Raw genomic sequence first — 72,089 nt, forward strand, 5'->3', positions numbered from 1 at the left:
TTTCCTTATATTGTAGTGACTGGAGACACATCTAGTTTGCGATGGAATTAACATGGCATGAGAGTGCTACCAAGCTGACAGCTGAACTAATGATGAAAAATGTTTGGAGGAAGATTGTGGTACGAGTTTGACATGTCATTTTGATATATTGGTGTAATGTTCACATATCGACATTAGGCCAATAACTTATCATGAAAATGCCTGTATGCAGGTGATAAATGTATCTGAATTCTCGGTATCAGCAATACCTTGGTGCCTCACGGCGAGCATTGCTTTAGATGCATTATGTGATAGCTCAAGGGACAAACTGGCACCCAGTTTTGGCTGCATATCCACTCAGGTCACGTTCCGTCTTTACCCGGGGGTATTTTTTGCCGAAGATTTCTTCGCTTTCCATCATGTTATCAGCACACTGAAGTACTGCAGTAGTGAACCATGACTCTAGTGACTGCAAATCACTAAAACTTAGAAGTTTTAAATTCTTTTTAAATATAATTCTTACAAAAAAAACACCAATAAATGAAAGGAGATGAAAATTAATAAATTTTTGTAAGAATTGACTCTCACGTCAACCGCTTCTTTGTCAACATTCTTAATGACATGACTATTTGTGACCGCGCACCTCAAAACGAACATAAAGTCGCACACACTGATTTTGCGTGAGGACTGAAAATAAGTGAAATGGGTCAACCTAGCCGAACTTGACTTTTTCACATTTTCTGAAAGAGCGCGTCTTCTTTTACATTATGCTAAAATTTGGTATCATAAAACGGGCAGGAAAGTGTGTGTTTTTTTTAAGCAGTTTATCTCGAACATTTTTGGTAGAATAGTGTGATTAGGTGTGTCTTTAGAATCCCTTTTTCATTTCTGAAAAACCTTGTCCACACTCTTCACTTTCAACTCTAATAACTTTTGAAAGGATAGTGCTACTGCTTTGAAAGTTGGCATTAATTATGGACAGAATGTGGTAATGAAGCATGCTTAATTTCAGTTTAATCTGATAATCCCTTCATTGTTGTTACTCTGGTGGTTTACTTCCTGTTTTTTGTCCCATTCATCGCACAGCCAGCTCGGTTTGGTAAAGATTAAGTGCTTGAATAGACACTGTACTTCAGAGCCTCTTTTTTTAGTTCACACTTTTCCTCAGTTTGTGCTTTCTTTCCACTATTTAGATAGGTTAGGAGAATCCACTTGATTTGAGTTATACATCATTTTAAAGCTTAAAGTCTGCTCTTTCAGAATATGGTCTTAACTAAAAGTTAATGTCTGGCGACTTTTTGTTTGTTTTGAGGTGCAGGGTCACATTTAAAGATACACTGTATTCTGCTGTGACACATAGAAACCAATCATGGCAATTAATTGTACTGGTGTGGGTATTTCACATGGGTTTCAACACAAGACAATACAAGGCAGTGAGTTGCATGATATAACAAGCACATGGTAATCTCTTTACATCACACAGCATGTGATGAATAAAAAGTGCTTCTCAATTGCAAAGTAAACCACTCACAAAGCTGTCTGTCCAGTCTAGCTTCTCAAAGCATTTTGCTCATGAAAGCACAAAAAGCACACGCATCTCTTCTCATAACAGAGTCTACAGGAGCAGCAGTGTTCTTTTGGTTTATCCGTAGTTGCAACAAAATGTCACCATTTCCAGTGGTAATGGATTTTTTTTTTTTAAACCATGTCGTTACAACGGAAGAGCAATGTACATGTAGGTGGGGGGAAGCATGACGTCACCTAATCACCTCTGCTGCCATCTACAGAGTTTGATAAGTTTGTCGGTGAGTGCGGCAAGGTAGTAGGCCCCTCCTGATGCAAATGGGCAGACGTCCAGGGCCGTCGCCCCCATGGGGATCTTCTGCTTGAGAGTTCCTACGTTGGCGTCCCAAATGTGGAGCTATGATAGAAGAGAAAGTAATAAAAGTCACAGAGATTACAGACAAAGACACCTAGCATGAGCACTAAATACTTAAAGACATCACAATGAAATAGAGCACATGGATGCACAGGCAACTTCCATTGTTTATCATTTCATTGTAATTCTTTTTAAATGGTTACATATTGATAGAACTGGAATCTGTCAAAATCAAAACTTTTACAGTTATACTATCACCGATTACACTTGCTAGTACTGTACAAAGACACCACTGTTTAATAACTCTTTATGTGCCATGGTGTTTACCCTCTGTGTGCTACATAATTCTAAGACAGCAGCATGCTCACGCTTTCGGAAAATAATTTGCTTTTCATATCTATGTAACTTTCAGAGATTTGTGTTACTATTGGCATGTAATAAATAAAATTGTAGAGAAATTGCCCAGCTATGCTTAGATTGAAATTGCTTGATAAATCTATGATTGCATCTCCTTCTTTTTTCCAAATGACCAGAAGTGACAATTGTATTGTAAAGCCATGACTTTCGCACACAAAACAGTGAAAAAACACAGAATTTACTAGCAAATCCACTAGGGAATACTGCCTCAACACAATGAAAGCTACTTGTGACAGGACTGGAATTGTGAGAAACACTTTCAACGTACTGTGGCGTCTGGCGATTTATCAATCAGTTTGGGCAGGTTTGTGCGTTTGAGAGGAATATGCAAACTTGGCACGCCATCAACTGAGTCAGACATGCAAACGTGGCACATAAAGAGTTAACATCTTCAAACATCTGAATTAGTTGATTGTCACTGTTTTGTTACTAGAGGCGTGCCAAAATATATTCTGGGAATATTTACAACTTGTAATCTCTTTTCTTGTATTAAAAGCACATCCTCACTATCATTCTCAATCCTAATAAAATTACACACTCCTTTAAACTGCCAAAGTTTTCTCTACAATTGAAACTAAAGGCCCATTGCATAAAACTAGGGTTAATTGTAATTTTATATCAAAGAAGTTAAGCTCTTCAATCAGTGCTTACCATAAATGACTTCTTGACTTTGGTTGGCTATGAAATAGTGTTGCTAAAGTAGTTACTATTGGTTGCCGAGAGACAAATAATTGTGAAATTACCAGTTTTATGCGATGGGTCACAGATTTTCTTTCTTGACGATGTATTTTCAGATTCATTTGTGAAGAGACTTTGAACTTTTAAATCTGACCGATGAATACATGTACATTGTAACTTACCGCGGAGCTAGCCTCATCTCCAGCACACACCATCAATTTCTCCTCCTCACCCGGAGCGCAGTACATGGCAGCCTGTGTGAGCACCTTCATCGTGGTTCCTCCGTAGAAGGTCTGGACCGGGTTGGACGACACCAACGAGTTGCCATGGTCACCAACCAGCTGCCTCTTCATCTCACACATCTGCAGAAATAAGTTTGCGGTACAACGTGCGAAAATACTCATTAAACAAAGACATGACTTTGGCAACACAAGCATATTACCTTATCCACTCAGATAACCCCTCGTCCAATACCGATGCATGTAAAAACCTATGCCAGTTTCACCAAACATGTCATACACGAACATATATTTGTACATGCACTGAATTATAAATAAATAAATAAATAAATAAATAAATAAATAAATAAATAAATAAGTAAATAAATAAATAAATAAATAAATAAATAAATAAATAAATAAATAAATAAATAAATAAATAAATAAATAAATACAAAACTGAGTGATGTAGTCATTATGTTTACTAATTTATCACCTAGTTTTAACCTTAAATGGTATCTATAGGACACATAAAAAAAGCTCTAGCAGATTCAAATTTTTTGTTTGTATTTTCTTTTTGTCTTTTCAGTTTTATTTTCTGCTTCTTTGTTTGTTTGCCTGATTGTTTATTTCAATCTCAGGCTTGCTGGTCCTTTATGGAGCATGAGTAAAAACAAATGAATTCAATGAACGTAATGTGGGCAGGGATGGAATATTCTTCTCAAACCACAGTCTCAAAGTGCTATTCCCTATTAAAGCTCCTGAAAGAGTTAACCCGTTGAGGACTGACTGATTTTGCTACAACACATTATATTTCCCACAGACACCTGCCCGAGTATACTCGGGACTCGTCCTCAACGGGTTAAAGGTACTGATTCATGTCCAGATCTGCTTTGACAATGCACACCACTATAACTGAACCTACTTCTCATTTCTACCAACTAGTTTTGAAGGTCTAAACATCTTCTAACACGCTCACCAGAATATGTGACCTGCCACAATAAAAGGATCCTAAAGTTGCTGACGGCAGAGCCGAGAAAATTGAGTTTGAAGTGAGACCATCAAAATCGGCCAAAACCATCAGATTTCTGTTTTTGGCAAAATTTTGTAGTCTAATATATCATCTACATATCATCAACCGAAATTTTGAAACTTAATGATCAAAGGAAAGGCAAGAAATTAGCATTTTTCTGGGCCATGATTTCCTGACTTTCAACAGAAGAGAAACGTGTCCAAAGATTTAGATTTAGAGCTGCAGATAGACTTCACCCCTAGCAATGAGAAAGTGATCTTATTGGTCAGTGTGTGGCACCCTAGTTTACACTGACTGGTTGTGCGTAGACGGCTGGTGCTCAGCTTGAATGAACATCGAAGAGGTTGCTATGAGCAGACCCTTTTCATGAAGAGGTGATAACCTCCCCATGATCACGATTGCATAGGAAAAAAAACTTGGAAGGCAGATTTCTTGAAATGCTTTAAATTTCCAAGACCATTTGACATGGTCTCAGAAAATCACCAATATTTCTGCAACTGAGTACTTTAATGAGTATACGGAATTAAACCAGAAGAGTAGAGGAATAATGTCATGTCATTTTTAAAAAATCATCCTCCCCCGACTTTCAGATCCTTTTGTTGTAGCGGGTCACATACAAAAACACGAGTGTTTTTACAACCAAGCTTTCACATACATGAAACTGTCTGGGGCTTCACTGCAAAGCAATCAATGGAGTATTAACTATGCTACTCAGCCCATCCTCCCAAACCTAACCCACCCCCCCCCCCACCCCTACACACACACACACACACACACACAGCAGACAAACATGCTGGGGTAGAGGAGGTTGAATAAACTCTTATGTGCCATGGTCAAAACCCCATGTGTGCCACATTACAGGTATGTATTCTGAAAGCAGCAAAGTCAGGCTTTGGGAAAACATTCTTCTTCTTTTTCAAAGCTTTGTAACTTTCATGGAATTTTGAAACACTCTACATGAAACAAGCAAAGTTGCAGAGAAATGCCAAGCTTTGCTTTGATGTAAATTGTATGACAAATCTATGATTATTTTTCTTTAAAATGACTGGTAGCAGCATTATTGTAGAGCAATGACATTTGCACACAAAACAGTGACAGAAAATTAGAATTTATGAACAAATCCACTGGAGAATACAGCTGATAGTCAATCAATGCAGGAAATGCAAGCTGCATGTGACAGGAATGGAATCACAAAACACAGGCAAATCTCTCGTTTGAAGAAGCTACACCCCTGTAGACCATGCCAGTGTATATCTTGGCAATCAAGGACTTAAAAACCAAAGATATAAAACACCTGCTTCTTGACTCTGGCCTAATCTAAGCATCAATCACCGCCACAGGGGGGGGGGGGGGGGGGGGGGGGGGGGGGGGGGGGTCTGGCATGGGCTATGTAGCTCCATGGTGCGTGTGTGTCGACAAACTTCTACAATGCTCTCCTTCTTATTCCTGTATTTTCGTTATTTATGGGTCAAATTTTTTCGTTCGAAATTTAAAATGATTGACCATAGAATTTCTCAATAGAATATAAAATTTAAAACTTTAGAAAGAATAGAAAAAATTGAGTTAACTTTGAATGGTCTGCCACAGGCAGATATCCTTATCATGCTCTTACGTAATATGACAGCTGTTGCAGTCATTAAACCCTGGCTTGGCCTCCAGGTTTGCCACGCCTGAGTAGAAAGTTCTTTTGCAATGGGCAAATACATATCCTCCCACTTCTCAAACGAGGACTCGTTAGGGGGGTATAGCACCCCATCAGCTTCGTTTGGCAATGGGGTCTCGTCTCAAACAGGGGTTTGACGGCATGCTTTCATTGTACTGTGGTATTATATGGGTGGCATTGTGTGCTTGAGCGGGATATGCGAATTGGCATGCTGTTGACTGAGTCTGGCGTGCGAATGTGGCACATAAAGAGTTAAACATGTGCAGTTTGGGACTCACCACATATCTGGTGGCTGGGTGTGTCTTGTTGGGGCGGAAAGCAGCCAGGCAGTGCCTTGTGGTGGGTTCAAATGTTACGCTGGTACAACTTCCTGTACAGCAGAGACGACACATAATACACTCAAAGTAATTTGTGATCATCTTTACAAGTATACCACAGGTGATGAGTCAGCACCAGACATACACACAAAAACACCATTAATACTGAGCAAATGTCAAGCCTTACTTCAAATGAAACTACAACATGTATGATCCATGTACAACTAATGACGATCAAGTACTTTCATCATATTTATATTACTCTCTCTCTCTCTCTCTCTGTAGCAACAATTACTCAGAGAAAAAGTTTATAGCATTGCTTTTTCAGAGCAATATCCAATGCTTATACATATTGTACAAGAACAAGTTTTTCTTTACTCTTGAAATTTGTTGAAAAATTAAGTGTCTTGGTGTTTTCTGTTTTGTCTTATGGCCACTCATTAAATGTGATTCCATACTAAAAGCACTATGAACCCTGGATATCTGAGCACCAACCTTCCAGCTGAAGATTATGCAACCGGTAGTCCTCTGGTGCCAGCTGTTCCCAGAATGAAGCGCCCTCTAGTGTTCCTATCAGCAAACCGGCACATCTGATAGGGAATAGAAAGCAAAGATACAACTAGCCATCCGTCTTTATTAGAGAATGGGTAATGAGAATCCTGCCATCTCATTGGTCGAGAGCTACGTGTTGATTTTGTACTGGCCGCACCCTGAGTCACAGTGGTAAACATGTTATCACGCACTTGCAGCAAGAGTACATGCACTTGTAACAGAGGTTCGGGCACTATGCAAGCATTCGCGCACTCGGTACAAAATGCCTATTGGCTGAAAAATCCTGCATCCAGTATTACTCGATGCATGGTCTTGAAGTATTGAATGCATGATTTTGGGGCTTTTGTCTATGGCAAGCTACGATTGTAAAGGAAATACATCAAATAAATTTGCTACAGGGTAACAAGATCGAAAAATGGATTATTGGCAAGAAGATTGTCCCCTTTCTATAACACAGAAGACGCACTTGTCATTTTGTGCGTCAGTCGAAATAGTGTGCATACAGTAACTATGGAATTTAGCCTAAACCCACTCGGCTTCACCTTCTGGTTCAGCATTCCATACTTACCTTATGCAAACTATTCAGACGGATGTACTCAGACCTGTGCGTCACCTGTTATACAAATAGTGCATGCTCAATGATGCACTATACTGGATTAGAGAACGACAAATACTAAATTATCGCGAGTGCTGTTTTGTTTCACCGAGGCCACAGCCGAGGGGAATAGAACTGCACGAGGGATAATTTAGTATTCAGAGTTCTATAGTCCAGTACTGGTGCATCAATAGAACATGCACTTATTGTTATAGTAAATAGGACGTCCCTCCCCTCATTGTTCCCGCTAATGACTCCGAAGAAAACCCCAGCAACCTCTCAGAGATAGAACCTGACCCCACTCCGATTCCTAGCCGCGACACTGGCTTTACTGAAGTTTCAAGAAAAAGACAACGACCGAATTCCCAACCCTACTCCGATGACGAATCTGATCTGTTTCACACACCCACCCGTCCTCCCTTCAACCCGCATGTAACTATCATTGGCACAGTCAAAAACATTACCCTCATCAACCCCATCCAGATCGCATGTGAAATAAACAAGTTAGTAGGAAAAGTGTCTCAAGTCCAACGCAAACAAAAATCCTTCACTATCAAATGTTTCAATCCTAAACAGGTTCGTACTCTAATGGAACTGAATGAATTCTGCAAAACCCCAATTCGTGTCACTAACGACAAGTCATTCTCTCCTGTTCTAAAAGGTGTCATCAAACGCGTCTCGCCCGAGTTAACGGAACAAGACATCAAGGAGGCGCTGGCGGGCCAGGATGTGACCGAAGTTAAGCGCATCTCAAAGCGATCAAACGATGGTCCCACCCCAACCAATGTACTTGTTCTCTCTTTCGACTGCCCCTCACTTCCAGAATCAGTGTGCATTGGCTACGAAACTTTCCCAGTAAGTGTATATGTTCCCCCTGTTTCTCGCTGTTTTCACTGCCAGAGGTTTGGTCACACAAAAGATACATGTAGATCTAAACAGCGTTGTGTAAGGTGTGGAGAAAACCATGATCTCTCTTCCTGCCCGTCCAAATCCAATCCAAAATGTCTGCGATGCGGGGGCCCCCACAGCGCGGCATATGCAGGTTGCCCAAAGTTCAAACTTGCACGTAAAGTGCAAAATTACTCCACTTTGAATCATGTTTCCTACGCTGAAGCTGCCAAAAAACTACAGGTTACCCAATCCAACACCCAGGCTATGAATTCCAACCAAAATCCATCTGACCCGCAACATCTCCCAGGTCCTCATGTGCCCGATTCCCCTCCTCAATCCACCAATCCTGCTCCCAAGTCCAATCCTACCACCTCCTCCATCACTACTTCTCGCTCCCATCCTACCACTGCGAATGTGACCCATGCATTTACTCAACCCCAACAGGCTACTGACAGGGCCCAGGTTCACAGAAGCCTCCCAGTCCCCACAGATACAAATACGGCCTCTACTCAAACTAACAAACGGCAACTCCCTCCTACAACATCCATTCTCCTAGTAGAAAAACTAGTCTCCTTTGTGAGCACAGTTATCAACAATTTTCATGCAGCTGATTCTGACCACAAGAGAATCATGTTAGTTGTTCAATCTGCAAACACTTGCTTCGATGTGGTCGTTTCCCAGGAAAAGATATACGAACTCCTACATCAGAATCGATAATTGATCTGAACCTCATTATTTGGCAGTGGAACGCCAGAGGGCTCCCCTCTAATGGCGCGGAGCTGACTCAGCACATCTACTCTTCCCCTTCACCCCCACATGTAATCCTCGTGCAAGAGACCTGGTGTCACGATGACACAAATTTCTCCATTCCTAAGTATACTGCTCTGTGGCGCAATCGCGTCTCCTCACGTGGAGGTGGCTGTGCAATTTTTATTCACCATGACGTAAATTTCAGCAATGTTCATTATTTCCCTCACCTAGAGGGATTAAAAGTCAATATTCTGTATAGAAATGTTTCTGTCACTGTGACAAATTTTTACAATCCCATAAAAAGATTGTCCACACAAGATTTACTTTCTCTTACAGTCGACTGCCTGCCATACTATGTCATTGGAGGAGATTTTAACGCCCACCATCCTGCATGGGGAGGAACCACTATGGACCTCAACGGAAAAGTCATATTTGAATTTTGCAATGATCACGATACTGTTATACTTAACGATTCCTCAGCAACACGCTTTGACATTGCTAGAGGATCTTCCACATCAATTGACCTCACTCTTGTTCCTCCGTCATTAGCCCCCCACTGTAACTGGTCGGTATCCCCTTTTTCCCTCGGGAGTGATCATTACCTTATATCTTGTATTGTTCATTTTACTTTTCCATTAAAGCGACTTTCCATACCTAGCGCTTCCTCTCAAAATCATGATAATCTTCCGCCCCGTTGGGCTTTTCGAAGAGCCAATTGGGAATTATTTCAGCGTGAACTAGAATTGTTACATCATTCACACAGCTCCCGTCCAGCTAATATTTACGATTTGTATGATCTTTTTCTACAATGTATTACCCAAGCTGCTAATGCTTCTATTCCCCTCCAGACCCCGACCTGTCGCCCACCTCTTCCCTGGTGGTCGGCGGCTTGTTCGAGAGCTGTCCGCGACCGTCATCGTGCCAAACGCAAGCTTGATAAGTCATATCTTTTCGATGATTTAATCACTTATCTACAATTCAATGCTGCAGCCAGGCGCACCATTAGATCAGCCAAACGTTCTCATTTCACTACTTTTTGCAACTCCTTGAACCGTTTTTCCCCACTCTCAGATGTATGGTGCAAAGTAAAACTATTGTCTAACAATAACACCAGGAGTACCTTCCCACCCATACTTATAAACAACACTTATACTCATGACGCCCACTGTATCGCCAATGCTATGGCAGTTACTTTCTCTCAAAAACCTTCTTTAACCCCCACTCTTCCTCTCCCTACTTCCCAACCCCCATCATATATACATGACAATGATTCTCCTCTCAACGCTCCTTTCACCCCCAAAGAGCTTGAAACGGCAATCAAAGCTTCTAAGAACTCAGCCCCTGGGGTCGATGGAATCAACAGACAGTTGTTAAGCCATTTAACTGATAATATGTTTTGCTCTCTGTTAGAGATTATTAACACGAGTTGGGAAACGTCTGTAATCCCGCCCCAATGGAAGCACTCCATTATCAAGCCCATATTGAAGCCTGGCAAGGACAAACACTCCATCAGCTCCTACCGCCCAATTTCTCTCACACCTATTGTATGTAAACTCATGGAACGTATGATTGTCCATAGACTCTCGTACATTATTGATAAATATGATCTAATTTCTCCCCGTCAGTCTGCTTTCCTCCGACATCGTAGAATTCTCAATAATCTCCTGTGCTTAGAATCCGAAGTAAGGAAATCCCTATTCAGTAAAGGGTATACGGTCGCCATCTTTCTTGACATTTGTCAAGCCTTCGACTCCATTAATCATCAGGCACTGCTTTCCAGACTTTACTCAGTGGGACTTCGAGGTCGATTTCTAAGCTGGGTACAAAGTTTTTTGGACTCGCGAACTGTTCAGGTACAGATAAACTCCACACTTTCAGACATACATACACGCCAAGCTGGCCTCCCGCAAGGCAGCGTCATTAGTCCTCTATTATTCAATCTGTTTATTGATGAAATTACTCATTATTGTGCATCAAACGTATCCATGTATGCTGACGACATCGCTATATGGCATTCTTTTTCCAATCTCCATCATATCAATACAAAACTCCAGTCCGATGTCAATATCATCTCTGATTGGATAACACAGTATGGACTCTCTCTGTCTACTAATAAGTCTAAAGTGGTTATTTTTCACTCCCAACCAGTTTCTCCTACAGGTTTTAGTATTCGTCTCCAGAACACTCAGCTTGAAGTCGTCCCTTCTCATAAATACTTAGGGATCACCCTTGATTACTCCTTGTCATGGTCCCCTCATGTTCAAGACATCTTAATGAAATGCAACAAACGGTTAAACCTCCTTCGTTCGCTAACCGGCTCAAACTGGGGCGCCGATACACAAACCCTTCTCCTACTGTACCGGTCTCTAGTCCGCCCTCATCTCGACTACGCCTGCGAAATCTATGGTTCTTTATCCCAGCTCCTTTCTAGCAAACTAGACACCGTACAGGGCCATGCCCTTCGAATATGCACCGGCGCGTTACCATCCACTGCCCTGCATGCACTTCAAGTGGAATGTAACGAACCTCCACTCCATATACGCCGCGAAAGGGCCGCCCTTAATTACTGCGCCTATATATACACACTGTCTCCACTTCACCCCGTCCGAAAAGCCATTGGCAACTGCTGGCAATTCTCTTCGAATAAATGGCCACAAAACAAACTTCCTTTCGCTCTCCGAATCAAACCGCTTACGGACACTTTTCTAAAGCTGCAACCTATCAACGTTTATCCCAGTCCCCCTTGGTCCATTGAACATCCCAATATTGACCTCTCCCTTCACAGCTCATGTCCCAAGACCGTCCTCCCTTCAGCGCAACATCAATCCGCTCTTCAAACCATAAACACCACATATTCAAATCACCTGACAATTTACACTGACGGTTCCCATGATCCCTCCACTAACTGTTCTGGTATTGGGATCTACGTACCTCACTATCGTCATGAAATAAGTGAAAGGGTTTCACCCATCTCAATTTGCCGTACAGAGCTGGTAGCGATTCTTCTTGCCCTATCATGGCTGGAATCCTCTCCCCCTCTCAGAGCTGTTATTTTCTCAGATTCCCTCAGTGCCTTGACACTTTTGAATAACCACACCTCAAATTTCCTTGACCTTCCAAATGAAGTACTTCGTAAATGCTCAAATCTTATAATGAACGGGTGTGACATCACTTTAGCATGGGTACCAGCTCACTGTGGTCTAACGGGCAACGAAAAAGCCGATTATCTTGCCAAACAAAGTTTACGTAAGAATATTACAATCAGTGTTCCTCAAAATGTTGATGATATACGACATGTAATCAAACAGAGGTGTTTTGACGCTTGGAACGCGTTATGGCGCTCTTCTAATAGAGGACGCCATCTTTTCAACATCCAACCCTGTGCCTCAAACACCTTCACCTTTGAAAGTCTGAATAGACGTGATGAAATAATAACTCACCGTCTCCGCATGGGCAGAGCCAGATTAGCAACTTTTTATCATATCATCCGTAAACATCCCACCGGTTTTTGCTCAATGTGCAATGTATTGGAAACCGTTGAACATTATTTATTACACTGCAAACAACACACACGTCAACGTACGAATCTCATACGTGCTATCCATAAGCAATCACCCAGCATCTCTGATTTACTCGCAAACCAAAAAGCTCTGGACGCAGTTATTACCTATGTCAAGGAAACAAACAAATATCTCAGTATTTAAGATTGCATAACTTTGCTGTAGCACGGACTTTGCGAAGTCCTGCAAATTCGATGCACTATCATTTTGCAATCGCGTAGATTTCAAGGTATTTTGTGAATCGTCTGTATTATGTGTTATGATGCATTATATTATAAATTGATTACCTATTAATGTTTTCTTACATTGTTTGCTGTGGCATGCATTTGGGGAAGTTTGTATGTATGCATTATCAACTGCTGTGGTGGATTTCAAGATAATTATTATGTATTATCTTCTGGAAACGCAGATTTTCAGAATATTTGCGAGTTGCCTACGAATTTTGGCTTATGCTTATCAATATGTTTTTTTTTTCACTAATGTTTGATTGTGATTAATCTCACTTATGTTTTATTTAGTCTCATTTTCCCCTTCCCAGTACACAGGGGAAGGACTTTCACTCTCTCCTATCCTCAGCGTAGTAGACCTTCACAACATCCGCACCGGACTTCGCTCCCCGGTTCCCAGCGAGACCAAGCCGAGCCTGGTCACCCGTCACGTCGAGGCCTCCTCCTTCCACCTCGCCGAGGTGCCGGAATCTGCAGCAAGCAGGTTTTGGGAGTCACTCGCTGCTGCAGATCTCGGCATCTCCCTCAATTTGCCTTTACTATGTAAAACATTATACATGTACATATTTTATTGTCTTGCGTTCCTTGCTTGTGTTTCCCTCGCAAGAACAGGGGATTTCTTCGTTCATAATATAGTTATTTATAAATGATATACTTTTTTTTTTGTATAGTGAGAACAACTCTAATTTCTGTAAATCCCCTCTCGTATGAGTCGCCTGCACTTATTTAATACTTATGAATTTGTGGTTTTAAAAAAAGAATTATTTGAAGAATATATGACTCCCACTTTCTGGCTCTAAAATTCTACCTTTTTGGGGGGCTTGAAGCCCGCAGGTGTACTCGTACGTCATACAGAAACCACGATTATATTTGTACATCATTTCTCCGTTGTTTGTTGCAAACGACTTTGCTGTTTAAGTATCAACGCTTCTGGATTTTTCACGAATCATTGATGTGACGCACAGAGCTCTATGATATAAACACTGTATATATATTTTGTTTTTGTTTTTTCCTTTCTCTCGAAATAATGATATTCATATAAACACTGAATATATATATATATTTTTTTCTTGAAACAATGATACAGTTATAGTAATGTTCCCTATTCTGTAATTTACATCATTGTGTGTGCGTTTATTTAGATACTGTATACTATTTTGGGTTGACCTCTGATATTAGTAAGTGTGTGCGTGGTTGGAGATGGATATGTGTGTAAGTGTAGGTGCACGTGGGTGAGTTAATGTGTGGTACACGCGCGCGTGTATGGTATAGTAATTTGAGTTTGCTTAACCAAAGAATTTGAGGTATTTATAAATATCATTTGAGCTCCCTCGTGGAGACCTAATTAGCTCCTTTGTGGAGACAATATGAGCTCCCCCATGGAGACTTAATGAGCTCCTTTGTGGAGACAATATGAGCTCCCTCGTGGAGACGATATGAGCTCCCTCGTGGAGACTTGGTACATACATATATATTCAATAATGTTCATATTTTTCTAAGATTGATAATGACTGTTTTATGTTAAGTGATGTCTGGGGCAAATTATTTGTATAGGGCCCCATTTTTCTCTTTCTTCTTTCTTTCTATAAAACAACAACAACATAAATAGGTCCCTCGATCTAAATGTCTTTTCCGTAGGTCTAGGCCCTAGAATTTCTAGATCTAACTTTAGACTCACCGTACCGGCGGCACTGATTTCTTGCACGCAGAGTTAACCACAACCTACTACTGTACTGTAGTTTACGTACACAGCGCGCGACGCTAGTACAGTCGCGTATGCGTATTGTACATCACAGAGCAGACTCGCGTATAAACTCCTACATTCTGCGTCCAGTGTTCTACGCGCGCATACGTTGAAATGCTTGGCCTTGTCCTAAGGTACGATCCTCCCTGCGAGAATCTCTGCGTACATAAAGTGTAGGCCGCGCTGTAAGCAAGCGTTCGGTACAGTGGCACGGTCGTGCCACTATACCGGAATTTTTCCACAATCATGTGATGCTATCCAACCAATCATAATGCAAATTTCATGATACCTATTTACTATATATCAATATCACCCTACATAGTCTCTTACCTGTTTCTCATCTAGACCAGGACCCCATTTCATAAAAGATGTTAGGATAGCAAGTTTGCTGGAATGGCAAATTCCCATGGTAACAGCAAATCAGGAAGCTGGATTCTTGTCATTACCTTGACAATTGCCACTCTCTCTCTCTCTCTCTCTCTCTTTGATACTTGAGTCCAAGAATTAAAATTAGGTGGGTAATGTGCATGCGACTCCTGAAATCTGAACATGGGCAGAGTTGGCTAATACACTGGATCAAAAAATAGTTTAGGAAAACGACAGGCCGGAGTCACTGATGTATCAACACAGCACAGATACAGTATCTACAGTGGAACAGCGAGGTGGCTCATCAGTCTGTAGCCTGTCACCACTGAAATCAAATTGACTCGGATTTAAGTCAAACTGGGATTAGCCCAAGCAATGTAGTGTGGAAAGATACCATGCCCTCTCAGTACTTAGAAGAAATACACTCTGTCCATCAGATAGGACATGAATGTGGCGGTCCCATGTATGAGAGCTCCAGGTCATGAATTGTGAAGGTGAAAGAGCCCATTCCACTACAGGGTATCTCTCAGTGTCAGTACTGTGTATTTAGAAAAGTATGGGGTAAAAGTGAAATATACAAGGTTGGTGTTTAGTGCACTACATTTGGTAAATGATCCACCCAACACACAAACATATCTCCCCTCAGCACACACATAAAACAGAATATAGCCAAATGATGCTGACCCCTTGTGATTCGAGGTGGCTAGCAATGGTCAGCAAATGATATCAAACAGGCACATATTGCCCTAAAGAGACAATGAAGATAAAGTGCATTGTACAGTTCGACCTCGATTATCCGGCCATGTCGAGATCAGCGCTCATCCGGATAAGCGAATTGCCCGGATATGGGAGACACAATGTTAATGTATATAGCTGCCGTCCAAGCTGCCGTCCCAGTACACTGGCAGCTACGCAGGTAGCGTACCCCGCAACGGTGGTTCTTATGGTGAATTTATAGATCATGACTGCTTACTTTTATGATGATAATGTGGTGTGAATTTATGTTAGTTCTGTCGAGAATGTTGTACGTAAATCATGTGAGTTTTGTAGAAATCTTTATTGAGTTTAAAGTCACTGTTTTTTTCTCAATTTTTGGATTAAAAAAAAAAAAGTCCTTCACTGCGTTAACGAGACCGGATAATAGGGATTTCCGGATAAAAGGAGGCCAGATAATCGAGGTCGAACTGTATATCAAACCATGGTTTAGAGGATTTCATAGATTAGGGAGCTTAGATTTAACGGGGACGTGCAGAGGAAAAAAAAAACTATTCTGAGCGTGCGCAGAATCATGTATGAAAGTCGATCTATTTACAGCTCACGCGTCTGAGTTTTCACTACGCGTTCTGTGCTATTTTTACGTCCGCTCAGCTCATGATGTAGAGAGCTACTTCATGTACTGAACATATGGGGGCACCATTTCATATTTAAGCGTTGCATCTCAGCGTAATCTAAAGCTACTTTTCAGCACAACGCAGAGAAGAGGAGAGAACGTCCAGCTCAAGCGTCAGCTTGAGCGTTGCCTCAAACGTCCGTGCAGCAAATCTACAGCTCCCTGTTACTCCAGCAGAAGACTTACGGAAAGGTGACTCTTGTTGAGCTGGGCACGTATCGCAGCGAGACAATGGGGCATCGCGAGCCTTCCTTGGTCAGGGTCTGCACCTCCGCGTCAGGCTTCCTCGTGTCGTAGATCAGCACGGCGCCATTCTGGAGGCCGGCGTAGACATAGTTCGTGTTGGCAGAGTTCCAGGCACAGCACCAAGCAGGCATGGGGCAGTTATAGCTGAAAATGGAGCAGAAGATTAATACTAACATCCACTTTTTTACGAAAGTTCAACACTTGTTACATTGTGAAATCCATATAATAATCATGCCATTTTGAGTAGTCAAATCTAGCAGAGCTGAATTTGTACAATATATCAAGTGGGTAAAATACACTGTATATACACGTGTATTTTTTTAATTTCATCAGCTCTTCAATTGGTACAGAGGTCTGGCTAAGAGTTGTCAATGAAAGGAGAGTTCTAACCCCCTAATCCCTAAATTGTTTTCAAAGCTGTCCTCTAAAACCAAGATACATTGCTATACCTGAGTACTCTTCCCCACCATATTGCAAGGTCAAATTTGGATGGATTACGGAATGCTGATACAAATGGCCAGGCAATTTAAAAGCTAAGAGCCTGAGAACATAATGGGTCGTGCAAAGATTAGCCATATCAATTATCTAACTGGCAAAAGTCTAGCATGAGACAGATTTGAACGCAGTATCTATGTTGAAGCAATCTGTGTGAATTCAAAGTCAATGGCATAATGTCCCTGGTACATGAAGGGTCAACTGTTAAGTGCTTTGAGAGCCATAGGCACGAAAAACCTGATAGTTTTATTCACTGTCCAGGGTAACTGGTACAAAAAAGGAAAAACAAAATTGACTCCACTACGAGGGTTTAATGCTGGGCTGACAGACAGACGGAGATACTCACGACTGGACCACTGTGTTGCTGGACAGGCTGGTGATCTTCAGTGTCTTGTCCACAGAGGCGGTTAGAATGAGACCATCATCCCGTCCGTCCAGTGCCACACCCCTGATGGGTTTGGTGTGGATCGGTATGTACTGACAGGTCTTGAAGTCCATGGCACTTATCTGGGAGGGCAAAACGTACAAAGGATTGACTCCCAGTCTGTGGTGTGCATTCAATTGGAAATATTCTCACATTATCCATATAAAGTAGTACACTACTATATCTCACTCTCTCCTTCCAATCCATGTAGATTTCTCCCCTCCCTTTTCCACCTATATGTTTGAAATTGAATTTCATCAAAGCAGGAGAATTGCAATTTGGTTTACAACCCTTTTTTTTTCAGAAGCCTTTACAAACCTGTGTAAACAGTACCAGAAATTCTGCTTTAGAGCTATTTTCTATTTTTTGTTTTTTATATACACTTTATCTTTTTCTTGCTTTTCATTTTTTATATCGTCGCTGGGCAACAAGACGTCGTATAGAGCTACAAAATGTCAAATATTCAGGAGAGCCAAAAAACATGGCGACCAAAGCACTGTGGCAAATGGGACAGCCTTTCCTTTGACATGCCGTGGTGGCTTCATTTTTGAAGCAAGACAGTTGGGATTTGGACAGGACATCACTTAACCCATTATTTGACCATTAATCCAAAAAAGTAATTTTCACCAGACTTGCAGATACAAGGTCTTGTCACCCCAGCGACAATATGTATTTTGATGTGAGTGTGTGCAATGACTTTACAGCTCATAGACCCAGAACTATGAATGAAAAAGAGCGTCCTATAGTAAGAAAAATGCTGATTGGAACTCACCTTTTTCAGGCCGTAGCCCTGGAAGAGTTGATTGGGTGAAGGCATCGAGGCAAGGAGGATCCCGTTGGCAGGGTCATAGGTCAAAACTCTGCAGTTACCATTCTGTTTAGAAGGCAAAACAAACAAATGTATTCTTTTATTCCATCATTAAATCAGTTTGCTTACTTCCAACAGACACATGAGCCTGATCTTCAAATTTAATCTATCTTGTACAGTTTTCAGCATAATACATGTATGTGACAAAATCAAGCTAACCGAGGGTCACCTTTAGGGTTCAATTTGCAGCAGTTTTATAGTAAATAAACAAAAATGCAAAAGTGAAGTAAAAGAGGCTGAATTGATTCTGCATGAATGGATGTAAAAAAAGATTCCTCTTGAAGATCATTCCATTCTCTGAATTTCTTTTGTTTTTTTTTTTTTTGTTTTTTTTGTTTGTTTTTTTGTTTGTTTGTTTTTTTGTTTGTTTGTTTTTTTGTTTTTTTAAGGGCACACATCATTTGTTTCAATTTTCTAGTCATTACAGCACAAATCAGGTCGCTACTTTGGAGTCATTGGTCACTTACCGCAGAGACTGTTATGGTCTTCTCAAGGAAGTAATGTCCAGTCGACTGGCCAGCAGGAGTGTCCGAGCTGGACGATCCCATACTGGAGTTACCGCTGCATCATAAATGATATACAGATTGAAATGCTTCAGTAGCACAGAGAGAGCATTTCCAGATATGTGGCTGCTTTTTTACTGAAAGAAAATAATATCTGTGATGGGTAGCATAAGTTTGATTTTACAGTGTCATACTATCACATACATGTAAACTATTTATTACGTGTCCTGGAGGCAAATACACAAACTCACATGAAAATTGTAACATTTATAATAGGCAAACAAGTATATAAACACAGATACATTCATGAATAATAATAAACCCCCCCCCCAAAAAAAAAAAAATAGAACAAAGCAAAGAAAATCAAAATCACAGATTTAACAATATTTTTCTAAGAATCTACAATGTATGAATTACGTAAATGTCTTTTTTTTTTTAACTAAACGTTGACATGAACAAAGCTGGTAATTAATGCTTATTAAAGCAATACGTCTTGTGCTCCATGGGACAAGACAGTGAGGAGAAAATGCCTTTGCTACCTAACGTAAACAAACTTTTGCAAAATTAATTCAGATCGCATACAATGAAACTGGCAATGCCATGAATGAAATTCACAAGATTGGAGTATTTGATAAAAATATGGAACTTTAGCATGCCATTAATCTTGCTGAACCAGTTGAACGGGAGTGTCTAGGTCATACAGCAGGAATGCCAACCTCATACACTGATCTTTTGTTATAACGAAGTCCTCGGGGCCGGCAGTTTTCTTTTGTTAAATCAAAGTCTTGTTACAACCGAATAAATGAACAAAAAAAAAAAAACATAGCATGGATAATGTTGCGGCCTGAATTTTTACTTTGCTATAACCATAATGTCGTTACAACCATGTTCATTATAATGGAAGTGCACAGCATTACAGTTATTTTGGGGCTGAAAAAGCATCTTTCTTTTCGGTGAAAAGCAGTATTTTTACCTTTCTGGCAATAGACAAGTGCAGCAGTAAAAAAAAAAGAAAAGAAAGAAAGAAAGAAAGGACGAAAAACAGCATTTTCCATGAAACCTAAAGAATTTTTGAATAAAACAGTGCAAAATACTGCAAAAAAAAAAGGAAAAAAGGAATAGCTGGCATATGTGGCAGAGGGTGAGGCACAAGATTGGCTGAAGAGAAAGAGTACTATCAAGCAAGATATTCCCGTGGCATGAACTTTTTCGCGAATTGGAGGCGACAGCCTTTTTCGGGGCATGAAATTTCCGTGAATTGCCACTGGCATCCAATGCATACAGTGTAGACAAGAACTTTTGTGTGCATTTTAACCCGTTGAGGACGAGTCCCAAGTATATTCAGGCAAGCGTCTATGGGAAATGCGTGTTGTAGCAAAATCAAACCGTCCTCAATGGGTTAATTTCGCGAATCCTGGCTCTCGCGAAATTCGCGAAATTAAAACGCATGAGAACATTTCCGGTTTGCAGTATCTCACCTCCTTGAAGCCGACTTCTGGTGTGCCTCCAGCATGGCTTTCATCCTCTTCACCTCCTCTAGGGCCATGACGTATCTCAGCTGGGTCTGGGCTGCATCCATCTCGGCCTTCTTCCTTAGCTCCTTCTCCTCCTCTAGAGCCCTGGGAGGGATGGAGGGATAGAGAGATGGATGAATGGATGGCAAAATAGAAGGATGAATAAATGGATGAATAGAGGGATAGATGAATGGATGGAAAAATGAATACAAAGATAAATACACATCGAAAAGGGGACATTCTTGCTTATTTCACACCACAAAAAAGTGGCATGAAAATAAAACTATGCACAATTTTTTGCCTGTTACAGGCAACACTACTGTATGTTTCTATACCGCAAAATTCTTTGTACCTGACAGAGGGAAAAAAAAATTGTAATTCACAAACGCATGTAAATTTCCATTTTTACAATTGATGGATACATTGTAGGTAGATGGATAGATCACGGATGAATTGAATACATATTTCACATCAGGATGAAAGTTTTCTGTGGCGTTTACGTTGTTTTACCTTTGTATACGTTTCGGTTTAACAACGTAAACAATCCTCAAGTTCCGAATGCAAATGTTAAGTACAGTACATTTTAACTGGATATCAAGAGATATTCAATTTTTCAAAGTGCATCCTGTAAAGGATGTAGAGGGTAAAGAGGAACTTGTAGGAAATTGTATCACTCCAGTTTGAAACTGCATTTAATAGAACAGTTCAACATACAGAAAGCACTTTTAACAACAATAACAGCAACGACAAAGAACATTGATTTGATTATTAAAGAAAACTACAAGGAGCCTTACTTGATTGCACGATCCCGTTCTGAGGTGTCCAGTGCCTTGAGAGCCTTGGCGTAGATGACTCGTATGTCGGTCTTCTTGGCTTTGCTGTTGCACTGTGGACACTTCCCTCCTTGTCCTTTCAGCCACTGCTCAATGCAGCTACAATGTACAGAGAGACACACCCATTACTCCACTGGTATCAAAGCGATTACTTGTAATCCCCCCACCCCCAATCATCCTCTAGAGGCTGTGAATAAACCAAGATACTTATGATTTCAATGCATCGCAATCAGCAAAGATAAAACCTAGAGCACAACTGTACTACAAATGTAAATATGTCACTACCTGCAGAGGTGGAATTCATCTGTTTTCCTCTCTTTGATAGAACAAAGAAACAAAAATCAAATGATGTTGAAGGTGTAAGGTTCATACACAACATTTTAATAAATGCAATGGTATAAGTGGATTTTAACACAAAAATGATCAGGTCACATTCATAACTTTTAGTGCATTCATACTTTTGAATAATGTGTTTAAAGAAGTGTAATAGTTGGAAGCTATGCATTTACAGTGGATATGACAATATTTCACAATAAAGTGAAGAAAAAAAATGTACACTGTAACTGTTATTCCCCAATGTTTAGGTGTGTGCAGAGTTGCTGTTTTCCTTTTCTCTAATATTACAGTACTTTCAGTGCTTTACATTTTATTTATTCAGCCACATGAACAAAGACATCACACTTCTCTCCAAGAAGCCAAGATGGTGGATGACTTAAATCACATCTCTTTTTGCCATAACTTCTAAGTTACATATCATCCTCTGCTCATGCAGAAATAGACAATATCTAGTAATGGCTGGTTAATTGAATACAATGTAGCAAGGCTTGGCTTTACCTCTGACCAAACAGATGACCGCATTTGAGAGACACGAGTCGGTGAGAGCCGGACGTTGTCCATGTCTCATAGCAGATGATACAGGATTGCTGAGGAAGGTTGATTTGAAAAAGATGATATATTACAATAAACAGATAAAGAAACAAAAAACCCATGTGCTTCCTATTAGCAAATTATTTTACAAATCATCCTATATCACAGCAAACACCACTAGACCACATTAAAAAGTTCTACAATGCACCTACTCTCTGTAGGCCTATGAGCTGTTATTATTGTGTACAGATACATGTACACTGTATTTCTAATAATGAGGAGGTAACTTTCATTTTTTTTAAGATGTTGCTTTGGAGTCAAATTCAATGTTGCCAATTTAATTACCATAAAAATCTTTGCAACAAAAGTACTGAACAAGTAGCTAGGTTTCTATCAAAGTAAGATTTTTTTTTTTTTCTGCAGACAAGACAATTACCGATTCATCGTCACTGCCGTCAGTGCTGTCTTTAGCTGTACCGGCAGCTGGCTTCTTGGCCTCCTGGAAATCACACATCGAATCATTGCTGCTCTCATCCTCGTTGGTAACACCCCCTTCTTCCATTGGCTCCTCCTCCTCCTCATTAGCTGCTGCCTGATTGGCTGATGGCCCAGCTTGGCTCTGTCTATGAGCATCAATACCTGATGACGATGGTGATGGTGTTGCAGAACCACCATTTCCACGGTTCTCATTGTTTCGAACTCTGTGCAAGCTACCTCCAATGTCAGTTCCTGATTGGTCAAAAGTTCTTCTATCATTTGCATATTCACTTTCTCTCTCAGCTGACTGCTCTGGTGCAGTTTCTACCCTCCTAGCATCAGCAGCTGAATGCAAACTGCTCTGCGAGCGTACAAAGTTTGAAAGACCACTGGGGCCTGGTACGTCAAGGTCTATTGTCACCCCTGTGGCATGATGCAGTCCTGATGTGGACGCACCTGCCGCTGATGTGGATGCACCCGCTGTCAACACGTCAGAACTGGTTAACTCCGGTCTGATCTGGTTCTGGCTGGAAGGCTGTGGTATTACAAGCAGTGATTCACTCTCTGCCTGTGAGGCGCCAGGCATATCGGCTCTCATCTCCGTACCGTCGCCAACAGGTGCATCTTGCGCCTCTCCACGTGTTCCGGATGAGGGCTAAAAAATAAAAAACATGCGATGTATACAAACAAGTAGTGTATAATACTCGCATAATCTATAAATAAAGGCATAGGAAAGCAGAACATGTGACAAATGGGCCCAACATCTCACGTGTGATGCCAAATGAAGGGGCACAGCAATAGACATTGGTGTGTTCACCTACAAATTGTAAATGCACAAAATGCATCTACTTTTTACGTACATCACTCAATATGTACACTTGTACTCTGTACATCAGTATACATACTATGTGCATGTTTATGTATGCACTACCAATTAAAATGTGTGATGTGGGTCACAATTACGAAGATGCCACCAGGAATACCTGAATCTTTGTGTTTAACAGAAAGAAGAACATTGTACATCAATTGAGGTTACTCATTTGCACGGGTATTACAAGCTCATCAAAATCGGAATGCGATGCTGGGCACAACGCGATTGGACTAGTCAAGTACAGGTACAGGTGTACATGTATCAGGCCAAACAATAAAATATGTTTTATTTTGTAGAAACTATCAGGTTACGTTGCAGTACAACTTGCAAAATTAGGCCTTCTTGATCACAACTAGCAAAAACTTTAAAGTACATGTACAATGTACATATGATCATAGGCAAGTACAATTGTACCTGATTGGCAGGTTCTTCGCCATCAGAAATCTCCGTCGCATCAGAGTCATAGAGATCCTCGGAGCCTTCACCATCATCGCTGTCGAGCAGGATGGTGGACCTAGAACTGTTGTCATCTTCGTCCATGGTCCCCTCCATTTCAGATCACCAGCTTCAGATGTACATTTCAGTTCATTTCTTCCAATTAGTTGTGTCCTTTAACTTGAGGCTTCTTGTACACATTCATCGGATTCCTGCAAAACAAATACAAAACAGTAGACCGAGACCCTAGATCCTTATCAACTTTTTAGGTACACCACTTGAATTTAAAGCACTTCAACTAGACCCCTGTCTACTCTACTTTAAGTAACGTACTGCAGCGCAGGTGCAGTAGGCCTGGTTGTATAATTTTGATTACTACACTTTTAGACTTACAAATTCTAATATCTTGCAATCTACTTGTACTTGCAATAAACATGATTAAGCATTTTCCTATTGCGAACAGCAGAAAATGTGAGACAATTTTCACAATCTATGTTCTATTATGTACATGCAGCCGACATATCTAATGCTTTTTAGCCCGACCAGACGACTGGGCTGTGTAAACAGTGTAGTTACCAATACTTAAATTGCAAACAGTATTTCACAGTAAGTCCAACCTTCTGTTTTTTCTCTTCCCAAAATTTGCAACCGTTGTGTTGGCTTTGTTTCTGTCCTTTGAATAGGCCTACTACTGTAGGCCTAGATCATGATAATGGAGAAGAAGATCTGTGTTACTGTTTAGTGAATATAAATAGTAGACAAGGCCTACACTACCAAATATTTAAAACCTTTTTAAAAAGTGAATAAAAAGGTAGTGTATAACTTATATGTAAATGTAGCTGAGTCCGAGCCTGGTTACTTTTTTAGTCAATGACCGATGGCAAAGGATCAGTCTGTCATTTATTAATTTACCCTTGGTGACATGGCATTGGTGATATAAATATTTTCCGTAGAGAATACGGTTGTACGTCGGGCTTCACGGAATCCCCTCAGAGGAGAACTGAAAAAGTTAAAAATATATATATATATAGAAAAGGGTCTAACCATAAAATTTTTTTTAAAAAGGGATAAAAAAAATTCCTCAGACAGACATCCTTGACCATTCGAGGGCAGCACTTTACCGGAAGAAGAAGAAGAAGAAGAAGAAGAAGATTTTTTTTAATCTACTGACTGGACTGTATTTTCATTGTAGGCCTACTGTTATTGCGTTCTTGAGTTATTACATGTTTGATGTAGGGAGCTTTAGATTTGCAGCGCTGATATTTGAGACGACATTTGCAGTGGACGTTCTCCTCACCCCTTGCATTCATTGTGCTGAAAAGCAGCTTTAGATTATGCTGAGACACAAGCCAAGGTATGAAAAATAAAATGGTGCCCCCATATATGATGGGTGCATGAAGCTTACGAAGTAGCTCTCTAGATTGTGATTTGAGCAGACGTAAAAATAGCTCAGAACGCGTAGATTCTACTTTTCTAGTAAAAAAGAACTCACATGACAGACGCAACGTTCCCAAGCTATAGTATAACTTGGTAGAACAACTATACACTCTAACGTTAAATTAGATCAACTTGACGCATGACGCTCGTTTTTGCGCATGCGCAGCCACCTGATTTCTGAACATGTCTTTTTTTCCCCCTCTGAACGTCCCCGTCGCAAAAATCTACACTGTAAAGCTATTATTATACAGTCAGAACTCTTTAAAATAATTGATAACATTACAGCGCTCAGCTTCTGCCAAAAGTTAGACACTCAACAGAGTCACCGCAGCAGAGTATCCCCATCTCCCCAGCCCAGCTGACCCTGGGCCTGGTTATCCACTGCCATTACATTAATGGTAGAAAATGGCATAAACTTCCCACCTCCCTGCTTAATGCCATCAATCATGCACCGATGCACTGACAGGGATACTCCTCAGGCTCAGTCCTCACGACTGTGACTGTTTTTAGTCCATACTACTAATACTATTCCCACTAACACTAACATTGACTAACACTAGTGTTACTGTTGTGTTACAGTGTTAGTCTAGGGCAAGTCCAAGCTATTTTGCACCAGTAACGCATGGGACATCACAAGAAGATTTAGCCCTATATTGCACTGTTAAAGGCAGACGATCGTCATCCCTAATGGTATGTAAACTCAGAACGACCGAAGTTTGTGCATGCAATTGCGCAATGCCAGACTCGGTGCTACATGTATATCCATAAACGTGTGGGACAATGCTGCCACTGAGACATGTGTGTGTATGTGCGTGTGTGTGTACACATCATACACAAACATTGTGACCACGAGCTGCAGTGATTGGAGGAGAGAGGCCAGAAGACGCGTGGCTCTTTTGGCCTCTCTTCATGCGCATGCGCACTGAGAATGTGCGTCCAAACGGAAGCATTCGTGGCTCGCTCGGACAGCCATTTTGGTTCAGGAAATTTGTAGCACAGAACTCTTGTAGTCTAGAGTGTTGTTCGCTGACCCATTGAGCCAGCGCTATTCTCATTCGGGGTCACTACATTTGATACAGAATGGGGGAGGCAGCGTGTTGCGTTCGTCTCCATGCCGCACAAACCACTCGCCACGATTGTATGCCTTTAAGATTGAAACTTCATATGTTGGGCTGCTTTTGATAGCTAGTACTAGTAGGTATCTTCGTTCAAAACAATAGAAATAATGAGAATCATGCATTCAGTGTTTAATTTATGCAAATTTATTCTCCAGTAACGCATGGGACCAGAAAGATTGTCCTTTTTTTCTTCTTTTACTTTTTATCTCAATTATTGTGAAAATACTTGGTTTACTATAAAATCATTACAAACATCTTTTTCTACAACAATAACTGTACCTGAAACAAAATATTTCAGAAAAAATCATGAAACTGTTTTCTCTCAAGGTCAATTATAGAAAGATAGGTATATAGTAACGCGTGGGGCAAGTAACGCGTGGGACATTTTTGTCACTATGAATATTGTGATGTGAATTGCACATTTACTCAGAGAAACTTTATATGTGGTACCAATTATCTAAATAGATGTATTTCTAATAAATTCTTGCAAATTTCAATGATTTAGACCCAGCAGAACAATAGATACAATAAAAAATATGAAATGCCTGTGTTATCCTTTATTTTTTGACATTTGACTTTGAATGTGACCTTAATTGAAAATAGCATGTAATGATCTTTTGTGAATTATTTATCCAAAGTGGAACTTTTCACCAAATTTCAAGTCAGAATTCAGAAAATTACAAAAAATCCTAAATGTACACATTTCCCATAGAAGACTAAGATTTACTACACTTCCACTGACTTGTACACAAATCGTCCCACGCGTTACTAAATTCAATTAAAAATTGCAAGTACAGGTATGAGATTTATAATATCAGACTATAAACTTTTTATCTCTTGGATATGATTAGGTCCATTGTGAATTTGGTCTTTAATATGAAAGTTGCAAGTCAATTAAATCATTAACTTTTATGCAAATGAGAAATAATGACCTAAAAAAGTAACGTGTGGGACATGCTAATATTGGCCCATCCCTCATTTGCATATTTAATCAGTTGAGAAACTTAATCAGTCATGACAACTTGTTATTCAGACTTAAGGTCACCATACTTATTTTCATAAAAACTTGTAACGTTAAAACTTAAAAGATATAGGGCCTAGATCCGTATTATAAAATGCAGGATTTTTGAATGTCCCACGCGTTAAATACCGGTATAGCCAGGTGCCCGCACCTCGTCAGGGGCCCGAATACCGTCACCCCGCTCAAAATCGTTTTGAGCGCACTGAACAAAAATGTATGCCCGGGACTGTGTTCTGTACGCTTGAAACTTGGCAGGACTACCACAACCAAGCAAATTGTGGTGAAAACCGAACAGTTTTTCGCGAAAATCTGAAATTTTAATAGGGCTATAGGAATACGTGTTATATCACCCGCACGCATCTTTTACGTGTATGTCTATGGGAACATCACGGTCACCCGCACACGTCTTTTACGTGCTAAGTCTATGGGAGAGCGGGTGACGAGTTGCGGGCCCCTTCCTTAGCGCGCAACTTTTTCGCGTCGTTCGCCTTTGACGACGATAGCTGCAAATTTTCAATATCGATCAGTGAACTTGTGATTCCATTGGAATTTTGAGCATTTTTCCTGTATGTGAGTTGGATTTCAAAGAATTTCAGTGGCGAAATGTGATTCAATCATGGGCAAACATTAACTATGACGAGGTGCGGGTCACCCAAGTATACTCTAAATTTTAATTTATGCAGATTAATTAATTTATCGCTGGTTATGCGGAAGGATTTTTACTTTTTCTTTTTGATATTCATGTATTTTAACTTCTTAGCTTTTTTAATAAAATGATACTAAGTTTATGTAGATTGACCCATTTTGAATTTTCAGTCTTGTGTGATCAAATAGACATAGAGTCTAGTCGATTATACTTTAGTTTTATACTAGTCTAACGTTAGATCTATATAGTCTACATGTACATTTTTGCAGCTTGGACTTGACCTCTAACACTTAACACTTAGTTAGTCAGTACAGTAGCAGTAGAATTAGAATTCAGTTACCTAGAAATGACGGCATGACATTCTTTCTTATCTGGCACAACTCACTGACTAGACTTCTAACAAGTTAGAGGTCTAACGTTAGCACAATTCGTCCGTATCTCCAGCTCCATCTGCAGAGAATAAAATTGGCATGGCAATCCCTTCTCGCTACAGTTTGCAAGTGTCAATGCATGCATGACATAACGCCACCACTGCTTGCATGCAATGTGTGCATATTGTGTGTGCTCTTGTACTGTAGCTATTGCTGTGTGTTATCGAACCTCGCGCGAAGCAGATCAACAAAGAATAATAGGTTATCAGACATATATTGGACTTTTGAATAATTTTTTCTTTTTATTTTATCCACTGTAAATATTTTAAAGTGATAAAATATTTATATTTACATATGATTAGTGTTGAAATTCGCTCGATTGTCTTGAGCATATCATTATCTTCAATGAAATATGGAGTGAGCCTAATATGTGTCAACATGGCGACTTCCGATTGGTACTCGAAGAACGACGAAATGGTCTGTATTTTCTGCTTTTTCTCGTGGTTGTAAGTAGTAAGGACATCCAGAAAGAATTTGTAGTGATATTAGTAAGAAGGAAGAAATGGTTTTCTGTGCTGTCTTTCATGGTATAGTTATACCTCAGTGATTTGATACAATGCTATAAATACTAACTGGAGTGCCAAGCTGCCAAAGTTAACGTTGTTGGGAATGCCGGCCCATGGCATTGGAGTTGTACGTGTTTGTTATCGACAGTTGTCGGTCGTTCTCCCCGACAGTCGGCGACTCTTTCCGCTGCTTTCCCCCATCCGCTGTGGGCTTTAGTCGAACTTCAGACGCGTGGCGTGGCGCGTACACGTCATCACAGTCATGTCACACTGAGCTGAGCTGCGCTTACACACAGTTTGTAAATATGTTATTATGTATAGGTCTGTATAGACATCTAGAAGTTGTATACGGTTTTCTCTCTCTCTCTCTCTCTAATCTCTCCTCCCTCTCTTCTCTTTTGCATGATTTGTTGTGACTGTCTTTGTCGGTGTATTCCCCTGCGCTGCGTGTGGTGCCTGGTGCCCTGGTGATGCATGATGTGCCTGTGGCGTGGTGGGGTTGTTGTTCTTGTTTACCTCCGCCAAGGCAAGGGAGGAGGTTATGACATGTTTTCGTGACATTGGCATTGCTGATTTACCGTTGGTTTGTTGGTTTGTTTGTTTGTCCATATAGATTCTATGTGCAAAATAACTTTAAAAATTGCGCAGGGATTTGGATGAAACTTGCAAGAAAGGTTGAGAATGACACAAGTAACAAATGATTAAATTTTTAGTAGTAATCCAGAAATTTTTATGGATTTTATGAAGGATTTTCGATATTGTGGCAGGTACAGGCCAGTGGCAGTGCCGGCGGGGTCGATGAACTTTGGAGTTCAAGCTGTGTATTTTCTAAGTTTTCATGAGTGCACTAAAGTGCGTGCTCTAGTTTCTGTTGGGGCGAGGCGCGCATCTAAGGGTTTATGACGTAATAAAGGCTTCTTTATTGGGAAATCGGGCGATTTTTCAGGGAGTGGAAATCACAGGTCGCTATGAAAGAGCAAGATATTGTAAATTAGCTGCTTGGCGGAGGTCTGCGCTCTCAGAGTGCTTTTCTAATTGATTTGTGTGCGTGTTTTTTTTTTTTTTTTTTTTCAATTTCATTTTTCATTGTTATCATATTACATCAAAATTTTGTATTATCATTGTTTGGTTGTTTTTTTTGTGTATGATTCATGTGTCAAATAGACATTGCCCATCCTCTACTAACAAGTTACTAATAGATCTACTCATAGTGGTCATGCCATCTACATACAGCTACAGAGTAGGCCTTTTGTATGTGTAGGGCCTATAGTAGTCTTTTAATACAAGTTTCTGTAGTGTCTACAGTACATACACTACATGTACAAAATGCGGAATTCTGTTTTGTTTTCATTTTACTTTTCATGAGTGGTCACACATACAATTGATATTAAACACTCCCAGTGAACCGTTTTTCCTACAAGAGTGTACCTGATACCTTTATTTATTGGTTTTGTTGTTATTGTTTTTCTGTAGGTTGCATACTCACTCAAAAATGATGGTGGGGTGCACCACATACAGAATTTCTCTTATTTTCTTGTTCTTTCTTCTTCTTTTTCTATTCTTTCTTTTTTTCGGTTGTACCATACTGGCACTTCATGTAGGCCCTGCATTTGTTACTACATCTGTCATTCTCCACTGCTACAGTAGCTGCACAAACACAACATACTTGTACATTGTGTGGAGAGAGAGAGAGGGAGAGAGAGAGAGAGAGAGACAAAAGTGGCAATTAAATTTCAAATCTTCTGGTAAGTGGTATTTTATAAGCAAATCTAGAGTAGAATACTATAAGCAATGCATTTAATTAGGGAGGTACATACAGTACATACGTATGTACATTGGAGGGCCTAGTAGTACAATGTACACTTGTACATGTTACTTTATACCATATAACTACACGCAGCCGCTGTCGCGAAGCGACAGCGGCTGCACGTCTACTCCTTCGCAGACGTTGTCATTTTTCAGTGGTGGTTGTGCGACTCCTTCATGAATATCTTTTTTAATCGTGGAAAACTAAAATATAAGGAATCCCCGTAATCTATGATAATCATCCAATAATCGGTATGCGTATTTTTTTTTAATTACGTCACAAACCTACCGAAATCCGTCCTTAAAATCAGGTCTGTGAGCGTCCATATTGCTTCACTCCTCATCTTCTGCGTGTTATTGAATGGCAATCACTCTCCTATGCTACAACGTAGTTAGTCGGAGGTAGTCGGAGTGACGTCATATCATGAGAGCAGCACGCGCGGAAATACATGGTAGAAGACGACAAGCTTTACGTAACACACGAAACGCACGGGCGTACGTAAAATGCTAACACGGTATCTCGGGTTGAGCGTTCGTGGCTGTTCGTTTATTTTGTGAATCATCGCACAATCTACTCCGAAAAATTCAACAATAAGGTTTGGATACCAACAAAACACCAAATTCAACTCAACCATCAGCAACATACGATATAGGTGGGTGGTATTACTGTTAAAATCAAACAAAATAAAAGACATTTTTGTGGTCTTGCCGTCAAAAGCGACAGTCGTTTACGTACGTTTTAACACTATGTACATGTCGGACTGCTGTGCTGTGCACAGCGGTCTGGTCAGGCTACATACCATACAACATACTCACTCAGCCAGTATTGGCAATGTAAGTGATGAAATAAAGAAGATTTGCATTTACATGTAGGCCTACACTCTCTGAAAAGAAAAACTTAAATAAATTTATTAAAAAAAACATACAGTGTGCAGTGTAGACCTATAAAGTAGGGTACACATACAATGTACAGATTCGGATGTCAACTTAAAATACAATTTGTACAACTATAGTCATACATGTACAAAGGGGAAGTGAGTCAGAGACTATGCCCTATGTTTAATATACTTTCCTGATCAAACTAGTCAGTTTGTAATTTTGTGACTCTTCACTTGTTTTCACTGAAAGTATGAGAAGTGCAATTGCTGCATGTACATGATGCAACTGAGCTGAGATGGGTTATACTGTACACCAAACAATGAATAATTTCTACTTATTTGCATAAGGTCACTTTGTCAATCTATTGCAATGAAAAAAACAACAAACAAACGACTTAATTATTCAAACCATTACCTTTCTGTGTGTTTTACTAAAGTACACTGTCTAATTACTACACCAAACATAAGATGGACTAGAATTGCACATTTTGATGATCAATGTGTCAAAATCTTTGTCAAGCCAAACTGTGACCAGCGCTGTCAATTGTGTCTGCATGTTATATACATGTATATTATATATTATAAATAACAGATTATTTTTCTTCCTTCCTCTATCTATGATACTCTCAGCATTCGTCAGCAGTGATAGACCTCTCGGATGCAAACTACTTGGATGAGTCAGAGTCTGACCTCTCCCATGCTGTGCCGTCCCTGGTCCGTCAGCCCCCACAGCTGACCAATGAGGACGGGACAGAGGGGGACGAAAATTCCGGTGGGGACAGCCAGACAGGCAACGCTACCTTCATGGACGCCATGAGGAGCCAGATGGCAGACACGGTGGGTTTGGTGTCAGCTTTGTGTTGACCAATCAGAATTGGCCGTGAATGTGGTGTAAAGGTATCGCCTCTTGCGAGAACCAATCAGTTGCTGCGTTTGTTTTGAAACTTTTGAAAACTTCAGACCATATACTGATGTGTGCATGTGTCTGATTTCCAATCCATGCAGAACATCTGTCCTGCCGTTCAAAGTGTATTCATATTGCCTTATTTTGTGGGTTAGAATTGAATAGGTCATGCATTACAGTGGACTCCCATTATAACGAAGTACTCGGGACCGGCAGTTTTCTTTCGTTGTATCGAATTTTGTTATTTATAACGAACGAATAACCAATAAAAATACATAAAGTGGATAACGTTACGGCCCGAATTTTTACTTCGTTATAACTGGAATTTCGTTATAACCGTGTTTATTATTATGGGAGTGCACTGTACTATGAATCCTACTGGTAATGTGTTCTTTACAACTTTGGTGTCAAGAGATAAAGAAATACTTTGTCTTGAATATTGTTATCTTTATGATAATGGTAATAACTTTTTCTAATATCATCAGCATCATTGTTGTATCTTATATATAGTGTATCCGATAATATTGACCTACTTGCATCATGTAGTTGTTCCAGATTAAAGCTATTCATACTGTTGCAATGGTTCTTGATTCTTGATTCTTGATTCTTGATTCTTGATTCTTGATTCTTGATTCTTGATTCTTGATTCTTGATTCTTGATTCTTGATTCTTGATTCTTGATTCTTGATTGATTCTTGATTCTTGATTCTTGATTCTTGATTCTTGATTCTTGATTCTTGATTCTTTTGATTCTTGATTCTTGATTCTTGATTCTTGATTCTTGATTCTTGATTCTTGATTCTTGATTCTTGATTCTTGATTCTTGATTCTTGATTCTTGATTCTTGATTCTTGATTCTTGATTCTTGATTCTTGATTCTTACTGGACCCAAATTTTCTAGGTGTGGCAAGCCGGCAAGCAACAGGCTAGAAAGGCCTTTGACATCTATGGCAACATTGACATTCTTCGTCCATATTTCGATGTGGAACCAAAAGTGGTGGTAGCAAGGTAAATTTTCATCCCTGGTTACGTGAATTTACCATGTGAGAAGCACTTGAACAAGTTCTGTACCGGTACATCTGCAATTTTGGAAAAGACCATACAGATGATTACTTTTTTGGTTGTTAAACATTTTTGTGTCTTTATTTTCTTACTATTTGATATAACTTTATACATTTGATTCATATTTTGACTGAAAAAAAGCCAGACTCTGAAAAAGGGCCAAAGTACTGGCAGTATGTGTATGTATGTAAAATACCCTGGCAGTTTCCTCTCGCTGTCTTTCTGGCAAGCATGAAAAATGCTATGTGTACATGTACATTGTACCTCTAGACTACACTGTATGCTGCCCCTCTTTCCAAAGACGGACCCAGTTTAATGTCTGAGACTCGGGTGCATTAATCATTAGGGTGTGTCCCATCTAGATGTTATTTTGCTTGAAATCTTAGTTTCTCAATTTCAATTCACAACTTCCTATAAATGAAGACCTTCATTACACACAGACAAATTTTCATACACTGTATCAAATGTTACCATAATAGCAAATACTACAGCAATGACAACTCTGCCACCAATGCCATAGTTATTGTTGCAAAACCATTGATAATTCCAAGCAGTTTTGAAGTATTTTCTTGTTCTAAGTGCTGAGAAACCCAAGTCTTTTGTTAGTTTGCGAAGAAAGGACAAAAAAAAATACATGAGGTGTCTAGTGTTATAGATATTCATATATTGGAACTCATAATGTACAGTTCAAATGTTCATTGTTTATTGAGCAAATATACTTGTAGGATATGTTTTATATTTTACAACTATCAGATACATATTTTTGCTTTACCCTGCAGGTTATTGTTTTCTCTGGTTCCAAGAAAACTGACTGGCAATCCACAAGTAAGTAGAACCATTATCTTCACAGTTTTATATTCTCCCTTTCATTATTTTTTTTCTTTTTTTTTGTGGGGGGGGGGGGGGGGGGGGTCTTCTGTACTTCAGCTTTTTCTGGTTAATAAGCTACATATTGGGTGCTGAGGTAGGGTTGTACTTAACATGTATGTAACAGACCCCCTTTTTCTAAAGCATTTAGTTACACAAAAAAAGGTACCTTCTCCCATCCCAAAGTTCAAAGTATGTGTATATTTTCTTGTTTTTCCAATTCTGAGGTTCAACATAATTCCAATACAAAAAAATAAGGATGAGTCCATTTTTCCCCAAAAAAGTTTGTTGTCCCCGCCGAACGAGTTCGAGCGGGGGACTATGAAACGGGCTCCGTACGTGTGTGTGTCCGTGTGTCCGTCCATGTGTGCGTCCGTGTGTGATCAAAATCTTAAATTTGCTACTTCTCTGTCATTTGTGAGCCAATTTTGATTCTGTTTGCTTTATATGATAGCACTACATGGGAGCTTTGAAACTTCTACACAGAATTTCAGTCGTGACCTTTGACCTATATTGTACATTTTGCTACAAAATGCTACTCCTTCGCCATTTCTAACCCAATTGCGATTCCGTTTGCTTTATGTGATGGCACTAGGTGAGGGCTTCAAAACTTCCACACAGAATTTTGACCTTTGACTTCTTTGACCTTTGACCTTGATTTTTGACCTATATTGTACATTTTGCTACAAAATGCTACTTCCGGCGGGGACATATATTACGCACCGCGTAATTTCTACTTTTCCTTGTTTGTTTGTTTGTTTTCTTTTAATGAGTTAACCTTACAAACTATAATTATAGTACTGATCTTTTTTTCTTCTTCTTCTTCTTCTTCTTCTTACTATTGACCCCAGTGATATATCTATTTGAATGTCTGCTTGTTTGATACAGAAAGTTGTTGGTGAGCTCTATGGGCCCTTGATGAATGTATTCACCCTCATAGCTGTATTGCTGTATGGAATGAAAGACTCGGGGCATACTGTGGTAAGTAACGGAACTTGATTCGGACAACACCATTCATTGTTATTAGAAAATGGGTTCAAGAAATCAGAGTAGCCAATCAGAAGCCCTGAAGTGAGTCATGTGTGCACTCTGAAATATTTTCTTACTAACATGCACGGATGTGCAGTGTAAAGTGAACAACGAAAAATCATATCGGCATTATGTGTTAACCTGTAGTACAATTGGCGATTGCTTGGTGTAGCTGCTATCCTAGCAGTGTCGGCCATCCGTGTGTAGTTAATGTGCAAAGGGTACAGAGTATGTGTGCTACTGTACGTATAATGTCACTGGGACGTTAATACAGCATGAATCCAAACAATCTTCACGACATGTTCAATCATCTGTAGGACCAATCTTTAATAAAAGCGCAGCCCAATTGTGTTGAAGTACAAAGTTGTATCAGCTGAGATCATACTAAAAGCTTGTTCATGGACCCATTTATAAACCAAATAATGCACAGGTGTAAGTTTGTGACATTATGGGAGATGCAGTGCACCTGCCATACAAGTTCTTACATTATTTGTACATATTGTTTTCTCTATGAAAGACTAGGGCAAATTATGCTATGATGGGCTCAGATTAATGTTGCATGTGCAGACTTTATGTTCTGCTTTGTTTTTCTAAGCCTGGCTAGAATAAGAATAAAAAACATCATTTTTCCACAGGATGAATTCTTTGTATAAACATACATTGTCCCTATTTTCAAACATTTCTTACAACAGAAAGAAGGTACCTTGATGGGCTCGGCAGTTGGCGTCTGTTTTGGCTACTGGCTACTTGGATCCCTCATTTACTACACCACTTCCTATGTCTGCAATACTTTTATTACCTTCCTTCAAGTTCTATCATTGACAGTGAGTATTTTAATCAACTCTTACCATAACAGGATCTTAATGTGAGTCATGTTATCAATGACAAGTGTTTAAACTGACTTTTTCAGCTCCCATGTGTGAGTGTTTATCAATATTTTTGCACTGTTATTGTAATTTATTATCATTATTTTCATTCCTGTGTGTGTATATATACTTTGATATGTTTGATTACCTTCATTTTCTTGCCTCCTCCTGGTACACCTTTTCAGGGCTCACTGTTTGCTCAGCCCCCCCCCCCCCCCCCCCCCCTTCCCCATGCTGTTGCTATTTCACTCTTTTCCTTTCTTTATCCCTCTGTTGTTCCTTATCTTCTTTGATGTTGCCTCCCTATTCATCCTTTTCCTTCAGTGGTTGCCCCCTTGGTCCTAAGGATCATCACTGACCCTCCTCTGCCTTTTGTCTGTCCACCCTCCTGCTCTAATCCCCCTCCCTTTACCTGTAGGGCTCCTTGCCCATGACCTCCTACCCTCTCCTTTGTTTTCTTTGTTCTGTGTACCCAGCCTGTCCCTGACTGTTTTTGTTGTGTGAAGTCCTATATGTGATTGCTTTCCCTGCCTGTTTGTCATTTTGCCTCTGACTGAGATTCTGCTGTGGATCGAAAGCTCAGGCCCCTTTTCACTCCATTTTACTCCATTGGCTCGCCACTATTGGATAAGCAGTTTTCAGCAGCTTTTTTTGCTACACTTTAAAATATTTTTGCACGTATACTTCTCTTTTGACAGAGATCACATAGATCTACATTTGCTTTGTATCTGGCTTGCATGCATTTTATAGGGGGTGTAGAATAAAAGTCACTAGTTAGGATGGCTCTTTCTAAGCCCAAATACATAATTTCATTAAACATCATGCATAAAGATTAATTACATAAAACATTCACTCAAGATTGAACAACCCAAATACGTGGGCATTAAAGCAGCAACGAGCACAATGCAGTATACACTGAATTTTATCAGACACCTTCATGGTTTTAGTGTGTATTCAAGTTAAACCAACGGAACCAGTATAACGGCATAATTTGTAGCCAGTTTGCTCGCCCAGTATCTCACAAAGTCCTACTTTTTTCAAACTCCAGAGTAATGATACAAAAGATAGTCAGAAGTGAAAGTATACTTACCTTTTTTTTTTTTTCAACTCTGAATTATCCCTTACAGGGATGGGGTCCCTCATAGACATGCAAAATGCTCAAGTTTGCGGTCCTCGTTGTTGAGGCTGCAACAGGTTTACAAGCAAATATCGTTGGCGCACTCAGTCAGTGAAATGGTGAGGGTCAATGAATGATTGCTAGAAGACATCTCAGCCTTGAGTTGATTGGCAGTGGGGGGGGGGGGGGGGGGGGGTGGGGTGTCTCGTACTGTCCAAATAAAGTTTACTGCAAGCTTGCTCCAAATTCTACAAGTTGCATGCTGGCTCTGCAAAGTACCAAGTAGTCATTTGACTCTCCCCTGGATCAACCAACATTAGAGTTGGTTCTGAATATACAGCAAAGCATACATGAAATACCAATAAAAAGCATCTAATCAACTCCAAAATGATGGATGATGGTCTTTAACGTAGTTTTGCGAGGATGGAACTTCTTGTAGCTGCAAAAAGCCGAGTTTCTCCACAACAAAAGTATTGAAGTACAGCAGGTCTAAGAGAAACATGTCCTTCCACCTCACAGGGCTTGGGGAGAGAGAACTCCTGACTTGAGTATCAACCTTTAATAATACATGAATACAATCTTGCCCCCACTATCCCATTGTACTCATTTCCTGTGTCATACTAAAGATTTCCTGTCCACCATTCGAAAGCTTTGTTTAGAAAAACTGACCTTGAATGGTAAGGGGGGGGGGGGGGGGAACATAATACAAAGCATTTTTACAATAAAATTGTCTGACATGTTTGGGATCTTTGTGCAGCATCACAAAAAGCAAACTTCAGAGTAAGGTAAAACACAATCAGCCACTTTAAGTTGGCTTTCCATCTTTAAGTCACTCTCCAGTCAGTGCCACTAAATCCTCTATTCAAGAAGGGTAGCAGTTCCCTCCTTTGTTTAAATAACTCATTCATCCTCCTAGCTATTCACACTGTACCACCTTTGTTTCATAACTCATTGATCTTCCTTTGCTGGTCATAGTACTACACTGTACAGTTCATACCCACAACTATTGTATCTCAGTGATGAATACATTCCAGCCTTCTACATGTAGCTTACAATCTCAACAGATCGTAGGCTAGTTGTTCCACCATCCCTCTTGCTATAATTACATGTATGTTAAATTGAAACTCACTGTTCTTTGTGGCTGATTGGTGTAAAGTTGGTGTGCCTTCTGGGTTTAAATATTCTTTGGCCATACATCTAGTCAAGCTGAATGAAATTGTACTGTTGTATCAGTTGCTGCCGAGTCATACTGTTTTTATTTAATATTGATTTTGTTTTGTGACCCTGTTTTGTGACCCATAAGATTTTCTTATTTTCATTTAAGACAAGTGTTTACTTTTGTTTTGGTATATTTCTTGTTTGTTTAGGTTTGTTTTTTTTCAAGATAAAAGATAATCTTACATATGCCAATATCAATTGAATACAGAGTAGCTGCTATTGTTATTCTGTAATGCATAAAAACTTGCCAGAATATTTGCATTGTATATATACTCATTATACCCCTTTTTACCCCACTTTCATGTATCATGGCTTTATCTTGTTCTGACATTGTACAGGGTTATGCCATGTTCTCCTACTGCCTAGTCCTATTCATGGGCACAGCACTGCACAGCCTGCACTCACACACCCTTTTCTACGCCTTATGGGGCGTTCTTGGGGGTCTCTCGGCTGCTAAAATGGTGAGTACATCTTGCAAGCGTTATAGTATCATCTATTAATCCTCCCAGTCTCAGGAAAGGCCTCTCTGTTTTCATGCTTTATGTAGGTGCTGTATCTTTACGCTCATCAGGTTTGGACATATTTTGGATTCAACAATTTATCTCCTACTGAAATTGGTGTTAAACTTTTGATCTCAACAGGGTGGTCCATGAGGGGTTTTAGCATGTCGCTGCAACATGCTAAAATTCTTGTGCAACATTCTAAAAAGCCAGCAACATGCTATGCAACATCCTCAAGAATTTGCAACAAGCTCAAAGTAAAAGTTAATAACATTAACATTACAAAGTTAAGAACATATAAACATCAAACTACCAGGTACTAGATATTTGTGTGCAAAACATGAGAGAGAACACTGAATGTAAGCAGCACAAAGAGAGATAAGCAGCAAAATATTGTGTACTACGTACTCATCGTGTGTGCTCCGCGCGTATTCAATTTCTGCAATATTCTCAGATTCTGAGCTTGCAACATGCTAAAATTTCAAGTTGTGGACCACCCTGTCTCAATACACAATATTTACCTCCAGTATTTTCAGCTGTTGACACCACAGCCTTCATCAGCGGAATAATCTGTCTTTGTCTTGTCACATGACGGTCAATTTCAAATACAGATGAGCTTCTACTCTAATAATGAACTGCTTGTGATTGCTTGAAAGTGCTTCACATGACTGTATACATATTTTCAACTATTTCAGAATGTTCACATGGTCTGACATTCACATTTTATTTTTTACTATTTTTTTTCTTTACATTTTACATATAGTACACGATTGTGAAATGATGTCACCGATACAAACAGTCAACTCTCCCAAAATATAATTATGGGTATGCAGGACTCGTTCGTTAGCTCTGATACCCACTATTGGTAATTCTTGCGGTACCAAGGCTGCTACATTTTAACTGTCTGTGTGGCCACCGCCAGGATGCCGATTTCCTTCTCTCATTTAAATTTTTAATCAAAAATGTGAACCAAGTATGCTCTGCCTCATATAAGTCTCTGGTTCTAACCAGAGACATGTGAGGCAAAATTTAATTTCATGCCATTCTCTGTGTTTGGTTACAAAGAGTAAAAAGTTTCTTTCATTACAGTCATATAATGTCCATATGCTATTGCCTGTTTTTGGTTGCAGAACATGTTGCTGACAGGTGAAATACCTGGAGTAAGAAAGAGAAACAAACTAAACAATCATGAATAGTTTGATTCAAATTGACAATCTCATTGATAGTTATGCAAATGTATTTCACTTTGTTTTTTTATGTCCACACAGTTTAGATAGAAAAGAACAAATTAGGAATGCAATGTCATAATCGGCTGTCTGTTCTTGTATTTAAAACTTCTCCCATTTTCAGGTTATGGTTTATATCTCAAGAACAACAGCTAAATCCCAGAAGCTTGTCATCGCAGGGGTCGTGGCCTCATTACACCTGCTCTTCCTTCTTTATCTTCACTTCTCGTATCACAAGATAGTAGAAGGTAAGAAGAGAGACAGAGAAACATGGGGGGGGGGGGAGAAAGAAAAAAAGCCTTCATACAATGCTAGAAGGAAGGCATTCCTATTCATAATACATTGTACATGTAAAGTTCAGTGACCTGCACCACTTCATAGTTACTGTTATGCATGTTTGAATCACATTTCATCACTGAAATTCTTTGAAATCCCACTCACATACAGGAATAATGCTCAAGAATCCAATAAAACCATAAGCTCACCGATCGATATCGGAAATTTTCAGCTATCGTCACCAAACGCGAACGATGTGGAATGGTTGTGCCGCCCTAAGGAAGGGGCCCGCAACTCATCACCAGCGCTCCCATAGACAAAGCACGTAAAAGACGTGTGCGGGTGACCGTGATACTCCCATAGACATAACACATAAAAGATGCATGCAGGTGACTGTGATAATACTTATAACACATATTCCTAATTATATAAATTATAAATTTGATATTTTCACAAAAAAAAAAACTTTTTGGTTTTAACCAGAGTATGCTTGGTTGTGGTAACCCTGCCAAGTTTCAAGCATACTGAACACAGTCCCGAGCTCATTTTTGTTCAGTGCGCTTGTAACAATTTTAAGCAGGGTGGCGGTATTAGGGCCCCTGACGAGGTGCAGGCACCTCACTATGCTGCTTGTTTCCGTACAAGTTGCACATTTGTCAGTGATTAGTAGAAAGGCATAAACACTCTATACTTTCAGTATGCAAGTGGTTTGAGGTGCAGAAGGGTATAAAACTGTAGGATATATTTAGTGTTTTTTCACCTTTTGAGTGCTGCTTGGCGGAGTAACCCCATAAATTGTACACGCTGTTCAAAGTTCCTAGAGCAGAAAGGGCTATAAATGAATGTATTTTTCATTATCGTGCATACATCTAACCCATTACCTCCAGCAGTAATAGTTACGTTCAGACGGCAGGCCCTAACCTCGAGGTTAGGAAACCTCGAGGTTTAGCTCTTGCCCCCTAACTACGACGTGTGTCCACACGACGAATCGTAACCTCGAGGTTACGAAACTTCGAGGTTAAGCTTCTGCCCCCCGTAACTACGAATGGGTCCCACGCGATGTTAAAACCACAAAACCGGAAATTTAAGCCCACACTGCTAACAAGGCGTCTATTTATTCCTTAGTCCAACCCTGTCGGACTCGCTTACAGGTACTGGTACTCTTTTTCTCTGTCATAATATGCAGAGATAGCACTGCACTGATGACTTTATGCCTTTATGAAGATATTCGTAGAAAACATTTCTTTTTTAGCGTCGGAGAAGAATATAGAATACAGTAGCGAGTTCGACGTGTTCAGTTTCAGAGATCAAGCGCATGGGAAGAAAAGATGATGTTGTTGTGTCGTGCGTCATAGGTTTTTCACGTGTAGTGTATTTGTGGTGTACGTTTGGGAGGTTGACCCGGAAGCAGAGGGAAATTGTGGGGGGCTGGAGTTTACGGCGAGGTCACTCTTAACTTCGAGTTCGTTGTTTTTTGTGTCCACACGGTGCTTAACTATGAGTGGGGACCCCCCGCGGCTCGTGGTTAGAGCGCTAACCATAAGATTTCTCGTGGCTCGAAACATCGAGCAAACCTCGAGGTTTGCTAACTACGAGTGCGTCTTCACGGTCCCTAACTACAAGCTCTAACCTCGAAGTTAGGAAACTTCGAGGTTAAGGGCTCCCGTCTGAACGTAACTAATGATTCCCTTGAAAGGTTAATAGATTTCGCAGACATTATTGGGGCAAGAGGTTGGCATCTGCTTGGATACAGACAGCTTTGTGGTATGCAGATTTTTGGAACAAATCAATCATTTTGAGGGGTGGATTGCCACCTGTAATCCTGCTTAAACCATTTTTTTTTGGGGGGGGGGTGGAGGGAGGGGGGAGGGCAACTGATTGGCAGTGCATGTTGTTGAGGGTGTACATGTTTCAATTCAAATAACATCTGTGCCAAGCTACTGTAATCTGGTGACTCTGGCTGAGTTTGATTGGAGATCTTAAAAGCTGTTGAGGACACGGGCTGATTTTGTTACAACACGCATCTCCCATAGACACCTGCCTGACTATACTCGGGACTAGTCCTCAACAGGTTTTAGAAACATCCTCAAAAAGCACACTTTCATACGCACTTTGATTAAAACATACTCTGATTCATTTTAACAGTTGACCTCTCTCGGGTCAAATCCTCTTCAGAAGCCTTGCATTTATTGTGAGTTGATGAGTGACTCATTGCTTAGTCACATTATTACCTATAAGGCAGAGTCTCTGTAAAGTCCCAGGGTGCACAACCCACTCAAGGTTATCACATGTTCTTTGTGATCCTTGTACACACCAAACTGTTCCTTCGGTCCCCAAATGATACCCTTGGATTATAGGTTATGACAGTGTGAGGTAACCTTTCTCTTCTTTTTTTTTTCTTTTTGTCCTGAGTGTGTGTGTGTATGTGTGTGAGAGAGGTTTACCCTATACCCTCTGTGTGTCTGCCCATGCCTGGCGTACTGTATTTCTATAGCATATTGGTAGAGAAAATTACTTCGCTGCTTTTACTGTAAAACACAATGGTTTAGCAGCCTGAAATTTTCTTGAATTAGGGCCAATGGCCTTTTTCGCGGCATGAAATTTTCGCAAGTTGCCTCTAACATTCAATGCATATAGTGTAAAAACAAGAACTTTCGCTTGCATTTTAATTTTGCGAATCTTGGCTCGCCAGAAATTCTCAAAATTAAAATGCATGTGAACATTCCTCGTTTTACAGTATGTTATACAGTGGATGCAAATCTTAAACATTACTTTATATTTTATATGCCGTGTTGCAAATATTGCTGTAATGTACCGTCAAGTGACCAACAGGTTTTAATCCCTGGATCGTGTTACTACAAACAAATGAGGGCGCTGTTCAAAAGTAAAGTTGTGATTGATCTGACTGATCATTAAACTCTGTCAGCTTTCCTCACCGGCCTCATCAGTTTGTTCTTGGTGCAAAGAGCATCTACGCAAAACAAGAAAGAAACAAAAGTTTAACCCTAAAAAGACTGGGCTATTTTGGTAGCTCGAAAGACGGGGGGGCCTAAAGGGCCCCCCCTTAAGATCTCGGCCGTGGATCGCGTGATCGCCGCGGAAATTTGCACAATGGTAGTGTGCGATGTAATCTACAAGATCGTATATTCAAAGTTTCCAAAATAGTCTTCTTTTATTTTATTTTGATTAATTATGCTAATTTATGCGAGAAATCAGACTCTGATCTAAATTAGTAAATAAAGCTCCAAAAGTGCTCATTTATGGTCTAATTATTCTTTGTGGCATTCTTAACAAATGTACTTGAAAAAAATTTGGTATCAAAATTAATTTCTTATTTATTTTATTGTTTTATGAATTTCTTATGTATTTCTTTGGGTTTTTTTTCGACCTTTTGTTTTTGTTGTTTTTTTAACAAAATTTGTGGCAGACACTTTTTGAAGCATAATACACCTAAAACAAATTAATTTTAGCCATTTAGAGTAAAAATAAGCATATTTATATGAACCATGTGAAAAAACGCAATTTGCATTGACTTTGTACACAAAATCACATTTTTGAGCCATTTTCGGCCTCACGTGCATGTACAAAAAGTTATGTAACCTCAGAACCGTACCCCCGGGCGTCTCAAATTTGGTGTCAAAATGTGCGGGAAACTCGAAAGAAAAAAGTCATAGAGCATCGCGGTGAGAGCATTGCGTGTTGCAGAGTAATCGCGCAAAATGTTGAGGGGGGACCTTTTAGGCCCCCCCCCCCCCAGTCTTTTTAGGGTTAAGTAGTTCTGTGCTCTTGTCCACTTGATGTGGGTGGAATACAGCTTTAGAATTGAGATCATGTTTAAGGACCAATATTATCATTGATCAACACTCCCAGTTTGCCCAACACACAGCATCCCCAACATTATGTGTGGTGTAGAAAATAAATACTTTGTAATCGACAGTGTAGTGATGGATGGTCGATCTCTACAATATATTCCTAAAGTGTGTGTTTATAGCTATATTAGGTCTGAAATATGTGTACAATAAGTAACGTTGTCACTCTATTTTTGCCATAAATTGATCCCATTCTATTTTAGACCATATCACAGTGCAACATTAGATAGTTTAAAATCTAATCCCTGTGAGTGACACACATTCAGAATGTTTATGAGTGTGTGCCACATCAAGACTGTGCAGAAGTGCAGGTTACAACTACAAGTCTGTACAACTGTATGCAGTGTCATATCAGTACTTTAATTTTGTATCATAGTCCATTCATGCATGCTTTTGTTTGTTTTATATTTTGCTTTTCAAAGGGTTATGAAACATGTTCATGAATATACGAATACTCCTGTACAAAAACAGTCATTTTCAGTTATGAGAAATCAATGAAATTATACTTGTGAACACTAATTATAAACAATTATATTCAGTTATAGTAAGTCAATCTTTTATTGACCTGCATACATGGTTAACTTCAGTGTGTTTTGATTTTAGCTGTGCAGTTCTAGTCACTTGCACTCACATCCTGCTATATTCCTACTCCTGCTGTGTTTTTGTGGTCAATGTAATATGTTCAGGTGTTTAAACAAGATGTCACATGTGCAGCTTGTAACGCTTCTTTCTAGAGCTATAATCATGAAGGTATGTGCATTTCTTTAAATTTCAGGATCCCAATATAATTGCGAAATAACAATGATTAGTCTCATACCTTTGAAGACAAATGTATTTGATCAACAGTGCATGTTATAACTTCATGCCATTTAATCCATACAGTGTATATTAACATCCACATTTTAGGAGTTAGAATGTAACTTTTCTCACAGTATTAGGCTTCTTCCTAGATATGTTTCAAAGATATTTATTTTATTTATTCATGTTTGCCTATTAAAGAATGAAACTAAACTACTAGTACTAGTAACATAATTGCTTTGCTGAAATACAGTTAGTGCCTTTGTATACAGTGATCATTTGTACTACATGACATCTTGTATTAACATATAGGTTACACACATTTCTATCATGTAGCAAATCACTGACAACTATTATGCAATTTGCTTATCTCTCTTTTATGTACTACCTCTTTAGCCTTAAAGTGATTGAACATTATTATAATAACTGGAAATACATTGTCCATGATTGTATGCATCCCTCTCTGTCTGCCAAGTATCATTGAATGATGATGTTTCATCAACTGACAAGCTTTGTAGGCACAGACGTACAAATGTAGGTCTATTAGTAGAATCTACAGAGTGGTGATCTGTCAGTGCGCTTCTTGTTTCCATCCGTTCCCATGGTTACTTATCATGTATTCAACTCTTTACGTGTGTGTATGTGGTATTTTTCTGTTTATTTTGGTTTGTGATTGTTTGCACTACATGGAGGTGACTTCTGTGAAACCCAAAATACTGATCAAACAAAATAAAGTATTGAGGGTATTCTTTTATGGTGTTTGCTTTAATAAATCCATAAAATACAGTTGTACAGTAGACTGTGCTGTCAGGTATAATGTATCTCAAGCTGACGTCTACTCAAAATCTTTATGATATCAATTACTTGTATGTTTTGGTCATGCTGTAGTTTTCTCAAGTTTTATGCAGTTATCCTTCAAAAACTGTTTTCCAACATGTGTCTAACTCCATTGCCCTTGCATACCAATCAGATAGAACTGAATGGTCATGTACCATTGGTTAGAGCAGCCATGCTTTCAATACTAACACTTTCCTTGCTTGTTGATCTGTGTGTGCGTTGTAGAGCTGACTGTTGCCCTTGCGGCAGATGTTGTAAATGGCGGCGGCGGTGGCGGCATAGAAAACCTCGTCAATCGGGAGGTAGATGAGGTCGCTGACCATCCAGAAGTAGATATACACGTAGAAAACCCCGCACACGCAGATGCTCAGATCCTGGCTGCGAATGTGTATGTACATGAGTCTGACTACTACGCATTTTCCGTTCATATCGCATTTCAACATAACAACATACTGCTGCCTTTACCACTCTACTATTGATCTCTGTTCTGTGGGGGAATAAAATGCATGCCGTCTCTGCATTGATCATCTATATTGTATTTCCCACTTGACTCTCTCTTTCCATATGGAAATATTTGAATAAAACATTTTGTCGTATTTTTTTTCATTTTTCGGTATTAACAAAGTCATTGAGTTATCTTTTCATTTCTTTTTCATTTTCATTGCAAGTTTGACTTTTTCTAATGCGGTTTGTCAAGAACATCTTTCCCTTAACCATATGTGACCCTGCATCACAAAACCAACAAAAAGTCGCCAGACATGGATTTTTAGTTAAGGGCAGATTCTGACAGAACAGATCAAGACTCTAAGCTTTAAAGTGATGTATACTCAATTTAAATGGACTCTCCTAACCTACCTAAATACTGGAAAGAAAGCACACTCTGGAAAAGTGTGAACTGAGAAAAGAGGCTCTGAAGTACAGGGTCTATTCAAGCCGCGCTAGCTGTGCGATGAAAGGGACAAAACACGGGATCTCAACTGGAGGAACAATTAAGGGATTATCAGATTAATCTGGAATTGAGCATGTTCTATTAACACTTTCTGTCCATGACTAATGCCAACTTTCAAAGCAGCAGCATTATCCTTTCAAAAGTTATTAGACTTGAAAGTGAAGAGTGTACAAAGTAGTCCAGGCTAGAAGGCACCTAACCTTGTTTTTTGATATATACAATGTTTTTTGATGGTTTCTTGTCAATTCGAGGGTGCTGATTCCAAATCCGATTGATGCCACTCGCGTAACCTTGAGCATTTTCGGCAAAATGCAAAAATCCAAAATGGCCGCCAAATATGCTAATTTGGCCGTGATAATCAGAATAAGGCGCATTCTATTACTAATTATTCCGCCAAACTTTGTACATTTCCTTTCCTAGAGTTACTCCATCTATATTTACAAGAGAATTTTCGTTTCATATAAATTTATTTGGTATTTAAAGCTCATTTTCAATTCAAAATGGCCGCCATTCCTATGCTCATGTACAATATGAATGGTAAAAAAATGCATAGAAATATAGAACAAATTTACTGCATTTCCTGTCCCGTACCTAAGCTGTTATAAAGTGTTGCGTGTGCAACGCAAATATATTGAGTGCCACTTACAATATAAAGGCCCTACATGTATCTTTATTCTTCAAAGTGGTCGTCGATCACTCTTATTCTGTACAATATGAATGGCAAAAATATATGTGGAAATAGAAAGCCAATTTGCTGGGTGTTTTTTTTTTTGACATCCAACTACATTGTTTATTAAGATCTAGTGCTTATCATATATCTGAAGGATGTTCTTAACAAAAAGTTATTCTTTAATGATGCAAAAGTCCTTATTTACCACATAAATTGAATTATTTGAATTATGAATGGTTAGTTACGATGTTTAACACAATTTCTTATCTTTTATTCTGTTTCATCAAAGAATATAAGTGCATTACACATCACGCAAAAAAATTGATATATATACCATCCTGTTCTGCATGCAGGTTGCATATAAAAATGCAATACTTACACATTGTTAAGAACCTAGATACATGGTATTTATTAAATAATGTTGAAATGGAGGGGAAGCTAGAAAGCAAGGCTTCTAACATGTATTTCACTGAAACTGTTATTAATAGGGACAGAAATGGTGCAAGGAATTGGTGGGGGGGGGGGGGGAGTCCTGTGGTGAGTTTGAAATGGATCATAACTTCAATCACTTTATGTGATATGATTTAAGAGTACCGCTTTGATGTTATCGAGCAAACTTTATTTTCTTCTTGAATCAAAACAACAACAAACAGTGGTGAAGGTATAAAAAAAACTGTCCAAACGCAATACCTTTCAAACTATTCAAAACCAAGGACCAATATGAAGTACCTCTTTCAGTTCTGTCCCATGTGTTTATTATATATACTTTGACATCATGAGGTCATTCATTCTCGTCTTAAAACCAAAACTGTTCTTTTTGTATTGTCTTCAAAGATCTCTTTAATTTGATGTTTGACACCAGGCGACATCAGCCCCAAATTTGCAGGATTGTAGGACTAAAGATGCATATCAGTCCGACCCGCAATTACCTTTATTGCAACCACATCTGATGATGTTCAGCACTTCCATGACTTCCTCAAAGGTCAGAGGGTGATTATTTGCCATAGGACCAGGATGAAAGTCCGTTGAAGCCATCTGGCTTTGTTGCCAGGCCAGAGACAGTAAATTGTAGGTAACTTGGATGGTCCATGGCCTCAGACCATCTTCTGCACCATCCGGTTTTGGGGTCAAAGCTTTCAGTGATGGGGATAGGGGGAGATCTAAATTGGCTTGTGGGATTTCTGACACATTGATGGCAGGTTCGGGGGGGGGGGGGGGGGGAGGAGGCATTTCGTGAAGCGGTTTGTCAGATATATATAAATATATATATATATATTTTTTTTTTTTTTTTTTTTGGGGGGGGGGGAACTGTTATAAGCCTAAATCTGTTATAAGCCTAAAAACCATTGCATCTGATTGGCTGAGAACAAATTTGTCAGACAAAAAGGTCAGGTTATCAGGTTATCATGACTGGAAGCCAAGATCGGGGTATGCGTAGACGGCACTGGGGACACTTGCCAGCCTTTCCTTCCAGCGTAAGGAGGGAGAGTGATTGAGCACCAGTGAAGGAGGGTAGACTTCCTTAGCCTATGTGCCTGCCACAGAAGGCTACCTTGAACATTGTATAGCATTGGCAAGATGGTTGCTAAGATGGAAGGCATGGGCCTAATGGTTATCATGTAAAGGTGGAGGCAAAGTCTCCAGAAGGAGAATTACTCCTCTATTGTCTTGAGAGGGGTTAGTACTCGGCTAATGTCATCCAAGGACATTCTATGAGACGTAAGGGTAAGATCATCTGCACGAGCAAACTTCCTTCATGAAGTAATTATCATGTCACCATGTTAAAAGGAGTGGAGTTAGTTTATAGCCACCCTGGAGGAGGCCATCATTCAGAGTCCTAAGTCAAGTGGTCTGCGAAATCCTGAAGCTGCAAGTGCTGAAAATTAAAGACAAGCAGTGTGAAGTTGTCATAGCACTGCTTTCAGAATGAGGCAGCACTTTAGAAATCTTAGAGTCTCCCTGGACATCATACGCAAAGACATTTTACTCTGAGAAAACTGGTGGTAAAATCCATCTATCGCGAGAACAGTGAAGCCTTTCACCTATCATGGCTACATTTTAGGCAATAATGTCAGCATGTCTATTGTCAGATAGCTCTGTGGATGGTTGCTGGTAAGGTTGGGCTTTCGATCTTCTGTAAAGGAGTGCTTAAGCAAGTCCCCACGTCTTTACCTTCTTTCTATGGCAAGATCACCAAGTGACCCCTAAGTACCTTGTAAGGCAATTGCAGGATTGCAGGGGTCGCGGTCGGGCAGGGCTGGGCAGCAGCAGAGATGGGGGCAAACAGGTGTAAAACAAGCCCCTTGACTAAAAATGGACTCATCCCATTACATTTATCATGAATCACCTGCATTGTACTAACATTGGTAAATATTCAATAATTCCACAATTCATCACTGAAGGAAAGGTAAGAGCAGTGTACTCCTCTCCAGACACAAAAATGTGTCAATTTTACGGGTGCTGTTCGTTATTCCGAAGGTTCGCTATTTCGAGGGTTCGTTATTCCGAAGGGTCGTCAATCCGAAACACACAAATTCCTTATACCTATAAGAGGTTCGTTAATCCGAAAATGGAAAAGGGTTCGTTAATCCGAAGGGTCGTCAATCGGAAACACAAAAATTCCCTATACCTTGAGGTTCGTTAATTCGAAAATGAAAAAGGGTTCGATAATCCGAACATTTGTGGCGTTATTCCGAAGGTTCGTCATTCCGAAGATTTATTAATCCGAAAATGAAATTCGGAAAAATGAACCTTCGGACTAACAAATCTTCGGATTAAAGAGCCTTCGGAGTAACGAACCTGCGGAATAATGAGCTGTAACCAATTTTACAGTGGAAAGTACACAAGTTCATGCTGTTACAATTTAACCAACTTTGAGCAAATAGGTGAAAAATCACGCCATCACAGAACCAGTGGTAAATGTGATCTACTTTATACAGATCAGGCAGAAGGCCATTTGTATTTTCGAGCATATCATACTGTGGGTGAACAAGAAAAACTTTTTTTCTTTTTTAATATCAGAGATTTTTTGAGGGAAGGAAGTGGGGTAGTCCTTTTTTCAACTTTCCCCTGCCTCATGTTCCTTCTCGGAAGAGGTGATTGAACAGTTTGTATAATATCGCTTTCAGATTAGAGTTATTTTAGGTAGTTCGATATTTTAGACAATTATTTGGCAATTTCATTTGTGTTATCATCTGAGATTTATCTTCAGTAAATCAGAGTAAATTTTATGAAGTTGAACATCTCAAGGCAAGTAGGTATCAAATGTTCATGTCTAATAATTCCTGATAAACGATCGTGATGTTGGCATCAATTCAAGTTTTGTTGGACTTTTTCCCAAATTCCTTGTGAAAAATCCAGATTGAGGAAGCAAATTTGGATGATTGCATCACAAATAAAACAGCCTTAAACAACCTTCTGATTTCTTCTGATTTCTAATCCGCGCCCGAATTGATAAACAGTGTTGCTGCATGACAGAAAAAAAAGAGATAATTCGTTTATTTCCGTGTACATTTTATCGTTCATATTGTACAGGGGTATATGAGTGGCATTCATTTTGAATTTTTGTATTAAGAAGAACATATAAGATTACAAAGAATATATTTTCTGTTTGTTTGTTTGTTTGTTTGTTTGCTTGTGTTGCAAGTGGCACTCATCAGATTTGCATTGCACATGCAAAACTTGATAACAGCGTAGGTATGTGACTGGAAAAACAGTAAATTCGTCTTCTATTTCTATGCATATTTTTTTGCCATTCATAAAGTACATGAGTATAGGAATGGCGGCCATTTTGAATTGAAAATAAGCTTAAAATACTAAATGTACCTACATTAAATGAAAATTTTCTAGCAAGTGCAAATAGAATTACTCAAGGAACAAAAATTTTAAAAAGTTTGATGTAATAATCGGTCATAAAATTGACATAAATGGGATTATCATGGCCAAATTAGCATATCTGGCGGCCATTTTGAATTTTTGCATTTTGCCGAAAATGCTCAAGGTTACGCGAGTGGCATCAATCGGATTTGGAATTAGCACCCTCGAATTGACAAGAAACCATCAAAAAACATTGTATATATCGAAAAACAAGGTTAGGTGCACTTTCTATGGAGCCTAGCCTGGACTAAAGGATTTGGAGAAATGAAAAGGGGTCTCAGATAATTCCTGATCATTTCACTCTCCCAAAAAAGGGGTTGTAGAAAAACTTCTGAAAACACACTTTCCCATTCGTGTTATAATTCCAAACTAAAGAATAAAGGAAAATAGCTCTTTCAGAAAATAGGAAAAACTCAAGATTGACTTGGTTCACCCATTTCACCTATTTCAGTCCTCACGTAAAATCAAGGGGTGCGACTTTTTGTTTGTTTTGTGATACACGGGCCCCGTTGCAAGAAAGTTGCAATCAATTGCAAATAATTGCTAATTTTGAAACAACCATTCTGATTGGCTCAGGGTCTGCCCTATTAAGAAGACATGCATGCAACAATGATTTTGATTGGCCAGTGACAATCAGTTGCAAGTTGCGTTTAAACGCAAAGTTTCTAGAAACGGGGCCACGGTCACATATACTGTACTCATCAAAAATTGTTGGTGCAATGAGACACCTACATGATGGAAATACACCCAAAAAAAATGACTGAAAACAATTTAAGGACAGTACGAATTAAGAGTGAGCTGAAGAATTCTTTTTTAAAAGAAGCAGTTTTGTACGCTACACATTCATCACTTTCTCAAAGGGGTAATTATGAATTTGAAGTTTCATATCTAGCTTTACAATTCTTGTTTGTGGGGTGCTTTTTAAGTTCTCTTAGTAATAGTGACTTCATAGATGTACCAGATATTTTGTTTGTGGAGTGTGAGGGGTCAGATTGTTTCATCTATTTTCAAGAACTTATTCAGACAATTTCAGACAACTGCTGTTTACAATGTACTTGTATGTGTTTGTTTTTATGTGTGTGTATTTTTTTCTCTTTTTTTGGGGGGGGGAAGATCTTTATGAGTGATTGGATGAACATACAAGCTGTACAATGTACTATTCATTAAAAGCCTTTCTCTAACAGTAAATTAGGGCACATGGCTCTAACTTTCAGTACTCCTACAATAGAAGTTGAAAGTAATCACAGTTTAGTGATAACTGATTGATGCATTCCCAAGAAATGTATGCTAGCCTTTGGATTTGCACAGCACCATGACAATCGTGGTATTAGTGACTGATTACTGGAAAAGTGGAAATTTTCGCGGTGTTGAAATTTTTGCGCATTTCACGCAACCAGAAACTAGTGCGAAAATAAAAGCACATGAATATTTTTGCTTGCAATATGTTCCCATACTTACTGTCTTGATTCTGCGGAATTGAAAACACACGAAACTCTTCTTATTGAGCTGAGCTTGACAAATTAGTAACGCGAAAATATCCACTTTTACAGTAAGTTATATGTCGGTCATGTGACTGCATACTTTATTTGCACATTCATGCTACAAACAAGCCAGGGTACATTTCATGAACATTGGATAGAATGTTATCAGAGATGACACCCATTATACACAATCTGGGTCTATGGTAGATTGAGAACAGTGCTTCCGTATTTGTTGTAATTGAATGGAAGAAAAAGTTTGTATAATGTTTCAGCTGAAACAATGTATGAACGTAAAAAATGAACCATGCCATTGTATATAACAGCAATTACAGTATCTAGTAGTGGACAGACTTTAGATCGATGAGCCCTGTAAGTGTTGAAAACAGCCACTATTTAAGAATGGAAAGAAAAACAAACAAAGTTTAATTTAGATTAGTTTCTGTTTTCTCAAGAAGTATGTTGTACTGTGAAAGCATAGCATTCTTTTTTGATATTTGTGCAGTTAGGATGCCAAGCAGTCATGACTTCATTTTTCTCGGTGCAAGCATTATACAAAGTATTTTGGTCTTTCATTTTTGTTTCCTCTTTTCTTTCAAGTTCTGCATTGACTTTATCTGATTCAGTCATCTATTCAATACAACCACCCCCAAAGTTTGAAATCTATCAGCTTGGTTGATCAGTAGCATGCCTGAGGCTGGTCACACCAGTTCAACTCAAATAAACTTGTTTAGAAAAGTGTATATGACGATCATTTCCAGCCACCTGTAAACTGGAAAAAAAAAAAGTTCTGCATGAAGATAGCATGTAAATTAGAATTTAACAAAATAGATATTAGAGGTATATAAAAGACATGCAGTGCAGTACATACATCAGCTTGTGATGGAAGGCAATAGTGAATTGCGCCAGAAATAAGAACCAGTGTGGGATAGTACACAAAATGATCATGATATAAGTGTTGTGTGCATTCTTTTCGCCAATACCACCAGTAGTGTGAAAAGTAAATTTATTCCGTCATTTGTCTGTCAAGCAATAATCTTTGCTTTCAAGTGCATCTTTGCTCTATTTTACCATTTTTTTCCTTTTTTTCCCCCTGCGTTATCTTTCCCATCTTTGATTGGTACCAAAATATAATTGTACCATTGTATACATGTGTAAGCCATGTCACGTAGTAGGTGTTGTATCACACATGTACAGTGTATTTCACACTATCTGTCTCTTTCACTGCCTGAAGTGTCATGATCATTATTATCTATGTGGGCTCTTACCCTCCTGTTAACTCAATAAGTTTGGCATGTTATGGTGCAAAGGGACTTTAATGCAAGGTGGAGAAATATCCTATATGTTTTTCTGTTTTGTTTTGTTTTTGTTTTGTTTTATTTTTTGTTGTTATTTTTTGGTGCATGACACTCCTTTATCTGATAGCTATCATCTCTATTGAAAGTTTAATATCCTTCCTCTCTACACTGACTGTATATCTCCCTCATGTATTTTATGATGTCCTTCCATCTCTCTTTGTAGTCTCATCACTATCAAAACATTTCCTGGATGGCTTTTTGAGGGCTTGTTTCCTGTGATTGAAATAGGCTTGTCAGAGACCCAGAATGCCTTCCTGGGAACCGTGTTAAAACACCTCTATAAAAACCTCTACAGCAAGCTCAGCAGATATCATTCTGACTTTAATACCGCAACCATTTCCTAAGTGTCACTGTCAAACAAGGAGAGAAAAATGAATCATTAGAAATGATTCTAAACGCAAAAACATATCATAAAAAGTACAGAGCGGCTATGCTAAAACAGAGTGTACTATTATTCTCTTTGCATAATAGGTGACAGGAATTCAGTGGTGGACAATAGTGATGGATAGCCAAAGTTCTCAATTGAGATACTAAAGTGTTTGGTTTCCAAGCTTTCTAAAAACCATTATGCAATATATTTGAACAGTTGGTTTCATCGTTTTAATCAAATTCATAGCCAAGTAATTTGGCAATAATAATAACATATGAATATTATGTTATGAAGTCTTTCTTTATGACGCAAATTGCTATTTTCATGTGGCAGTAGTGATTAAGGAAGGTAAGCATACATGTACATGTGAATGTATGAACCATAAGGAATTTGGTCAGAGGCTGGATTTCACATGTAGTATTCAGGGTGTTTAGTTTGTTTCATGTCCCCAATTTGTAAAAGCTCAAGCACATGAATAACATGATAAATGTGACTGATATCATGATTATGTAATAATTTTGTATCATAGTAGCCCACCACCCCCCCTCCCCCCCCCCCCCAAAAAAAAAGCTATCAAATAAATTGATTCAATCTTCACATTTTTTAAAGTCATATCTTTCAACTTTACACCCATATTGCCTTTGTTACGTTTGGAAATATAGACTCTAATCATGATGACAAGGCATGATGTTGATTGATTTTTGTTATTTTTAAAGAATCTCCCAGAAATTTTCCCTTTTATCTTTTGTGCACATTTAATCAAAACTTCATGTTAAGTTAAATGATGCATTTGATTTACAGGCAAACTTTATAGTGCAGACATAATTGTACCAGCTTTTTGTTGAATGCAATGTGTCACGTTAACAGCCAGTACCTCGGCGGACAGAAGTTGTTTTGCTTCTGTATTGTCATACCTAACACATGCTCTCCAGTTTTAGAACGGTCAGAAGTCTTCTCAACCCTATAAAGGATATTAGAGGAAATTCACTAAAAATCTTTATCATAAATTGTTTCGGTGCAGCCATATGGAGTCAATGTCCTTCAAACAAATTTCCTCTTCAGTTATCACCTTCTTCCTCAGCTATCGTTCAATTTTATCATGGCTATCGGGGTCCATGGCATCTCTGCTGGCATTAGGGAGATTTTATCAGCAGATCCTTAGAAGAATTCTCTCATTAGCAAGCTTTGCTATCAGCAAAATGCAAAGGATCACAACACACACATTCAGATATTTTCTGTATTTTAAGCAGTTAAATTATAATCGTACAAAAAAGAGAAAATAACTTGATATTGCAATGTAGCATTCAGTGTTATTATGTCATTTTTTCACAACATATTTTTGTTCTGTACGTACAATGTATTGTGAAAACTTATTGACATCAGTATTAGTCTGCTTGTTTGTTGTACTACACCTCTTCTGCATATTTTTGCCTATAGATACAGTGTATCTAGAGTAGACCTGCCTATTTTCTCATCATGATGAATACACTCACCCTCTTTTGTGTTTTTAATGACATGTTTTACCATTATAGCAATACATTTATGAAAAACATTTGTTGTCTGGTGTGTATCCTGTAATAATTCATGAACTAACGGAAACTTTTAATGTGTAACAGACGTGTCAATAATTTTCATGTGGGTGTTTCTGTCATTCAAACTTTTCTCACTGTCTCACTCAGAATCCATGTGATTTTTTTTTTTTACGCATGAATTTTTAAAGATAAAGGGTGAAAAGTTCACTAGGAACAGTGCTGTCTGTTACATGCTTGCCTGCCCACCATTGCCCTCTGTCAAACATCTGCAGACTATCAGTCATCTTACGCGGAGAATGAATCAGAATTAAAGATGTCATTATGCATTATGTTTTCAGCAGCTGCAGAGTATACATAGACTAGCATTAGGTTAGGCTTAGAAAGAGAAAGATAGAAAGGAAGTTCTTATCTGCCAGAATTAAATGCTGTATGTTAATTAACTGAAGGTCAATATATCAGGACAGGTTATACTATGGTCAGTATCTTTCAGACTTTGCTTCACTTGCTATTCGGACCAAAGGCTGACATAAACCATCATCATCTGTACTATATCTGTGTGATATATTCCAAATCTTGAGAGAGAATGCATTATGAGTTACATCTTCATGAAAGCAATTTCATTACCAAATTTATGGAAACATGTACTGTATTCATCTCAGCACGAGCATGGGCGAGATTGCTGGCACGTCCCTTTAAATGCCGGCAGTGTCTTATCAATTTGTCCTATCTGTGCTCCTCATGTTGGGTGTCAGTGTCATTCATCATGCCTGACAGCCACATTCCTAGGCAGGACACGATGTCATGCGACATAATTGTATTCTCTCCGGTGTTCACAGTTGTCTTCATGATATTTTTCTCAAGTTGCATTTTTTCTTTCCCTCGTTCTTCCTCCTCCTTATACCTCTCTCTCTGTTTCGCTTTCCTTCCTGCGATCTTCTCTTCATCTTCTTTTTTCCTCCTCATCTTTTCTTCTTTCCATCATCTCATACGTACAGTATGGTATTCATTTCTTTATCTCCTTCATCCTCTCTTCTTTGCCGCCTTATCCTTTTGTTCCATGTCATCTATTCTTTCTGCTCCCTCTACCTGTTCTTTTCTGTCCTCCTCTCGTTCCTCTTGTCATTCCTCCCTCTGACTTTGTTTGTCTTTTTCTATTTCTCCACATCACTTTCTTCTGCTTTTGTTCCCTCATCTTTTCTCCTTCCTTATTTTTAATTTCATCTTTTGATTCTGCATGTATTATTTTTCCCCATCTCAATATCTTCTACTTCTTTTATTTCTTGTCTTTAACACACTTCCAAATTTTTCTTTTCTCCAGCGATTGATCGGATATAACCGAGTTGCACATCCCAAAACAACCAGCAGTGGAGTCAAAGGATAACCTGACATGTTACAGGAGAACAGGAGAACAATAGTTAGGAGAGATGCCAAACTGGAGAGAAATAAGAGATTTAGAAGACCACGTGAATATGCTGGGAATCCTACTGCCTGTATCACCAAATGTATGTTATATTACAACAAGGAATATACTGGTACTGATGATAAAATGTTTACACTGTGCAGATATACACTTTATGTTTGTTGTTGTTTTGTTTGTGTGTGTATGATATGTAATATTTTCAGCCTGTATACACTGTACATTGCGAGGGAGGCATCGACAGGAATAGAGAGAGCGAGGGAGAGAAAGAAAAAAGATACTATGTGTAAAGAGGCAATGAAATATACTATGAGTCACACAAATAAAAAACATGAATAAATCTTCCTTATTTCAGTTGAATTGACTCTTGCTTGGTACAATAGGTATTTCAAAAACTGGAAGTAGGTGACAGATATTGTGCCAGATAGCAAAGAATGGGGGTATACACGTATGTCCAAGCAGGCAAATAGGTCCTATTTGTAGTGATAGGGGGCTTCTTGTCCTTGCTCTCATTTCATCTTATTGTGTGTAGCCATTCAACAATATAAACTGTCGCGTGAAGTTTAATAGAAAACATTAGTTTGTGAACCGTTCAAAGCTTTTGATGAACTTTGAAGTCAAGATTCAAACCTCTTCCCCTCTCTGAATGAGATGATTTCATTTTTAACATAATTGATCCCAGGGAAAATACTGGAATGTGTATCAGAGTCAAATGTGATCTCTTACTCTTAAAGTTTATTATTTTCTGGACAGAAATGTTGAGGATATTTTAAGATTTAAAAGGTATTTCATATAAAAACTCACAGCCACATGGGAGCTTCCATGTTATCATCATGTACATAATGTATATGTAGCTTCCTTTGTAACATGTTGTAGTGAACTCAATTCTGGGATTTTGTTGTTTTGTGTTTTTTTTCTCTCTCTCTCTCTTTGAGAGTCCTCTCTCTTTCCCAACCTTCTTCTTCATTCCTTGTGCCACCAATCATCCGCCCCCTTCTTTCAACACCTCCCTCTCCCATGTTTGTGTGGCACCATGAAATTTATCACCCCCCTGTCCACACTCGTGCTTCCACCATTCTCCTCACAGCACCATGACATCTTCATCATACCAGTGTACTTCTGTTTCATATCAATGTCATCCACCTGTAGGCCTATTTATGTACTTGACTCTCCCATTCATTCCCTCGCAGATTCTGTTTCACTTTTCACTTGTGTACATTTCCTCTCCTGTTTAATTCCAACTAATCTAGTTCTCCTTTCCTGTTTTCTTGCAAAAGAATACTTGAATATAAGAAAGGCCCAAGTTCTCCTTTCCCTTCTTCTTGTGAAAGAATACCTGAATATAAGAAAGGCCCAAGCTTATTGAAGAGAATTTTGAGGGAATCAAAACATAAGGAAACAAAAACAAATAATATCCTAATATTTTCTCTTTACTTTCAGTTATTTGGAATGTTTTGTATTATACAGGTTGAAATTTAGAACAGTCATTTGAATGATTATCTGTGCTTAAATTACTTTGCTAGGGATCTCCAAAGATGATAGCCAAATGTTGACTTGAGCCTTTCTTATTACGTGTACTATATAAAGTATTCAAATGTTTCTTCACTCTCCCCTTGAAAGCGAAATTCCTTTCATTCTTCTACCTATTTGTCCTTTCACAAGCCGTTTTCACCTTATATTGTTCCTTGTTCTGTCCCTTCTTGCCAACTTCCATCCTTCACATGGACTGTCCTGACATTTTCCTTAATAGTGTTCTGCTTTTATGATGCTGGGATGTTGTTATTATGGTTCAAGTGATATTATGGTTCAAGTTATTACATGTATGTTTCCATGAAGAAAATTCTGTTTTATCAATTTTCAATTGTATTTTACTTCAGTTATGAACAGAAGTGTAGTATTTGTTTACCTGGTATTGTTTTGTTTTGTGGATGACTGTGCAAACCAGTCCTGTATCCTGATAAGCAACGGTTGCCAAGACTAGGCAAGTGAATAGTAGGCTAGTAGATTATAACTAAATCGTTTAAGTAGTAGAAGAAAATCAATTTGACATTGAAAAGAGAGGCTGCCACGATGGCAAGTTTAGTGGGCGGAAGAGGCGGCCTTACATACTCTATTGTTGTAGATTGTAGTTTGTTTGGTTTTGTTTCCCACCATAACATTCAAACAACAATATCACATCCAGGTAGTTTAAACAGGAACTCTCCCAGTATGTTTTATGGAGTTCAAGTAGAGTTTAAATGTGTCTGTTCGCTGTTTGTTATGTTTTGACACACAGCTTCATTTGTGGCACCTCGTGTTTTCTAGTTTCTCACAGTGACAAAGAACTGAAACCTATCTACACACAAGGGTACGCGTCCACTTTCCAATTTAACAAGCTGCTGTTGGAATAGGCCTAAACTTGTTTGGTTTTCCCTTTTTTCAGTCACCACTGCACACCAAAAGGGGGAAAACAGATACTTGTACATTCTCTCGTGTTTTGACCATGAGTTGTGTCTGAAATAAAATTTTCCTTCATGAATGTCTCCCAAACCCTCTTGAAACAAACTTATAAACATTAGGGGCATCACTTGTTTGCATTTTACAGTTCAGTTTATCAAGTAATATTCATTTGTGATGTAAAAGAGAACACGTTAAATACTTTAATGTTTATGTGTGTAATTTGTATGTTTCAATATATTATAAGAAATAATCACCAGTAGTAATACTACACCAATGGTGTCCATCGTATACAGGTACACGTACTTCAACTGTAATGCAAGAAAGAAATTCCTATACAACTGAATACCTGAGTATTATTATAAAACGACCCAAGTCCAAATATTGCTATCGTCTTTGGAGACCCTTTAAGAAGTCATGCAAAGATAGATAATCAGTCAAACAAATGTGTCACATTTAAGTTTGCATTAATGGCAATCTACTAACTGAAAAAAAAACTGAAAACATTACAAAATTATTTATTGATTTATATATTTTTTTCTAAATTTACTGTAATGGACTTGGGTCATTGTTATATTCAGGTATTCAATTGCACGCCACACTGTCTGGTACACAGAAAGAATTCTATGGTCCACCATTTATTACTTTTTTTTTTCATACAAAATACAGCTTTATTTCATTGCATAGTTGAATGTTCATTCCCAAAATTACAGCATTTATGACGGTTTCTTCATATTTCCTTGCAATTATCCATTACGCATTTTCAATGTATACATCAAACTCTGTGACACAAAGGATGAAGTGTGTTTCGCCCATATAAAAAATGTGGAGAAAAAGAAAATGCATAAACTTGTAGGTGGATACATGACATGAATTTGAGTTCGATGAAAAACTTTGGAACTGTAATGCGAAGAACATACAGTGCAGTATACTGTATGTAGTCCAGTGTACACTGTACATGTACAATAGTCAGGATAGGAGCGCATAAAATGTTTTGGATATTTGCCACTGAATCACTACTCATAATGTTTCTAAGTGTGTTTAATAGATCTGAATCGTGTGTACACATAACTTTTATACTAGTGTCGTAAATGTTACAGATATAAGTAAAATAATAAAGTAAATATTATGAAAATGATTAAAAGCCTCACTAGATTCCTTTGGACTTCAAGACAACCATTACCTTGTACAGTACAATGTATGTGTAATAATTAAAGAGATCTCGTTTTTGTTTTCTGTTTGCTTTTTCACACAATGCAACAATTTTACAATGATAGGACCGCTGCTTGTTAAGTATGCAACCCATTATAATGTAACTAGGGATACATGTACAGTACGCAGGAATGGGATCAGTGATTCAAGTTTCAAGTTCACTAGGCATATTTTATCAGAATTGTTGGAAAAGACGCATAAAACTGCATACAAGTTGTACTCTTAGATGCAGTGCACAGCAGCAGCTAAGATGACGGGAAAATGTCTCATTCATTTGCTTTGAAACAAAAGTTTTGCTTAATGTGCAACGGCCGAAGAACAAGTTCCTTTGTTAATCGAGGCTTATTCTCTTCTCTCTTTTTTTTTCTAAATCGTTGACATACAGGAAGGAAGGAAAGAGCGATAGAGGGAGAGAGAGAGGGATAGAGAGAGGGATAGAGAGAGGGGGAGGATGGCTGTGTGGGAGATGGAACATGTACTGTGGAGCTTGAAACCATACAAACACTGAGTCAGATCAAGAGAATGGTCTTACGAGGGAGCGTACTTCCTGTCTGATCGAATAAAGAATAGAAAAAAAAAGAACAGCACGAGGTCCTATAATATCCATTGTGAAGAGTGAAAATAGAATACACCTAGACATGTGAAGGGCAGGCCACGCAGATTACACACATATGGTCCTATATATTATGATTTACATGAGGACTGTATTCTTCTTGCTAAGGTGACCTGTTAAGGTCGGTCATACATTCATCACTAAACGTTCATACTATAGGCCTATAAAGAATAATAATAAAATAAAATCGTATGTATAGGCCCGCTAGTCTTTTTTAGTCTCATTACATACATGTACATAATTACACCTGTACCTTGGGCTAATGACAATGTTATGGTGGAAACTCTCTATAGGCAGCATGTCAAAATAATCTACAATGTATAAGGTTTTCCTGCGTGGCATAACGACACAATTTATCATACTTTTTACCTTATAATATCTGTATAGGTTCAATGGTCACATACTAGACGTCAATCGGATGAACATTATAACCTTTTACAGTTGCGCATTTTGTTATGTTGGCCAATGGGAAAATATATTTATATTTTTTTATGAACTTAACAAATCTCAAGTAAAGACGGCTCTGAGAACGCTAAAGTGCAGCTATTATGATAATTCTTCGTGTAGTTATGAAACTGTCCAAGCCTTATATTGATGTTGACATAACGAATGGATTTCAATCTATTTTGCTAGGGAACTTCGCAAGTCTTTAAATATATTCATGCAACGAATGATGACAAGGTTTACATACGGGTTCAGTATGGGTCGAAGCGGGTGGACACGGGTCGATAGGGGTCGAAAATGATTCATTATTAAAAGCGGATTTTCATACGGTTCGATACTGGTCTCTATGGCTCGAACAGGGCCGATACGTTACGGACCCGGTTCGAAATCCGGCCGTGTGCTGTGACTGTAGCATATTGTGACCGTGCACCTCAAAACGAACATAAAGTCGCACACACTGATTTTGCGTGAGGACTGAAAATAAGTGAAATGGGTCAACCTAGCCGAACTTGACTTTTTCATATTTTCTGAAAGAGCGGGTCTTCTTTTACATTATGCTAAAATTTGGTGTCATAAAACGGGCAGGAATGTGTGTTTTTTTAGCAGTTTATCTCGAACATTTTTGGCAAAATAGTGTGATTAGGTGTGTCTTTACAATCCCTTTTTCATTTCTGAAAAGAGTTGTCCACTTTCTTCTTTTTCAACTCTAATAACTTTTGAAAGGATAGTGCTACTGCTTTGAAAGTTGGCATTGATTATGGACAGAATGTGTTAATGAGGCATGCTTAATTTCAATTTAATCTGATAATCCCTCCATTGATGTTACTCTGATGGTTTACTTCCTGTTTTTTTTTTTTGTTGTTTTGTGTTTTTTTTTGTCCCATTCGTCGCACAGCCAGCACGGTTTGGTAAAGATTAAGCGCTTGAATAGACACTGTACTTCAGAGCCTCTTTTCTCAGTTCACACTTTTCCTGAGTTTGTTCTTTCTTTCCATTATTTAGATAGGTTAGGAGAGTCCATTTGATTTGAGTTATACATCATTTTAAAGCTTAAAGTCTGCTCTTTCAGAATAATGGTCTTAACTAAAGATTCATGTCTGGCGACTTTTTGTTTGTTTTGAGGTGCTTCAATGCATAATACTCGCTATACTACCGGTGCTGTTATAGTGGGTTTCTAATGCACCCCGATAGGAAGGGAATGTATGGGCCCACCAGTGAGTCCTATAAATGCCCAAGAATATCAATCCCTTCGGATGCAGCATGAAATAACATATAGGTCCTTATACACCACGAGTTACTGTCCTTCATAAACATGTGTATATACAATGTAATACTTAATGTAATCCGTACGCGAGAATAAGGCAACGCTTGGCATATTAGATGGCAAGTTGATGGCAAATTTGTGCAATGACAATTGATTACTTATATGTATAATACAAAGATGTGTAGCCTCACATCAATTCTGAAGGACTATACTTAATAGATATGGCAGTGACCGTATACAACACAATGATGCTTTAGCAATCTCTTCAACCATCTGTATCATTACAATATGTACGTATGTCTATTTACATAAGTCGGGACACAATATTTCTCATTTTGATAGCTGCTAGGGCAGTTTAAAGCAAACTAAATAATAATGATGACAAACGTGACATACAAGACGATTTTTTTACCCTTTCGATTGTTTTTCTTTTGTTTTAATATGACCGGCCGGTATGTTATTCACATCTCATAAGTATTCATGACTTAATTCATATCGACTTTGCCAGTATCACTCTGAAAAAAAAAGTCGACGCAAAAAGATCCTGTTCACAAGAAAAAAAAAATGCATTCATAATACTCAGTATATAAGAATTAGACTTCGCGTACTTCATCATTTCAATACATTTCCCGTCCTCGAGAAGATTTATTGGCTTATTCTAATTAAGAGTCTTAAACTTTTTTTTGGGGGGGAGGGGGGCAGTGACAAAAATGATTATCATTATGACACGATGCACGATTTTCTTTTGCATTCTCATACTTTGTTTCACAACAAAGCAAGCCCACCTATACTAGTGGATTGCTGCTGTTTCTGTGTTCACCTACTGACATTCTGTATTCACTTGTGAGTGAACCATCGTCGTGCATTCGAAGTGTCTCCTGAGATTATAGGATCAGTGTTACAGTTAGCTTTAGGGTGAGGGGTTCACACTGGAGGGTTGGAATTTATTAATGTTTAGAGCTAGGGCTCATGAAAGTATATAGGTTTAGGGTTCAGCTGCAATTATCAACCCCGTTGCAAAAATAAGGTTTACTTTGTTTTAAATGACGGGGTAATGCCCGACGAGAATTTGTTGCGGAATAAAATCTGCAGTTTAGTTATAGAAAAAGATTGCTTTTTAGGTCTGGTGAATCCACAGTATCAATACCTCTCTTTTCCGCAACCATGCCTCTACATTGGTAATTCTCAAATCGAACAATGGCTTCAAAGTCCCGCTATCACTATTTTGAATGGCAGATATTCTCCTTCTTGCTACGCATTCATCAGATAGCACCGTTCCACAAAAGTACCACTAGTGGGCTGTGCGTCGTTTTGGTTGGTAGATAGACCGTGTGCGGCAACGTGTAAGTCTGTGATTGAACATCATGAATCCTTCCCATTCATAAATCGAACAGACTCACTGTCACAATAATAAGTCTCGTTGCCAACAATTGAACCACAGCTTTTTTTTTTATATCATTTCTTCCACGACCGTATGGATTGTTCATTTTCCGTTGGGTTTGAACTATACATGTAGATTCATAGCAAGTTGCCATACAATCCATAGTCTCTCCTTTTATTCGTTTGCAACTACTAATCTCTCTGGATGACTTCATCGAAACGAGAAATAAACGTAAGAAAGATATTACCGTTGAATAAACCTCGGTGCCAAAAAAAAGAAGCAAAATTAGATATAACGCTCGTAGATAACGTACACTATGTATCATACAGAGTTGCTTCAAACATTATGTGATACTATTAAGTCCACATCAAACAGTGGTATCTTGATAGAAGCCATTAATTGTTTTTTTTCCGGAATGGTTCAGAATACATGAAACGTAATCATGTGATAAAATGGAAATCTTTCTTTTCTAAAATAGTCCAAATCTCTTTTCTCCTTCCTTTTCGAGTCCAGAAAGTTTCAGCGGTGTTTCTTTTCTTTCTTTCTTTTTTTTTTCTGCTTAGCTACTTTCTTGCAACGAGGCGTGGCAGAATACCCTCATTAGGCATACACAACATTATGTTCAGCCTTTGGACAGTCATTATTTGGGGGGTATTATTCCTGAGGACGAAGTATCATATGGCTAGTAATCTTCTTTTCTCTTTAAAAAAAATAAAAGGAACTCATCGCCTGATGGTGTTTTTGAAAAATGTACCTGTAGCATGATTACATTGTATGAGTGAAATTTCAAAGTGACAAGACATGACGCATAACATAAACAGTACAAAATCATTAAAAATACAAGCTAGTCGACGTAGCGATATGTCAGCGTGTTATACATGACTTTCATAGAGAAGTGACTTGTATTTACGATCACGTCCATGACCATGCCTTCGAGGTTGTCTTTCGACGTCGTCACCTCCGAGGCCGATTACCGAAACTGGCCGAGGTGATTCGTCCGGATATTCGTTTCCCGAAGTCAGGTAGGCAGAGACAGGGCGCGACGATCGATGCGCCGGCTTTGGGGCCGTTCTTGGTCCTGGTCGGCGGCCGTGTCGATATGCCGACGCTTCGTCGTTCATCATCATGCCCGGATTGTCGTAGCCGTGGAGGTATGGTGGAGGCGGAGGTCGGATGCCGTACGAGGGATGCGCGCGAAACACATCTTCCAGGCGCTCGCTGTGCCGTGACTCGCGCTGTAAATGGGCGTGGCGTTCGTAACGTTCCCGTCGCTCGGGTGACGGCTGACGCTCACGTCTATTACTCCTCCTTGGGCTCGATGATCGCTCTTCCCCCTCGGCATCTCTCCTCGGAAGGCTCGTTTCCGCTTGAGTAGTGGCTTCTTCTGTCGGAGCACTAGCCTCGGCGTTAGCACTAGCCTCGGCTGACGCGTCGGCCTCGTTTCGTCGCCTGTACGACGTTAATTGCACGTCCTCGTTCAAAAACTCTGTCTGAAATTCATGCGAAGCTGTCAGCGTCCCCGACATCAGTTCGCCATTGGCCGTCACCATTTCCTTGCGCATGCGCTCCACAACCTTCGGAATGACTTCGTCGAGGCGTCGGATTTCAAAACGCGTTCTCTGGATCAGCGCGCACAGGATCATCGTGCAGAACACTGCGAGCACGACCACAAGTCCAAGGCAGCCGAATATTACGCCCTCCTGGTGCGCATTGTGACCAGGGTCTTCGTGCGCTGGAATGTCTGCACGCGCATCTTGCGCATTTACAAATGGTGCCTTGCTGCAGCTTGGCAATAGCAGACAGACACACAAAAGTAGTGCTGAATATTCCATGATGACCCGGATGCAGGATTCATGCAGCTTTCTAAAGGTCGCCGAAGTTACTCGATATGCACGGCCACTGGTCTACGACTGACAATCTGCAGTAAAGAAACAGATGGAATGTAGAATTAGAACTGTACGACATATCACCAAGTTATGATGACACATCATATGCATAATAAGATCATGACGTACGAGCTTTAGACTTTCGCTTTTTTATGTAAAGTCAGTGATGATTTCAGTTATACTGGTAAGTTTGGTCTCAATTGAACATGCAGACTGGAAATTGTTGTGGGGTGCCAGTTTGCAGCCGGCGTGTGCTCATCGGGGTGAAGGATCCGCACCATTAATAAAAGCAAATATGCATTGGATGTTTGTGTCACATTTGAGCCTCAGCTGTTAAAGCATTGTTACCTATTGCAAACGTACCGACTTTACAGTTTCTATGACAACGGCTAGGCATGAACCAATCAGCGATCAGTATCTCAGTTGGTGATATTGTGTCAAGAACACTTACAGACTTATTGCGAATGTCTTCATGCAAACGACTCCAAGTCTAGGTCTCGAAACCGTTTTTTAACGTAAATTACAACGGGTATGTATGTGGTTCACAATAATATAGTGATGCAGCTGATCGAAAAAAAAAAACACACAGCCACCTAGGTCATATTTATGAGCAATATTTCCCTTGCTACCCTGGTAATTTTCCACTTTGGAACTTACAAAAACTCTAGTTTCTTCTCAGACCGAGTACAGGATACTAAATGTGTTGAAGATCAGGTACTGGTTTCCTGAGTGACAAAAGTAACAGACAAATTAATATTGGCGTTGTTCTAAGCAGGCATAGGATTTTCAGCTCCAATGGAACACTGAATGTAGTGATAGATGCTCGAGCCTAATATTCACATGTATAAGATAAGTCGAACACTGTGGCTGTTTACGTTCTCGCTGAACAACGTATTACGGATTAACCCAATTCCTTCATCTTTCCCAGATCTCCACTGCTTTTTTTTTTTGTCTTTCTTTTTTTTTAACGCCTTCCGGGTTCCTTGTGGATAAAGGGTTAAAAGACTTTCGCGCTTCTTTCCACCTGGCCGGAATAATATGAACGCATTCACCTCCTGGCCAGTCAGACGTGGTTCCTGAAAGAGAAATGACAAACTAGACTATCGGATATGACTAACACCGAATCACTTTTAATGTTTCCGTAAACAGCGTGTGATTGGCCCTGTCAAATTGCCACCATAATGTTTGTAATCATAACTGGGGTTGCGACATACGTATAAGTGGTCGGTGTTTGTAAATGTATATGTTAAAATGAGTGTAATGATTCGGAAGTCAAGTTGGTTAAGAATTCAATAATATTGGTTGGTACCATTTCACTCCAGACTGTGATATAGTAATGCTATACAGGACATTTTGAACTTGGTATTTTAGGAAATTTAACGAAAAGACGAAACTTTAATGTTGACTTGGAGACGAGATTTAAATATAACACAGTTTGGTATGATACTGAGATTTACATTTTTTTCTTCCTATACTAAGAGGGAAATGTGCATATAAAATCAATAAATGCAGCAATATTCTTTCAGTGAAATATAAGAATAATAAAAAATCTGTTCACAAATCACATTTTTAAAGTATTGGTGCCGCCATTGCTTTCGGAGAAGACTGCAACATATCTCGACTACACTGCGGAACAATGATATGAAATACGGAAAATTGGAGAATTCAACAAAATTTGTTGGTTTTTTTCTAATGAAAAGTAAGCCTACCTACTCAATTGACTTGCCACTGTTGACGTTGTATGCAGGTATTAGGGTAATGCCATTCTATTTGAGCGTGGTACATTGTATAAAGTCAATCACTCTATGTCACTTTCTTTTTATATAATTTTTCTTTCTTTATTTGTTTTCCCATGACGTCATGAATTTACATCCTTCTTATCCTGCCTGCGGGTACTATATTATTGTTGTATTTATTCTCAAACTCACAGTAAAATTTGACTCAGTTGTTACCATGTCGTCATTAATAAGTGTGACATATTCATACGCTATTATTATCATTCAACTTTTTGAGATCAAAACTGAATCCATAATCTAACACAATTCATTCTATATTCCCTGTCTCCGTAAAGACTATGATAATAACAATTTAACATTAATTCCCTTGTATGTCAACCACAATATAGTCACGTAGAAAAAGTAAGCTCAATTCAACAAATATCAATACATTTAGAAACGAGAAGAAAAACAAATGCTTTGTTCCGTTAAATTTGAGTTACAACTGTAATACCTGACAAGTAAGCATCAATAAAGCGGCAAAATATTGTCATTACTGTATGGTATACAATAAGGTAACACGTCACTAAAGTGCACAGACTCAAGGAAATAAATGTGAGAATCCATTTTGCATTCCATGACTGACATTTCGAACTTTGATTTACAGCCGAAGCATTTGCAGGCCACTAAAAATGGGAAAATATCATCCCTTCTGATGGAAAATACAACTCCAGTTTCGGTGAAAACCTATAAATAGACCTATAAGCTCGTTAGGAGCGAGCTATGTCAAAACAAAATGAATGCCATAGAAGTCTTCCAGTTCAGTTTCTTATCAGAACAAAACTGTTCTACAAATCCCATCATGTTGTAGGGTGTTTCTGGAACAACGTACGATTTCTTTAAGATTTTAACTACAATAACATAATATTGTCAATGTTATTGTTACTGCATTGATCACGGAGGTATCCTAAACTCACCTAAATAGTACCTCCTTGCTTTAGGAATATCATATCGAATGTTGAAAAGGAAACTGTCATTGTGCACAGTGTGACAATGTGACTAAATCGCTCAACAAAGTATCTCATTTGAATTTATGTTGCGATCAAGTTATCGTCATTACACCTCCTTACCCTTAAAAAGCCTAGTAAGATGACAGAAGGGAAGATGAATATGTCCATATTTTAATGGTGTAGCTTGGGATAAATGAACGTAATACTTGACAGCACGATTGTAACCAGACAACACGCCGTTTTAATACATGCCTGATCTAGACGTTCCATGACGCGTGGGACAGCCTTTTCCAGTTCTGCCGATAAAGACATGTTTTTATTTGTTTGTTCGTTTGTTTGTTTGTTTGTCTGTTTTGTATTTTTCTTAATTCAACGAGAAAATCTCCGTTAATTTCAGGAGATTTCACGAGACCAGAATTTGTAGAGAGTATGCGATCAGTTTGACTGGCCTATACATGTATTGCATAACAATAACCAAGACAGGACAAGCAACTATGATAAGTTACAGAAGAAAGGTGTATTATTGTGTATGAAATGTAATTGCCTGCATGCACGAGGAATCCCTTTCCCGACTGCGGAACTGTAGACTACAGCTATTGAGTACTAGTTAGTATCCATGGTGTGATATTTTCGGGCAGACGAGTGCAGAGAAGATGTTGCCTCGTGGGAAAGAAGAGGGAGGTGAAAAGGGGGATATTTCTGGTTTTGCCATTTCAGATTTGGCTCTTTCTTTCAAAGCCAAAGTGTATCCCTTTCTCCCTCTCTCTCTCTCTCCCTCTCTCTCTCTCTTTCTTTCTCTCTTTCTCTTTCTCTCATTCCACGTTACTCTTGTGTTCTTCGTCTCTAACTTGATGGGCGAAACATCCGTGACCTTTGTCATACAAAATGGCTGGAATAGTAGCAAAAGAAAAAAAAAGGTATAATACAGGCTAGCTTCTCGAAACCCCTGCTATCCATCTCGCCAGATAGGACATACACTATCAATGTGCTTGTCTCGATTTCTGTATAAGTGACAAAGTCACAGAGACATACGTATTTGTATTAGTATTGGTATAGGTATTGGTATTGGTATTTGGTATTGGGATAGGTATATTGGTATAGGTATTGGTATAGGTATTGGTATTGATATTGGTAATGGTATTGGTATTTGTATTTGTATTAGTATTGGTATAGATATTGGTATTAGTATTAGTATTGGTATTGATATTGGTATTATATAGGTCCTGTAAGTACTGGTATTGGTATAAGTATTGGTATTGTTATTGGTGTTTTTATTGGTATTGTATTTGGTACTGGTATTGGTATTGGTATTGGTTTTGGTATTAATGTCAACATTGGGAATTTTGTGGATGATTATTTTATCTCTCAAAATGCTTCCGCATATTCCACTTCGTTTCATTTCGAGTACCGCATTATTGACAAATAAAAATCGCAGATATTGGTTCACAGAAATATATGAATAAACGTTAAACTTTAACTAAAGTCCACTGGTTTATCTGTTGTTTTTTGTCGTATATTTCAAGCTGCATCTAATGTTTTGTAGCCTGATGCACCCTCAGACACCCCAGTCTTACCGCGACTCCTATCGACCTTGCGTAGCTAAACTGTCACAGGTTTTAAAAACTTCCGTTCCGACTTCCGGCGGGCTTCCATTGTTCTCTACAGAGTTCTAAAGTTATCAGATAGATTTCACACCTGTGACTAATTCTCCATAGAGGCGTGTACGAAGAGAGATTTCGTTTGGAGTAAAGGGAGAACAAGGAAAATATGAAGAAAGACAAATGTCAGTAAAATAAAACAAAACGATGATAAAGACAAAAGATGTACAGTATAACGTTAGAGGGCCCTTTTATCTGCAACATTCTGATTACATCCCGAAATTTGCGTCAAGGGAACTTACGACTCTGATTCTCTGCGGCTTGCATTTTTTTTTCTTTTTGGTGCTTTTCATCCGTTAAAGAAAATGTGATATGCGTATACCTTCTTAAACATACATTTTGTGAATGAACATATACATTTATAAACGAAATAAAACAAAACGAAACTATAAATGTATAATTCGGGTGCTGTTCGTTATTCCGATGATTCGCTATTCCGAAGATTCGTTATTCCGAAGGTTCATTAATCCGAAACACACAAATTCCCTATACCTAGAGGTTCGTTAATCCGAAAATGAAAAAGGGTTCGTTAATCCGAACATTTGTGGCGTTATTCCGAAGGTTCGTTATTTCGACGATTTGTTAATCCGAAAATGAAATTCGGAATAACGAACCT

At 38.9% G+C, this 72,089-nt stretch overlaps 3 protein-coding genes across 3 annotated transcripts; 1 reads left to right on the plus strand and 2 right to left on the minus strand.

The window, feature by feature from the left end:
- Nucleotides 1–1,196: 1,196 nt before the first annotated feature.
- On the minus strand, nucleotides 1,197–28,487 carry LOC139718703 (E3 ubiquitin-protein ligase rfwd3.S-like). The gene is made up of 14 exons (XM_071630165.1): nucleotides 28,355–28,487; nucleotides 23,772–24,004; nucleotides 22,446–23,141; nucleotides 21,977–22,065; nucleotides 21,104–21,241; nucleotides 20,274–20,414; nucleotides 18,760–18,853; nucleotides 18,197–18,298; nucleotides 17,347–17,507; nucleotides 16,446–16,649; nucleotides 6,680–6,774; nucleotides 6,146–6,237; nucleotides 3,136–3,315; nucleotides 1,197–1,900 (listed from the first exon to the last, which is right to left on the minus strand). Exons 2-14 carry the CDS (start codon nucleotides 23,907–23,909, stop codon nucleotides 1,745–1,747), a joined length of 2,286 nt encoding a protein of 761 aa, XP_071486266.1. The 5' UTR covers nucleotides 23,910–24,004; nucleotides 28,355–28,487; the 3' UTR covers nucleotides 1,197–1,744.
- A 336-nt stretch (nucleotides 28,488–28,823) lies between these two features.
- Nucleotides 28,824–58,665, plus strand: LOC139718704 (protein YIPF3-like). The gene is made up of 10 exons (XM_071630166.1): nucleotides 28,824–28,862; nucleotides 32,266–32,472; nucleotides 33,441–33,547; nucleotides 34,381–34,426; nucleotides 35,357–35,449; nucleotides 36,190–36,321; nucleotides 39,037–39,159; nucleotides 40,549–40,672; nucleotides 46,430–46,592; nucleotides 57,756–58,665. Exons 1-10 carry the CDS (start codon nucleotides 28,824–28,826, stop codon nucleotides 57,760–57,762), a joined length of 1,041 nt encoding a protein of 346 aa, XP_071486267.1. The 3' UTR covers nucleotides 57,763–58,665.
- Nucleotides 58,666–66,076: 7,411 nt separating this feature from the next.
- LOC139718788 (uncharacterized) lies at nucleotides 66,077–67,036 on the minus strand. Its single transcript, XM_071630253.1, has one exon. The coding sequence runs from the start codon at nucleotides 67,034–67,036 to the stop codon at nucleotides 66,077–66,079; it is 960 nt and encodes a 319-aa protein (XP_071486354.1).
- Nucleotides 67,037–72,089: the final 5,053 nt, after the last annotated feature.

This window comes from Diadema antillarum, unplaced genomic scaffold, assembly GCF_040938485.1.
Source record: "Diadema antillarum isolate AM-2024a unplaced genomic scaffold, OU_Dant_1.0 scf00000099, whole genome shotgun sequence".
Classification (NCBI taxonomy): Eukaryota; Metazoa; Echinodermata; class Echinoidea; order Diadematoida; family Diadematidae; genus Diadema; species Diadema antillarum.

What these genes read in the sequence shown, in the direction of transcription:
- LOC139718703 (XM_071630165.1), bottom strand. Translation starts at nt 23,909, where the DNA reads ATGGAGGGGACCATGGACGAAGATGACAACAGTTCTAGGTCCACCATC. An exon ending in GGTCATCTGTTTGGTCAGAG is followed by an intron (nt 21,242 to 21,976) that starts GTAAAGCCAAGC and finishes TGTACATTGTAG; the next exon opens with CTGCATTGAGCAGTGGCTGA. An exon ending in GAACGGGATCGTGCAATCAA is followed by an intron (nt 20,415 to 21,103) that starts GTAAGGCTCCTT and finishes CATCCCTCCCAG; the next exon opens with GGCTCTAGAGGAGGAGAAGG.
- LOC139718704 (XM_071630166.1), top strand. Translation starts at nt 28,824, where the DNA reads ATGGCGACTTCCGATTGGTACTCGAAGAACGACGAAATG. An exon ending in GGAGCCAGATGGCAGACACG is followed by an intron (nt 32,473 to 33,440) that starts GTGGGTTTGGTG and finishes CAAATTTTCTAG; the next exon opens with GTGTGGCAAGCCGGCAAGCA. An exon ending in AAGACTCGGGGCATACTGTG is followed by an intron (nt 35,450 to 36,189) that starts GTAAGTAACGGA and finishes TTCTTACAACAG; the next exon opens with AAAGAAGGTACCTTGATGGG.
- LOC139718788 (XM_071630253.1), bottom strand. Translation starts at nt 67,036, where the DNA reads ATGGAATATTCAGCACTACTTTTGTGTGTCTGTCTGCTATTGCCAAGC.